Below are 72,089 nucleotides of genomic sequence, written 5' to 3'. Positions count from 1 at the left end.
AAACAAAAATAAACATATAGCTACATGAAGACTTTTATTCCAACGTTCATTGCACCTTCAGTTTTGTAATAGCTGATGAGATATTGGGAAAATATCCATCAATCTATGAATGATAAATCAACAAAGGTATTCTTATACAAGGGAATACTCATCAGCTATAAAAAGAAACAAGCTCTACATGTTTGCAAAAATACAAAAACATTTCAAAAATAAATCAGCCTCACTCCCCCCAAAAATATATACTAAGTGATCTCACACTGAAAAATACATCCTGTAATAATCCCATTCTAGAAGAGTGAGTTAATCTGTATAGTGGAAGAAACGAAATTGATGGTTGCTTAGAAACAAGTAAAGGGAGTAATACATTGAAAAGGGGAATGAGAAAAAATTTGGAAGGGATGGAAGTGTTCATTATTTTGATAATGGGGAGAGTTTTATGCAAATATACATGTATCAAAAGTGATCAAATTGTACTGTTTCAATAAGTGGAGTTTATTTGCCTTCAATTATATTTCAATGAAGATATGCAAAAAAGATAGCATGTATGTCCTGAACTTATTTTTTTTAAGAAATATAATTCTCTTTAAACATCTGAGAAAATGCTCACCTAAAGTTAATAACGGATAACTTTGGAGAGTGAAACTTTTTGTTATATTTTCCTGTTATAATGCTTTGTTTTATTTTCATAATGGTGTGTTTCATTTGTATTCCTGAAGCATTAAAACTCAATTAACATATTAATAAGGTCTCTATAATCAGAGATAAGAGAGATGGTGGAAATTATTCCCTGAACAAATCAAGGACATCACATAATACAAAAACAGAGGTATCCCTGATTCACTTAGAAGGTCTTCGCTTTGTGTTTACTGCACCAAGCATAGTGCACATGTATTATAGGCATTCACATATGCAACATATATAATCTATTTTAGAGTATATTAATGCTATTTACTCAAACCATTAAAATATAAGATAAAATAATTAACATTGTCTATTTTATGTACTTGATATTGCACTTGGGGCTGTTTGATTTAATCCCCAGAACAAACATTTGTTTGTACTTTTGGAACAATTCCTGCACAGCCAATGAAGAATAAAATGCTGCAAATTCCAATGCTCATAGCACTTACTTTTTATAGAAAAACTGGTAAGATATTGCTCATGACACCCATTTTACCCATCAGGAAACTGTATTCCACAACTGGTTTGGGCACTTCAGTAACCCACATATCAGCAGAAGCATATTTCCTTTTGAGCCTCAAATAAAATTTCCTGTAATCTTATGCCATGTTCAATAAATAGGAGGCAGGTATAGGGTTTGCAAATTTAAATCTGGCTATGAGCTGCTGTTTCTAATGCATTAGTTAGTGAACTGCTCATACTACCATCTTTTCTCTACTTATTCCAGATAATGAGCTCAAATAATATAGATGTGGTTGTCGGCTCTTTTAATTTCCATAAAAGAACAAATATAAAAATGGTTACAACCAAAACCACGAAATGGCCAAATAAAAATTAATGTTAAGTAAAATTCAGTTATTTCTCACAGTGTGAGCTCTCTTCTCTACTTTTATTCTTCTTCTGTTTCAGACTTCATGCTCATGGACATGTCCGATGCATGGTGGTTAACTACGTATTTGTTGTATACAGTTAAGCTCTTCTTCTAAGGCCTTAACTTGCATCTAGGGTAGTCATGTTCACAAACAGCTTTTTATACAAATCATAAGTTGACAAGCAAACATATGCTCGCATAAAATCAATATCAGGTCAGTGATGAATGAAGCCAGTATTCACATATCTCCAAAGAGCATAGACTTTTCACTCTACCTGCTGCTTCATATCTGTTAATAATAGCAAAACATCATAGAGTAGAACATATAAAGATTACCTTTTTAGAGCCTACCACGTGGCAGGAGCAATGTAGCATATAAGCATCCTACTTGTGAAAATAGCTAAATGTATTTATTGATCACTATGGACCAAGAAATATGATCAGAATGCATTTCCATTTCCTGATCCCTTTAAAATAGCCTTAAGAGGATATACATATTCTTATCATTAGGTACCATTTGTGTAGGATAAATTCACAGTGACAGCTCGTAAGTTGTGGTGGCATTATCTCAAGCAAGTCTGTCTTATTCTAGAGCTTATTGCGTTAACTACTTTTCTACACTATAGGCATATTATGCAAAAATTATATGAGCATTGCAGATTCTGTAGAGGCACATAACGGGGTGCTTAGAAATCAAGTAACTTTTGCGGACTGGCAAAAGTGGTAATGATGGAATATCTAAACCTGACCTTTTTCTGTGGCTCCAAACCCTTGCTCATTTCACATCACCATGCTACTGCTCTAATCAATGCCATTTCTGCTTTAGAAGCCAAGATTCATCACATCTACAAGTTCTAATTAAATCGAGTCAGCCTATTTTTTCTGGATGGGGCCATTGTAGTGTGAAGCCAAAAATTTCAGTGATCTGTAAATGACATTAACTGGGGCTCACATTAGTCCAAGTGTGATATGTTAAAATTTGTCATCTTCATACATGTGGCCTTTCAACAAGATTATTTTTTGAAGACAATATATGTAATGTTTCAGAGTTTAATACCATTAGTAATAGGTTTCTGTTTTCAAGTTGATTCTTAGATTTTATTATTATACGATAAAATACAGTTAGTTGTCTTAAATGTTACGCTATTTATTATTTAACTATCATTGCATTGATTTAATATAGATGCCAGACAGAATTGTCTAAGTATGAATTGGCTTACTAAAAAAATTTTATATTACTATATACACACACATTACTATGTAGACCTCACAATTTATTTTTCATTGTCAAACATTAATTTGTTGAATAATTTATCTTCTGAAGTAGATTTTTATTAAAATAATCTGTTATAAATCTTTATAAAAATAACCTTATAAAGCTTCAAAATCCCTCACTTTACAAAGAATTTTTTTTCTATTAAAGCATAATTGACAAAATATCATCTAAATTGAAAACTATATTGAAGAACACAAGCCATTTTCATAATTTTATATTATTTTGACCTAAACAATGGTTTACAGTACTTATTACCTATCAGTATTTGTTAATCTATCCTCAAATATATAATCAGATTAGTGTAATTTTTGTGAAAGCCATATATTTAAAAACATACATAATTCAATATGAGAGCTCTTATCCCAAGAGAAGAATAAGTATTTCAGTTCTCTCCTAAAGACAGTATTATTTTTAAAGTTGTAAAAACTAAATATGTTCTTCTGTTATTTAATTGAATAATGAAAACACTTTAAAATGGATGATGTAACCATTCATAAGCCTTAAATCTATAACATTACTTTTTCCCCCAATTTTACCTTTTATAATTATTTTATTTGACAAATAATCATTGTACATATTTATAGGGTATATTGTGATGTTTCAGTGCATGTGTACATTGCATATTGATCAAATTATGGTAATTAGTTTGTTTGCGATCTCAAACATTTATAACGTCTTTATAGCTGGAATGAAATATGTCTTAAAATTGTTGTCTACAATTAATATGACATCTTTTTATTTATAAAAGCCATTATTGAAGTATTTTCCCCAAAATTAATAAGTAATAATATAAAGAGAGAATATAATCTACTTGTTTCATTAATTTGAGAATCAAATATGAAAGAGAAAAAATTTGGGAAGTTACATATGAAATCATTATTGTGTATTTTTTTAAAAATAATAAAACAAACTAAAAACAAGGATCGTCTCCAGTTACTTATTATGGTGGTCTTATAAAAAGATGATACATTTATTTTCCTGAAATATATTTTCTTCATATTAAAAATAGGAGACTGTTACTAGTCCATTTCCAACAAAAATACAGGATACTTTAAGATAATCTACTCTTTTTAAGAGAGTGAACATAAACATAACATGAAACAAAAAATGACTGAAAAGGTATTTTTTCTAATTTTGACAAACTTAAAATATATGTGTATAAAAAGACAGGAAGGTTTGACATATGCTAATTTATATGGTTAGAGGCTGGCAGGACTGGAATAATGGCAAAGTCCATATTCAAACTCAACATCTCCCTGAAGATGGCAATTACCAGGAGGTCCCTGTAAAATACAAATGCGCTTCTGATGAACTGGTCTCTGGAAGGGGTTTGGCTGGAAGGTGGCATGAGAAAACTCTTCAAGGTGAAGAAAATACAGTCAATCCTCACTTAACCTTGTCAATAGGTCCTTGAAAACCACTACTTTACTTGAAATTTTGCATAACAAATTGTAGATAGGCTAATTAATATAAACAAGAGTTAAACAAGAGTTAAGTTCCTGTGCATATTTCTGGACAGAAAGACATCACAACACTTCTAAATAAAAACTCAAAACACTTTTAACATTAAATACTGAAATAAATGTGAACTCTACATATATTTATGAAATATTAATAAATCAAGTAAGATGATTATTCACCCAGTTATTCCAGTTCCAGGCCAAGCCTACCCCAGCATCTCAGAGCACAGGTGAGGAAGCAACCCTAGACAAAACACTGTTACATGGCAAGGCACGCCCACTCACATCCCCACACTCACTCAGACTGGGACAACGTAGAGACATTAGAGAACTCAGTGTGCACAGCTTTGGGATGTTGTAGCAAATCGAAGTACCCTGAGAAAACCCATGCAGACATGAGGAAAACACGCAAACTCCACACAGAGAGTGGTGCTGCTGGGAATCAGTTTTATTACACTGAAATGAAGTTGAATAAAACAATGAATACCAGAACCTGCCGTAGAAGGAATCCCTTTTGACTGGTGATGCCATATATGAATAGAATCATTAAAACTCAATGAAAACCAATAATTTATGATACATTAAAAATAACTAAAAGAATATAATTGTAATGTTCACAACACAAAGAAATAACTGTGTGCGGTAATGGATATCCCATTTACCCTGAGGTGATTATTACATATTGCATGCCTGTATCAAAATATCTTGTGTACCCCATAAATATATACAGACTATGTACCGATAAAATTTAAAATTAAAAAACAATGAACTGAACATTTTTAAAAGACAAAAGTAGTCATTTTAAATAAGATACATTGCAGGAAGCATAATATCAAATTTTGTTATTGCAAGCAAGAAAAACTGACCCTAGCATACTTGAAAGACTTAAAAAAAAATGTATTAGAATAAAATTTGAGGAAGTTCTAGCCAGAGCAATCAGGCAAGAGAAAGAAATAAAAGGCATCCATGTTGGATAAGAGGAAGTCAAACTATCTCTCTTTGCTGATGGTATGATTATATACCTACAAAACCTAAAATATTCCTCCCAAAACTCCAAGACCTGATAAATGAATTCAGTAAAGTCTCAAGTTATAAAATCCATGTACACAAATTAGTAGCACTGCTTTATACCATTTCTTTTTTAAACTTACTAAAATTAATATGTCAAATATTTATTTTTTAATTCCATTGAGTAGAATTGACAACTTTCATAAATTATGCTCCAATTCAGTATTTTGCATAGTAATGGTCTGAAAAACAAATACATTTAGTAAATATGATGAAGAATTTGCTAATTTTAAAATATGAAAATGTGAAAACTTTGAAAATCTCAACTATGATATGTAGGCCAGTTTTCATAGATTTAGGTTTCACCATTTTGTTAAATATATAAATCATCAAAATAATACAATTGAAAAATTAATCTGGTTCTACATCTTAGCTCATACTATGTTGAAAGTATTACATTAAATTTTTTATATAAAACACTCTGCTTATCATTTTTATAGTGACTTTAATTCTTATTCTATGATTTATCTTATTTTAGATTAATATAATGATTATTGATTTTATAAATTGTTCCTGATGGTGAAAATAATCATGTGACTTTCAGAATGAGGTCAACTTGTCTCAGTAACATTGCAATATATCACAATGATTCAAGTATCTCTATTATAGGCAAATGTAAAGGACAAGACGACTTTGTAACCCTGATTGTCTGGGAACACTGCCAAAAAATGGATTTTGTGCTACACTAATGCAATGGAGAGAGATTCACTCTTGAATTGCATTACCTTCTATTGGATTTTTTTTTTTTTTAAAGTCACAAAACATTTACCAGAATGTTGACTCGTCATTAAGTAGAAAATCCTGATTATAATGTAACAGCAAAATTAAAAAGGCATATATATCACATATTGTAACAGAGTTATTAAAATGAACAGATATATTAGGGATAATTCAAATTATAATGAATGCATTATTAATAATTTACACTATACCATAGTTATATTAAGATTTTATTGTACACTATGTGCTATTCTGGGCACTAGAAGTAGAAAATCAACAAAACCAACAACAGCAGATGTCACTTGCTCAGGGAGTTTATTACTTGTTTGGGGGAAGTCATACAACAAACCCTTAATCAAAGTTAACAGATAATAATCGGTGCTACGATGAAAACTATATACTGCATTATGAGAGTGAGTGGGATGTCTTACTTAAAGCACACCCAGAGAAGGTGATATTACAGATTGAATTGGTATATGGAAGTACCAAACCTTGTACTTGTGAATGTAACCTTATTTCAAAAGAGGGTTCTTGAAGGTGTAAGCCAATTAAGAGGAGGTCACTAGAGTGGGCCCTAATCTAATGTGATTGTTCTTCCTAAAAAAAGAGAAAAATGTAGACACAGAGACAGAAGGGAGAGCACTATGTGACTAGAGAGGCAGAGATTAGAATGATGCATCTACAAGCCAAAGCATGCCAAAGCTTACTGAATCCAAGGCTAGGAACACGGCATGGGATAGATTGTTTTTCATAGCCCTCAACAGGAACAAACACTGCCAATACCTTGATTTTGAACTTCTAGTCTCCAGAACTGTGAGACATAAATTGTTATTTTAATCCACCCAGTTTGTGGCACTTTGTTAGGAAACTGATATGGATGATATTTAATTTCAGAACTGATTGATAACAGGAGACAACTCTACAAAGAACTGGGGAAGATCATTCTGAGTAGAAGAGTGAGAAACTGCAAAGACATAAGGAAGAGACAATATATTTTAGGCACAAGAAATAGGAAGGAAGTGTCTGTGTGTGTAGTGTGAAGATAATGTGATAGGGAGATAGTTGCAGCAAGTGTGAAAGGAAAATAAATCTCGGGACCCCCAAATCACTGAGCCAAGGGAAAAGTCAAGCTGGGAAAAACTTCAGGAAAATGTGCCTCCCATTTTATTCATAAACAAGATGGCTACAAAGATAAAAAAGCTATAAACCTCCCTCACAATTTGCCCATAAGAAAATTCCTTGTGGGCCTCAAGATCTTTGCCCTGAAACAGTTCAGTTAAATTTCACTGGCAATGTTAACTGATGACTTATCTTCACAGGTACTGCATAGAAAGTCATCTCTCTGCTCACCTGAGACAAATGCTTATGTGATTACTTCTGCTGTCCTACTGTTTATGTGAAAATGCAGTTTTACTGAACCAGATTAAATTGTGTTTTCAATGAAAGGCTGATCAAAGACTGAAAACAATGCAACCTTTTATAGCTTGTCTACCTATGATCTGGAAGCCCTTGCTTTGAGTAGTGCCATCTTTCTGGACCAAACCAATGAACATCTTACAATGCATTGATTGATGTCTCGTGTCTCCCTAAAATGTATACGAGTAAGCTGTACCCTGACCACCGTGGGCCCATGTTGTCAGGACCTCCTGCAGCTGCATCACCAGTACGCCCTTCAACTTGGCAAAATAAACTTTCAACATCGATCGAGACCTGTCTCAGATATTTTGAGTTCACAAAAGTGACACTGAATAGGCAAGGGAGATAATAAACCCCATTGTTCAATTAAGGAGTTCAGCTATTATTATAAGTAAATTAGAAAACTTATTTGAAGACTAATGATAATAGAATGTTGTCAAAAAAAAGGACTCTATTTCAAAAAGAACATCCCAGAGAATGAATAGTAAAAAGAGGGAGGTGGATAAGGGTGGAGCCTGCAGATCAGTTCAGCATGTATGGTAGTGACTGGTGTCCTGAACCTCAAATGCCTGAGATTTGTATGCAGTTGATCAGTGCTGGAGATGGTGAAGAGTAAAAGATTTGTGAAGAATCTGAAATAATAGATTTGAGATTGACCAAAATTGCTGGCAAAAGTATACATGTAGTAAAAATGCTTAGAAATCAAAAACAACTTCTGTGTTTTGGGCTTGAGATGCTGGGTAGTTGTTGATATCATTTTCTGACATCAGAAACATTCTGAAACTGTCAGGGGCCACAGGTTCACTTTTGACATTCCAGGAAAGAAAAGTCCATTAGGTATTAAATTAAAATGTTAAATTTACAGGTTTGAAATATTACAAATTTGGAATTCGGGGTGACCTTGTGTATGAAGGAATGTGTTTTGGAGTAATCAACATAGAGTTAGTATTTAAAGCTGCAGACCTAGATGTATAAGGTGACCATCATTAGAGGAGTAGGTGTTCTTATGAATTACTCTGTAAGGTCTATAGTATTCAAAGCTGGTTCGGATGTGAAGCACACAAAGTAAGTATATTGATCAAGAATGACCTTGAAGTAGATGAAAATTCTAGATTTGGTTCAGAAATCAAAAGCAGAAAACCAAATCAGCACTCAGGAAGCGATTCTGCAGACATAGAGGTCTAGCATAAAAAGAATGGGTTGTATTGCCATTCTTTGAGAAAGCAATGAGTTACCTACTGAAATGAATCAAAGGCGATCCCAAGCAGAGGAAGCTACATGTCCAAATTTCTGAGGGCAAAGGAGCACAAGACACATTAAAATAAATGGAAAAGAAAGCCTTTCAGTATGATTCAAGGTAAGTCATAAAAAATGAGACCAGGGATGTAATCAAACAGCAGGTCAATTGTTCTTAATAAAACCCACATTAAGCATGTTGAACTTTACCCTTATGGGATGCCTTTGAATAATTTAGACCAGGACAAAGCCTGTACTACATTAAAGTATCATTCCACCTGTGGTGTAAGGAATAGATTTGAGAGCAGTATTAGTAAGCCCTTCCTATGCAGTATTCATGTTTTCTTAATAACATTATGTCACTGCAACATGAAACTTCATGAATATTTCAAGAAACTTCAAGAATAAACGTTTCGTGACTATTCCTAAATAAGACCTACAATGAAGATCATAACAGTGCTCAGCTACCTGGAGCAGTCTTGGTTTACTCCCATGTTTCAGCATGATTAAGAGTATCCTGTGATCCCTAAAATGTTCCAGGTCAGTGGTGTTCTAGTGAATACTCAACAACTGCTCGGGAGTGGCAGGTCCTAATTTGTAGCATTAGCTGATTTCCGTGGTGAAAAAATTACCACTGTGGTGTCCAATTTCAAGTGAATCATTTTTAAAAATCTGGCTTACAAAACTTTATTTTCTTTAACAATCAGCGTATCCCAGCTAGGAAAATTCAGTTTCAGTCCAGAACTGGTTCGATTTTCTTTAACAAATTACCTATTATTAGTACTCTTCTACACTCAAATGGAACTCAGTTTTGATTAAAAATTAAATGGTCACCTTACCTAAAATTGAAAGGTGTTACTGAGGATAAATCACATAAATATACTAAGTAAATGTTAGCTTATACCATGCTGTGTATATGGAATCAATCCATATTTCCCAAGGACATGAAATGTAGGGTAAAAATATCAATGCAAATACTTTGCCTAGAATAAAAATAATAATTTATTAGATCAATAATTTTATAGCACATATATTATACTTTATTAAATACTGGCCTATATAGAGTCCATAATTACAAATGTTATTTTTGAAGAAATTTTCTTTTTATATAAAAATATTTATGCACAATATTACATGTATCTTCTATAGCTTACTTTGGAGTGTTTTAAAACAAATCTTTAACTTTTGATTGTAGATTTTTCCTCACAAATTGAACAGCTTATATTATTCATTTGAAAATCATTGTTAACAAATTGCTTAATAAGTCTTCAGTAGTTGAAATTCCTATTATTTTAATATATTAAATTTAATTAAAGCTAATTAAGGGCCAGCAATTCTTTTAATTAGTAAATAAAAAATGAAAAAGAAAAGTGAAATATCTTCACATTAGAATTAGTAATGTCAGATAAATCAATGTGTTTGAAATAGGCTGCAACAACATTACAAGTAACATCAAATAATAGAAATGAATAAGCTCGTTTTGCATAATATAATTTCTCATGTAAAAAGTACCCATTTGGTTTAAGACATTTTGAAAAGCTATTAGTATAAATCATCAATGTTAAAAAATGTGAAATGCCAGTAGTATCAGCTAACCAGGTGTGATTCATAAAATCTGCTTTAATCAAGATATTTGTCAAATTAAAATGTAAATTAGGACTAATTTACAAAAACATGATAATGGTTTTCAAAATCATAAAGGAATTCATATAGAGATGTAATAGCAAATTCTGTTAAGAATGTTTGAGAATCTTTTCTGCCAAATTCGAAAAAAAAGCCTAAGACTTCTGTTGTGCATGTAGCACCCATCTTTTTCTGCAATTCATCCAGGATCTGAGTTATAAATGGTTCTTGCAAATGTCAGCCAGAATTCTCCATATTAAAGAGAATGTTCAAGGGTATCCTGTGGGGAAAGGCGAATTTAGTTTTAATGAGTCAATCTTTCTTTCTGTTTGGTGTGCTTTAGCTTTTCTGTTCTGAGTCTTAATGGTTATTGCTGGAATGGTCTCACTTGGCACATTGCACTGAGATGGATTGCTATTTGCTCACAGGAAAAGTTTTGTAACTGACTAATTATGTAACTCATTGCAATATTTTCCTCATCTCAACAAGTACAATCTGGATACAGATTGTGTGTGTATGTATCTATGTGTGTGTCTGGTTTTTCCTATATACTTTTATCATTCTTAAGTAAATATAAGATGCAACAAAATTGCCACTCAGGAAAAAAAAAACTGTCATTTACACATCTAAAGAAAATATCCATATACCATCAAAAAGTATCTTAGAAGATATCTTAAAAGAAGGTATCTTAAAAGAAGTGCATTATTTTATTAATATTACTTCAATAATTGACACATTTTACTTGACGGTTAAAAACATATTTACTATAAAAATATGAATTGGATATTTTTAATGTATCTTGATTTGTTTTTTAAAAAGAAAGCAATGAGGCACAATCATTATAATGAAGGAACTTATTTTATTGGGGATGAAAGTTTGAAAAAATATTAAAAGGCAGTTTAGAAATAATGTCTTCAATATACAGTTCAGAAGAATTGTCACAAAAAAAAAAAAAAAAAGAAAAGAAAAGTAGTTTATGAGCCTATAAAATAGCCCAGGTTACATCTTGTTAACTATAGTAAAACATATAGTTTGGTTAAGAGAATTGTGTACATTCTTTCAATCCCATTCCCTTCCCACTGAGAAAACAGAGGTACACTGGCAATGTTACATTGGGAAATATTAGGAAGAATAAGAAAAAGACGTTTGTCACCCCAGGACCTGCAGCTTGCTACCTAACCATGCTTTCACCAATTTCCTGTTTTTACTGAAACAAATTTGCAGCAACTCTAGATATAGTTACCTGTTTTTTAAATACTTCATCTTTTTGATTTCTGAAAGTATTTTCCCTCAGATGCCAGTTAAATTGAGCCATTGGTATCACTAAAAATCCTAACTTCGTAACATGTGTTAACCCTCCTAGATATCCAACTGCTGTGATAACTCTAGTTGTATGCATTTTAAGAGTCAGGTTCACCACTATTTACCTTACCATCTTTTATCTGGAGAATTCTGAAATCCATAGGCATGAGCTTGCTTATTAACTGAAGCAGAAAAAAACTATCATGCTAAATGCTCTTTCTGTTGACAGAGACAAATGGACCACTGGAATATTAGCATATTCAGTTTGATAATTATATTCAAAAAGGGATGTTTTAATATTTAACATAATTTTATCATTTAGAATATGTGATATAGAAATATTAAAATACTACCATGCATAATTTTATGGAAAAGAGGTACAAATATTGATATAATAAATTGAGGTTATAACCTCAATATATTTCTCCTTAATATTATGTATAAGCTTACTATGGTAAATATTTGACCCAGGTAAATTTGTGTCTAGTTAGACGTTTTTTGAACCAATCATATTGGTATTATGTTTTAAATCATGTTTAACTGTTGAAGCTCTACAAATAACACTATTGACTTTATTCAGTTGGCCAAAATGTAATACTTGATCATAACCTAATATGAAAGGAAAAATCTTTCTAGTCAAAAACAAAGACATAGAAGATGGCAATAAGAAATATAAGAAGCTTTGATATCATTGAACAAGTTTTAGCTCGTCAGTTATTCAAGTAAGTTACTACGTTTATGTTTGTGTAATGAATAAAACCCACTAGATTGCCTGGTCTTTCTTGTTCAGCCTGAGGAAATCTTTTGTCAGTAAGGTACATGAATTTTAGTACATGGATTCTTGACATCTATTACATGTATATGATAAGATATTTTGCAATTTTTATTATTTCCCAATTATTAGCTGTGTTCCAGCTGTGTTTCGAGTTGCCAAGTAAATGAGCTGCAGACTACTGAAATATTATTCATTGCATCTATCCACACAAGATAGAAGCCATAGTTGTTTTGTTTTCTCTTGCTACCAGAGGAATATTTTTAAACGTGTGCTTTTTGCTTCAAAGTTTTGCATATTCTCGAAGGAAAATAACCCTTGAAATCTATTAATCAGTAATTTGATGAATTCAGTGTTTAGTAAAGGTTATGTATGAGAAACAAAGAAAAACAAAGTGACTAAGAGGAATATAGAAAGGGGGAGTGAGAAGAGGGCAGCCAAGAAAAAAGGAAGGGAGGTAGAGGTGAAGAGGTGAAAGGAGAGAAATATAGAGATATTGAATTATAGTGGTTAAGAAACAGGTCTTCAGAATCAGAAAGAATTTTTACCATGAAAATTTTTAGTTTTTGACATTAGTCAAATTACATAATCCTTTGTAACTCTGATTTTAAAAATTGATGTGATACATTTTCTTACTTTGCAGATTCATTTAATGGTAGTCAACTTGGTTAATCATGTGAAGCACTAACCAAGTGCCTGTCATGGAGCATGCAGCTGATAAATGTTAGCTTTTATTATTATCACATATGATTGTGGAATACAAAATGGATGCAGTGATGATGTTTTTCTAATATATAAGATTGTTGTTACTCTTTAAATAAAAAGAAATAAGAGTAAAGCATTTGTAGATAGAGTGTAATCTATAATTTCCAGTTTTATGCAATATATCCTTATGGAGTATCTAACGTATTCTAGGCAATTGGTAGGTAGGTAGACACTGAATTACCAAGAAGGATTACATTTAATTTGAAAAAGAGAAAATTACAATTAAAAATTGTAAAATACTATGATCAAGGTATGAAAAAAACTACAGAAGCACATGGGAAGAAAATGCTAAACATTAACTTTAGGTATTCATTTCTCCAAGATGATTCCTGAAGACTGCAAGAGTTGTTTGTACCTATTTTTGTAGATTACAGCAGAGAGAAGCTAAGGGATTCTAAATTATGTGATAACATTCACTAAGACCTAGATGTGAATAAGAACATAGCATCATGTTCAGCAGCAGATTCAGGGTAAAGTAAAAATGGTAATAAATAGATAAATTATTTTACTTCCAATAAAATGTTTCTGGTGAATTATCTGCATATTTCAGTGTAAGGCATTTTTCATAGCATAAAATATCTAGATACTCCCCATAATTTTCCATGGTGCATTATTTTAGGACACTCTATTATACCAGAGATCTAGATTTTTTGATGAATCTAATGCAGTGCATTATTCAATCAACAGCTTATTACTGCTCAAATGTCTTGCCTATGGGCATTTATTATGTAATTGAAATTATATTTTGGAAATCTCAACATAGCAATCTTTAAACAGGATGAGGCTTATTAAAGTATAGCACAAATAATAAGCTTATTGCTACCATACATATTATTTGCAAGGTTTTGATTTAAATCATATCATAAAAACATATTTTTTCTTGGATAACTTATTTTATTCAGAGTTCAAATAGGGCTTATTTATCTAAGTATAATTAATTGAACGCTAAATCGTAGATAGAGTCTGATGAAAAAGCTGCCCTATTTCCTAGTTTCTACATCATATTCAGCTGCCTCTGTAACAGTGATTGTGTTGTTGTCTCCCATTTTTATTTAAATGCACAAATTATTGGGGGGGGGGAAAGCATGACTTGAATGTTTTATGGCATCATACCATACAGAACTTACTCTAATGTGTAAGAGTACCCTTCTAAATCGTAGTAAGCACACATTGATCAGTATCTTTTAAAACTGAATATTTACTGCATGACAAAGTCCATACTGCTTTTGTTACCAGTGGAGGGTCTCGACTACAAGTCATCCAGGTTCTTGGTATACTGAACAACGAATTAAACAAAAAGCATGAAGAAAGGAACAAAAGAATGAAGCAAGAAAAGGATAGACATATTGAAATGAAAGTACACTCCACAAAGTGGTAACAGGCTTGAGCAGGGCGCTCAAGAGCGCTGGTTACAGAATTTTCTGGAGTTTAACAGAGCTTTCCTATTGGTTACTTGGTTACACACTATGTAAATGAAGGAGTGGCCCACAAACCAGACTGACTGGTCACAGGAGGTGACCAATCAGAGGCTGAAGTGGTCACAAAGTTACACACATAAACCTGGCCCTAGAAAATCTGATTGGTTGCAGGAGGGGATCAGTCAGAGGCTGAAGTGAAGTTACAAAGTTACACCCTATGCACATGAAGACTGGTTGCAGGAGGGGACCAATCAGAGGTACCTTCCATTTTTCCTCTGCCACAGCAGTGGAAAGCAGGGTGTTGCCTCAAATCCTTTTGTTACTTGGGCATGGAGAGGTAGAGTTTTCCGTTTGATTCAGGTCTAGAAAGTCAGCGGGAATTGACCTTAGGTTCCATGCCTCCAGATCCTATTTTCCTGCTTTGCTCTCACAAAGAAAAATAAGGCACCTTTTTAAAAAGAATCATTTGATTAGTGTATAATAAAGTGTTATTTTCATTTTTTTTTCCAATTAGATTTCTGCAACAAAATTTCTTCAGGAGCCACAAATTCTTCTCTGGTTTATGAATGTTTCTCAGTCTGTGAGCAAAAATATTCTGAGACAATGACTAACGTTATTTTAAAAAAAATACTTCATTTGCATCATTGAAAGGAAGAACTACTAAGCAACTTAAGTCATCTTGATCTGAAAAAACTTTAATAGAATGAAACCCAATAATTCATCTGATTCAAAGCAAAGATTGTGTTTTGTGCTACAAATTAGGGGAAATTTTCATATTAAAGTTATTGTAAACCAGAATATAAATTTCCAAGTACTTTTGGTTATATGGAAAATAAACAACTATGCAATATCTTTTCTAAGTAAAATTTGAATTTTTTTTCACAATGGAGCTGCAAATGAACAGAAAGATTACATCCCTTTAAGCACAGCTTTAAAATATAAATAGAACCAGAAATAAAGCGATGGTACCTGTTTGAGCATTTTTTAATTCCAATTTTTTGAACTTCTGATTTCCTCATTTATCTTTATCTTGTTGTAATGTGCTTGTTTTACTGTACCTTTCAAGATACTTGCAATATTTTTTCTACTTGGTGAAATTAAAATACTAAAATACAGTATTCTGTATATTTGACACTTTCTTAAATGTATCAATTCAATGAATATTTATTTAGAATTTAAAATAACTTCCTTTTGCAAAGATCTAGGCATACTAGCGAAACATTTAAATTTATCATTTTACTTATCTTAATTTTAAAATAGAATGCAACCTTAATGTACATGATTTATATAAAATAACATATATGTATGTTATTTTATATAAATATATATAGCGAGGAACACTGCCCTAATATTATATATTAAAATATCTATAGTTTGTGTGCACAAAATTCCATCATCTCACCCCGTCTCACCCACCAGGCCCAGGAACAGCCTTAAAAGAAAGATGGTGGTTTTCCTTTTCGAGATGCGAGGAAACATCTGCTCAGTCTTTATGGACCTCAAGAAATGGTGAGCCTTCCCCTCTGCCTCCCATCTCTGCCTCCCGGCTGGGCATGCAAATAACAAGGGCAGGGTGGGCGCTGTCACTCGTGCCTGCGTTTGGAGGGCGGCACCAGGTGCGGGGGCAGGTCAGTACCTCTGCCAGTGACTGGCAGGGCCGAGCCAGCCTTCCACCCCACCTTTTTCCTTCTCCCCAGTTACTTCCCTGAATCGACATACAAATCAGCACCCACATCCCCTTTCTTGACAAATGATTTTTCTAGAGAACTATGTTCTTTCCTTACCTTAGGGAAGATGAATGTGTTCCTGTCCTCTCCCAATCAGAAAGCAGACTCTGCCTCCCTCCTCCTCACTGAGTGCCTCATCCTACCTGGTGTCCCTTTGCCACCCAGCCTGGGACATCACTAGAACCTACACCAAGCCAGGATCATGGGACCAGGTGAAAGGGCACCTTCCCTTCCACCCCCATGTGATAACTGGGTTCAGGGCTGATCAAAGAACTCTGACTGCAGCAGCTGCAGCTCACAGTGGACAGGGCATCCATTATCCTGAGAGCTGTGGCTGACGTATCTTGTTTTCATTTGATTTTTGTTGTTTAAAGAGTGCAGTATTTTTGCAGAGTCTAGAGGAATTTTTGTTTCCTAGATTAACATGATTTTCCTGGTTGTTGCATCCAGGGCATGGCCATGGCCTCAGCCTTAAACTGTTATTCCTACTCCCACCCTCAGAGAACTGGGCGGCAGGGGGGAGGGTTTGGCTACCCCTGCCCATCCCTGAACCAGGTACCACCATTGTAAGGAAACACTTTCAGTAATTCAGCTGGTTCCTCCAAACCCTCCAGCCTCCGTGTCTTCCTTGGGAGTTTTGTCCTCTGGCCTTGGACCCCTTATAGGTAGAAAGTGAGAAATGGCAAGCCAGGATGTTCCTAGGGGGGTCTTTGGCTTGGAGGGTGGGGTACACACAATAAAAGAAAAAAAAATCTGTGTTAAAATTACTTCTTGGTCCATATTAGATTCCATAGTGTCTGATTGGTTTCTGTTGAGTTTTCTTTTTCCTATTTCTATTTCTGTTGAGTTTTCTTTATTATTTATTTTAACAAAATGAAGTATATGCAGGAAGTAAAGTTAAAATGTGAGTTTAAGGATGTAAAATTTAAATTCGAAAGAAGAAAGGAAAAAAATAAGGAAATGAAGTTTAGAAAACACAGTTTACAAATACATTACATCATGATCACGAAAGATACATTTTTAACTGAAAAGTTGCTGCTAATGATACAGGAGGGGGCAGCGAAGTGCTAGGTAGAGAAAGGCAGGGTCCCTGGCAAGGGCTTCACACTTGGGCCTGTGCCCAAGGACCTAAGTAAGGACAGACACTCCTGTTTTCATGCCCAAATGTTGCATTTTCCAAGAACACTCTGGCCTACCACGTGCCCCGCCCCCCCCATCCTGTGCCCATAAAACCCCAAGACTCTAGCAGGGACACACACAAGTGGCTGGACGTCAGGAGGAGCACACCAGCAGAAGAACACACAAGCTGATGCTAGCAGGCCATTGATGGCAGAACCACGTGAATGCTGAGGGGGATTCGGTCAGAGAAGAATCTACTTGCTGGGCAGCCCAAGTCCAGGGAAGGCCACCTTCCCACTCCATCCCCATTCTGACCTCCCCATCCAACTTGCTGAGAGCTACCTCCACTAAATAAAACCTTGCACTCATCCTCCAAGCCCCATGTGTGGTATGATTTTTCTGGTACACTAAGGCAAGGACCCTGGGATACAGAAAGCCCTCTGTCCTTGTGATAAGTTAGAAGGTCTAATTGAGCTTATTAACACAGCTGCCTGCAGACAGCAAAACTGAATGAGCATACTGTAACACATGCCCACTAGGACTTCAGGAGCTATAAATGCTCAGCTGTAGATGCTGCTGTGGGGTTGGAGCCCCACGACTTGCCAGTCTGTATGCCACCCCTAGGGGTTTGAGCAGCCGGCACAGAAGAAGTGAGCCACACCACCATTGCACGCCTTAAGAGGGAGATAAGGCAACTTTTCCCATTTCAATAATATTAATTATAGTGACAATATAATTGCCTAAATCAAATAGAGAATAATTATAGCTTGAGAAAAGAGAAAATCAGTGTGATACAGTTTTACTTAAGTGAAAAGATACGCTTAGAAACTTTGTTTCTGAGCTTGAAATCTTATCTTTATTTTGAGAGGCTATTTAGACATATCTTAGAGGAAAATGATATTCTGGAAGTGTAAAAATAAATAAATAAAAAGGTAGAAGAAAAGCATATAAGGTAGGGCCCACACTTATCCTATCTCTCCACCTAGAAAGAGTTTCTCAAATTTGACTCAAGTAGATGGAACCCAAGGACAGCACGGTAGTCCAGCTAAGTAGAGAAGACAAAGGTCAGAATTCAGAGGTACTGCTAGAGTTGGAACTTTCAGGACAGTGCACCAAAAGGAGGAAACTGTGTGGCACTGGGGTTCACCAAAATTCCTTCCAAAAGCTGCTCTCATTGTGCTCATGACAGAATTTTAAAGGCCAAACACAAAGCCGCTGCTACAGACTGAAGAATTTTCATGGGGCTGGGAGATATTGGCATTCTGACCCATCTGGGTGGAAAGACTTCAATAATCTGAGACATCTGCTGAGCCAAGAGAAAGAGCATATTTTCAGAACAAGGACCACATCATGTTGTAAGAACTTCTCTAAACCCTTGAAGACAAAGCCAAAGTGAAGCCTCAGAATGTTCAAGCCAAACTACCACAATTAACCATTTGTTAGAACAAAACTAAACACTCTGTAAAGGAAGACAACATACCTCAAACCTGGATATTGGAAATAGCAGATAAAGAGTTTAAAGGAACTGTTATAATATAGTTGGAGATGGCCAGGGGCGGTGGTTCATGCCTGTAATCCCAGTACTTTGGGAGGCCAAGGTGGGTGGATCACAAGGTCAGAGTTCAAGACCAGCCTGGCCAATATAGTGAAACCCCATCTCTACTAAAAATACAAAAATTAGCTGGGCATGGTGGTGTGTGCCTGTTGTCCCCGCTGCTCTAGAGGCGGAGGCAGGAGAGCTGCTTGAACCTGGGAGGCAGAGGTTGCAGTGAGCTGAAATCGCACCACTGACTCCAGCTTGTACAACAGAGTAAAACTTAGTCTCAAATAAATAAGTATAATTGGAGACTTACTAGAACAGATGATCTTAAGAAGATAAGAAATCATAAGAGAAACGTTTAAGTGATAAAAAGAATCAATTGCACAAATCTGCAAGTGAAGAATACAATATTTGAAAAACATTTAATGGATGTGTTTATTAGGATATTGGACACCGCAGAAGAGATTAGTGAATATTAAGAATTTACTAGTAGAAACCATTCAAACTGAAACTCAGAGAAAAACATTAAAAATAAAAATGGTAGAGTTTCAGAGAGTTATGGCAAAGTATCAGTTACTATGAGGAAATTTCTAGTAATGTAGTAAGTATGTATTTGGAATCCCAAAAGGAAGAAAAAGAAAGGGCTTAAAAAATCAAAATAGTGATTGAAAATTCCCCAAATTTGTTGAGAAACATTGACTTCAAGACCCATGCAGCTCAGTAAATGAGAACCAAGATGAATACAAAAAAAAAAAAAAAAACCCACACATTGCACATTATAGTCAAACTACTGAAAATCAAAGGAAGAAATCTTTAGATCAAGAGAAGAAAAATGATAGAATACTCACAGAAAATATTAATACAAACAACAGGTAAATTATCATCAGAAAATAAAGGTATAAAAAGAATTATATATTTAATATGCTAAGAAAGGAAATTATCAACCAATAATTTTATATCACTTAAAAATATTCTTAAACAGATGTGTGTGAAATACATGTTCAGAAGAATAAAAATTGAGCAAATGGTTCACCATATATATGTAGTACAAGAAATACTAATGAAAAATCTTCAGGCTGAAGATAAGTTATACTATATAAAAACTCAGATTTGTAGTTGGGAATAATTAGCATGGTAAATGACAAATTATAAACATGTTAGTAAATAGGTAAATGAATTTTTTTTCCAACAAGAAACTGTTTAAAGAAAATAAATTTTATTATTAGGTAGGACTTGTACTCTGAGTGGGAGTAAAATATATATCAAAACAACACAAAGGATTATTGGGTTAATGAAAAAAATGTTATAATGTTGAGAGTTTCTTATATTTCTGCAATGGAAATTGTGAAAAGTAAAATAATATCCAAGTAAATTACAAAAATATAAGGAGGCCTCTTTCAATCTTAGCTACAAACACTAAAAATTATGTAGAGAATATAGCAAAACACAGAGGAAACAGATTGAATATTAACATATATTGATGAACTCCAGAAAAGACCAAGAAGGGAAAACTGTTTTTCAAAGCACATAAAACAAGTTGAAAGCAAATAGAAAAATGGTGTATGTCAATACAAACATACCAGCAATTACATTAAATAAAAACAGACTACATTTTCCAATAAAATAAATCAATTATTATATTGGCTAAAAATAAGAATGACAACATACTGTCTACAAGAAACCCCAGGTAAAATAGATGGAAAGTCACAGATAGGTTGAAAGTAAAAGGGCAGAAAAATAAAGAGTGAAATATCTTAATTTTTTTTTAAAAAAGCTTATATGGATCATTTTAATTAATTTTAATTTTTTATTTTTTGAGACGGAGTCTAATTCTGTTGCCCAGGTTAGAGTGCAGTAGTGCAATCTCAGCTCACTGTAACCTCTGCCTCCTAGGAGGTTCAAGCGATTCTCCTGCCTCAGCCTCTTGAATAGCTGTGATTAAAATCACATGCCACCATGCCTGGCTAATTTTGTATTTTTAGTAGAGATGGGTTTTCAATATGTTAGCCAGGATCATCTCCATCTCCTGACCTCGTGATCCTGGCCTCCAAAGAGAGTAACACTTTATAATAATGAATGAATCAGTTGAAGAAGAAGATATAACAATGATAAATGGATATATATCTATTAAAACAAACTTCAATATACATAAAGCAAAATCAGAAAGAACTCAAGAGGGAGATAAATCCACAATCATTGTTAAGGATTTTACTGTTCAGCTCTGGGAAATTAAAATAAAACAAGTAGACAAAACATAGGAAGAATATTGATTGTCTGACTAAGACTATCCATCGTTTTGACCTAATTTGCATCTCAAGATGCATAGAATACTACTCTCAAAACTACTGTCTATACAGCTTTTTCAAAACATTAAACATGGAATATTTATCAAGATAATTCATGACTTGTCTATAAAATAAATCCCAATGCTAATAAAACAAAACCCAAATGAAAACAAAATACAGTATATCAAAATAGTCATGCTGATAAAACAGTGCTTACAGAAAAAAATAAACAAACAAATGTAATCCCAGCTTCTCAGGGGGCTTAGACAGGGGATCACCTGTGTCCAAGTTCTTGAGGCTGTAGTGGGCTATGATTGAGCCACTGCACTCTAGTTTTGGCAACAGAATGAAATACTGTCCTTTCTCCCTTCCCGAAAAAAAAAAAAAAAATTAATTCAGGGTTTGGGACATAGCAAATTGTGCTTTATCAAGCTCTCTAGATGAATGTGATATACACTGAACTTTGACAAACATTGGTGTTAAACCATTTCAGTTACTTCCTATCAGAGAGATACATGCTCAATGCTGTCACGGACAGTGAAAGCGATATTGCTGCACCACCATTTCCTGAACCATACTTTTAAAGGTGGAGAAATTAAAATGCAGATATCAATCCAATCAACCATCAATTAGAATAGTTGCTGTTGAAGCAACTATTTATCACATTTCAAACCTTTATCAGGAGCTTGGTAAAGTTTTCAGTAACTGAATTGCAATAGACATTAGCTTTTTTAAGGAAATCCTCTAATTAAAATAGTTATGACATTAAAAATGCACCCTGAAAAGTACTTCAAGTCTGTGTCTTCATGGAGATGTTTTAATATATATTTTTCATTTAAAACACAAATCAACTTGGCTAGGATCCAAACTGTTTTGAACATTTGACTCAACTGACTGGTTAATTCATTTTGTATTTTGAAAACAGTAGTATAGAAATATTTTGGGAAGATGTAGAAATTATAATATGAAGATGTCAACATTTCCTAACGCTCTCATTAAAATTCTAAGCTCATTGAATTATTGTTTTTACTTTTGGTCTCATGGACTTATGAAGTTTAATTCAAGCTTTGGATTTCTAAAGTACAAATATCCATACTAATTAAAATTCAGTCACAGCAGACAAGCTTAATTGGGACAAAACAAACTCCTGAGAAAATTACAGTAGATTATTCAAGGCTAAGTATTTCAAGGACTTCTTTGTTATGCCAACATCCAGTTGTTAAGATTTCTCTTGTCCTTTCATGATTTCGTCACAATAAATTCTACTTTCTAGGCAGTTTCATAAATGAGTACCTGGCATACCACTTCCAGTTTTCAGTACTTTGTAATAATGGGCAAAACTGCTGTGATTTACATTCTGTTCTGTAGATAATAAAACAGAAATTAAAAAAAAAATGTCATGGAATTATAAACACAGTGGCAGAATCATCTTTTTATAGAAAGAGGCAAAAGATCTTGGATAGTTTTACTCTGCCAGCACAGATGCTTATTTAAATATTTTCATAAAATTCAATATTAAATAAATTGACAGTAATATCTTTATTTCAAATGTAAATTAGCAATCAGGAAATAGTGAAGTCAAAATTATAGATTTTAAATTGTGTTTGCAAATTTCTAATCTTATTTTATATTAAGTCTGAAAATCTAAACCCTATAAAATAATGTTGCATATTTAAATGGCTGTGTCTTAGTTGTCTAGGCTATAATAATAAATATACCAAACTCTCAAGTGGCTCGAACACAATAAAAGATTATTTCTCAGTCACGTAATAGTCCAATGTAGTTTCATGATCAATAGGCACTTCTTCGTATAGTGTGTGAGAAATCCAAGCCATTTAAGTCATTTGGCTCTTTCATCCCCTAGGCCTAGGACCTTGCTATTATAGGACTCCAGCTAGAATAGAGAGAGAGGCAGTTTGAGTAGAAAAACATATGCCAAGCTTAGTCTCAAAATAGCAGCCATCACTGCTTTCATGTACCACTCTTTAGAAAACAGTCATATGGTTATGTCTAAAGCAAGGGAGGTTACGAAGTATAAAATAATTGTGTGCTGAAGAAAAGAAAATGCATTTTTGATTAACTGATATCAGTCTCTGTGGCAGTCAGTTTAACTTAGTTTAGTAGTAATTCAATATTTTCAAAAAGCTCACTTTATAGACAAGCTGAAATAGAACTGTCATGTTTAAATTTTATTCACAGCATAAGTATTGAGACATCCCAATAAAGAGATAAGACACAAAGAGAAATTTCACAAAAGCACACCCAAATCATAAACTTACGACATAGGGTTGTGTGTCTGTGTTTGTGTGTACTCTTATGTGATGTCTATGGAAGTTAGCTATGGCAGAATAAAGAAAAATGTTCGTTTTGTATATGCATTTGAACATAATTCTCATTAAGATGTGGCTATATCTGCTCCCACTGCTTCAATTGTCACTCTTGAACAGGTATGAAACTTGGGGTATTCGAAATAATGTAAGTCACAGATTCAAACATTCTAAGTATGCAATAGTGGTAAAGCTGCTTACTAATTTTGAGCTCACTAATAATGTGACTTTGGGGAAGTTTTTAAATCTCTTTTAGATCTAGCTTCTGATTTTTATAAAGACAATTTTTCTACTTTGAACATTTTGAGGATCATGTGAGATAATACATAACACTCTGACCCACAACAAACAAACTAGTAAAGCATCTATTTTTATGACTCCCATATCTCCATTTCTGATCGTCTCCTGAACTCGTGGCCCATTTTTCCAACTTCTTATTTTTCTATTTTATTTTGCAATAAGTTTAAAGCACTACTTCCTACTTTTACCAAGATTAAGTAGATTCCACGACTTAAAAAATATCTGTAGAATTACCTTCATCTCCATCATAAAGCCACTGCCAGAGCCTCATTATATCTCATGCATAATGAGGTAATCGCATAATAGACAGTGTCTATGTCCTCATTATGCTGTTTCCACATGTTTTTCTAAAAAGATTACTTTGAGTCTTCAAACACATCTTGCTGCTTAAGGAATTCTCAAACCTTGACTGTGATTTTCAAGACTCTTCACAATTCACCTTACCAAAACTTTTTCAACATCTCTTTCTGTCATTCTCTTTCCCTGATCCATACATATTATCTTAAAGGCTAACTACAGGTTTGCACAAAAAAAAGCTATTGTCATCATTAGTTTACACATTTGTTCATCCTGAAATATGTGCTCAGAATGCATTTTCTTACTTTCTTATTGTTCAGGTAATTTTTCTACTCCAAAGTTCCTTTAAGACTCAGTTGTAATCTTAATTCAACAACTAAAATTTCCAGGACATGTCATGCTGTGTAATAGTTGCCAGAAAAAGCAAAAAAGTTTACATCAAATGAAGGATAACTTACTGTACAAGTAAGGGACTTAGTATCTGGGCCTCTCACTTCCAACTATTGCTTTTAATTGCTCTAGAAAAGAAGTCACCTTGTTGGAAATAATGCTTTGGAGGTAGGATGTGGGCACATCTCTGAAGCCTGTTGCTAAATAAGGAAACCACTAGACTGGAGTCTGTATTTAGGATTGTAAGTCAACCAGATGTACGGCTTTGGTTATTATACTATGAAACTTGTCAGGATTAAGTAGACCAAAATTAACAGCTTTTGAATGGTGTGTATTCACAATGTGGATAAATAAAACATTTGTTAAAATTATTGCAAAAAAAAAAAAAAAAAAAAGAGAATATCCTCTTGCTCTTCTCCTTTTTCCTCTCCCTCTTCCTTCTTTCCCTCCTTGCCTCCTTTCTTTTCCTCCTCATCTTCCTTTTCTTCTCTTCCTTTTTTTTTTTTTTTTCTTTAAGACGGACTCTGGCTCTGTTGCCCAGGCTAGAGTGCAGTGGTTCGATCTTGGCTCACTGCAGCCTCCACCTCCAGGTTTAAGGGATTCTCCTGCCTCAGCCTCCCAAGTAGCTGGGATTACAGGTGACTGCCACAAATGCCCAGCTAATTTTTGTATTTTTAGCTTAGATGGGGTTTCACTGTGTTGGCCAGGCTGGTCTTGAACTCCTGACCTCGTGATCCGCCCACCTCAGCCTCCCAAGGTGCTGGGATTACAAGGCTGAGTCACCATTCCTGGCCCCTCTCTTTCTTTCTCTCTCTTGTTCTGTGTCTCTTCTGGAGTTGCCGAAGGGATTAATTAAACCCTGGATTTTCAGGCAGCTGCCTTGACACTCTAAGAAGAAAGCCTACCTGTGAATGAAGCCAGCCTAAAGAAAGAGCAGAGGAACCTGTCCTGATGACAATGTTGAGCCTCTTGTGCCACCTGTTCCTAAAGCTGATTCCTAGGCAAACCAATAGTTATCTGAGACAATAAATTTTTTAAGTTTGAGTTGTGTTGTTGTACCTTGTACTTTAAGAAATCTTACTAAAATTATATTAATCCTATTTAATCCTCATTACAAATCTGTAAGTTAAGTAGACTAATTTTACATGGGAAGAAGTTGAGATGCTATTCCTCAAGGTAATTCATATAGCAGAGAGTAAAGGGTAAAACACGGATCTGAAACCAAATATGTCTGATTCTAGTAGCTGCTTTGTTTACAGCTCATCAGTCTCTATTCTCTCATTAAGCAACTGCTACCAAGTTATTTATCTGTCAAGTATCCATAAAAGATAATATATTGTGTTTGTTTTCAAGAAATAAAGGAAGGAAGGAAGGAAGAAGGAGGGAAGGAAGGAAAGAATACATGTCTAGATATATATATATATAGATACCTTCATATGTATATATATACTGCCAACTTTTAAGATTATACTCTGGAATTTGAAAATATTGGTGATAAAATAATAATATTACACCTTAACTCTGTAAATAAAGCTAGTGCTAGTTTATGGTAATTTTAAAGGACTCTCTGTCATCCAACCACTGAATACTAGGATTTGGCATGTGATATCAAAAGTATGTGATACTGGAGAAATTACAGCTCTTACACCCAGTTAGGTTATTTTTCTTTTCTCTTTTCACTAGAAACAGATGGAGATTTTAGCCAATTAATGACTTCTTCTCTAATACCTTTCTCTATCCTTACTGAAATATTTAGCCCTCTATTTTCAATGACATTTAATAAAAATTTATTTAGATCATCTCTAACAACTCAAAGTCCATAAGTTAAAACCAAAAAATTGATTTCTTCTCATGAGTTCTGGTATAAGCTATCATATTTTTCCCCAGTAATTGGTATTCAATATTTCACATTAAAATTTAAGTGCTCAGATCACATTGTTTTGCACATTCAATCAGTGTTCAACACCTGAAAATTCATTTACCTACATTCAAACATGTCTGTATATTTCTCCACTCTGATTTGCATGTCAGTCACCAAACTACTAAGGACACAAAAACATTTAGCAGCTTTTTACAGATACTGTATAGAAAAATTTAATATTACTGCCTTACAAATATTTATAATAGATTCTTAAACATACATAAATGATAAAAAGAAAACTAAAAATGACTCTTCAAACTTAACATAGATGATGCTATTCTTGTATACACTGCTGACACTCCAAACATACATTTTTAACCATTCTTTTCCAATGATTGTCCCGGCCCAGGTATCAAATATTCTCCAAATAACTACACGGACATTTTATAAGCACCTCAAACAAAGCATATTCATAACTAAACTCATTATCTTTACTCACCTTTGTATTTTCCTCACTATCCTAATCTGAGTTAATGACATTGCCATTTATCACCTCTTCATTCCTAAGACATATAAGGTTTACACATTGTAAATTTTCATGACATGTACTACATAAACATGGAAGTATAATATTAATCTACATAGCTAGAGCTTTCTCCATTGATATCAAAAGTGAAGTAAAAATAAATGCTATTGGAAAGAAAAAATATTCATGATTGGAAACAGGAATTTATCCATGCAACAAGGCATAAAACCTGTGGAAGCACAATTGTTATAAATGCGTAATAGCTTAATTGAATAATCTACTTATTTAGATCTTGATATTCTTATGTAATTGAATAGACGTGTGTGTGTGTGTGTGTTACAAATTTTACCAAACCGTTTTGAAATTTCTAAAATGGAGATTTCAACCAGTATTATACTGTCTTCACAAAGGCATAAAGAAAACATGCCCTCAGAAGCTCTCAACTTATATACTACATTGACCATCATATAAATGACTATCTTTCATACCCTCTCATGTAATTTCAACATTTACTAGTGAATAATTAATATTTACTTATACCACGTTATAAGAAAAACAACTTTATAACTAGAAAGTATTGGAGAAAACTCAGGAGATACAGAAAATTCCAGTTTAATTAAGACAAAAATGCAATGACAAGATGTAGCAAATTCTTATAATTTTATGATGCCTCAATATTCATTTTGTATACAAGTTAACTTTCTCATACCAGAAGCAGGGCTTTGTAACCCTTGACAGTTTTCTGTTCTACCTCATACTCAAATAGCTCAAGCCAAGCCTAGAGGAGATATTTAGAGGTCTCTCTTTTGCCCTAATTTCCCACCAATTCCTTTAAAGAGGCTATTCAGGCATTTTCCCACCAAACTAAAGTGACCCATTCTCTATTCCCTTATATACTATGTTAGTTAACACACACACACACACACTGTCGCTCTCTCTCTCTGATTCTGATTCTTCATTCCTGCCTCATGTGGCCAGGGGACAGAGGACTGCCCTCCAGACTCAATAGGCGCTCTTTGCTCTGAACTGTAGGTAAAAACCTTTGAATTTGTTTCCCATTGTAGTAGTGTGTTGAATTTGTACTTTCTACCTGAAGAACCAAGGGCTATCTCAGGGCAGGTTTTCCCTGCCATGCCAAGGAGAACACAGGTTCGGGTTTCCAGTGGCACAGCAATGTTCAGGCAGGCCTAAACTGGACATGGGTCAGACAAGAGCCACAGGGGAGTCTGCCAGCATAAACGAGTTTCCCATGTGACAGACCCCCTCACGTGGGGTTAGACAACTAGACATGAAGCCATCCAGCAGGTAAAAGAAGCATCCATTAAGGGTACACTGTTAAACACCCATGCCCAACTCTTCTTTATTTCCTGTTAGGGCAAAATTGCTAGCTATTCTGATACTAGAACCCCAATTTAGGAGGAACTCCCAAAACACAGAAATAAAATGCCTGTTTCATTCTCTAGCATCAATTAATATCATTTAATATCATCTTTTATAAAATATAGCAATGATTGGTAATATTTAGATTTTATATAAAACTTTAAAATCTCATGTAAAATCAAGCACCAGTATTCAGAATGGAAAGTGCTGCATAAGTCATTGTAAAAATATGACTAGTATGTAATGGTCATGCTGATATTCTATTTGTCTCTCCAAATCTATTATCACTTTGCCTATAGCACAGAGAAGCTTATATTTATAGATTGATTTAAGGGGTGGCCTTTCCTCCTATTTCCCTGTTAGACTTCACCAATAAAAGGCACCAACAAAAGACGAGACATTGGACTAGAAGAAAGGTTAAAGGATTTATTTCTTTCCCTCCCTTCTTGCCGGTCCCAGAGTGTCAGTGCTTTATTTCATTGTCGATAGCACAGCTGTGGTTAAGTGAACTCAGCTACAGACATGTCTTGCTCTGGGTCCTAGCCACTGCTCTACGACATTGCACTTTTAGGAATGATAAATTTAGAGATGATAAAATGCTTCACCATCTTTTCTTGATTTCCCTTTATTATGCTCATTCATCTTTAAAAAATCTTTCTTAAATTTTATTAAACTCTCCTGAATTACCTCCTCTTGGTAAAGCATCCCTTTCATGACTCGAGTTTATTTATTCAGAATTAGTCCTAGGAGTGATCCCAGAAAATGATCCTTTAAAATAAGATTATGTGAATAGCTTGAAGATGGGCTTGATGAGGGAAACTGACTATAATCATACAGCTGATGATGAAAATCCCTGGATTCCCTGTATTAAAAACATACTTTTAAAAATGTTTACAAACAACAAAAGAGCATGTAGAAGGAGAAAAAGATAGACTATGCTGGGTATTATTCATTTGATCCTCCAAAATACCCGGCAACTTTATGTCAGTTATCTATTGTTACATAACCAATCACCCCAAAATTCAGAGGCTTAAGGCAATTTACGTTTATTCTTTTTTACAATACTATGGCTCAGCAACAGCTTTATTTACCTGCGTTAGGCAAGGCTGTTCTTTCCTTGATTTCTTTATGTAATTAGGGTCAAGTGGCAGATTACTGTGTTGACTGGTCTAGGATATCCTTAGCTGAGATTACTCATCTCTTAACTATGTGGGCTCATTCTCCAGCATGAAGTTAGACTGGGCTTGTAACGATGCCATTGACAAGATTCTAAGAAGAGAAAGCAGAAGATCCAAGGTCTTCTGACACTTGAGTTTTAAAGTGGCACAACATCATTTTCACCATATTGTATTAGTCAACAGAAAGTATACACCAGTGCAGGTTCAAAAATTGGACTAATAGATACCACTTCTTGAAGGAAAAAGCTGCAAAGTTACGTTGTGATGATAAGGGACACAGGGATTGGTGAGGATCTGAGAATGTTTTTGACACTCAATCTACTTCAAAACTTCACCAGTCTGGTCTGAGAAGCTCATTTGTATACATTACATCAAAGAATTCTCATGTTTTATCTTCTTATTGGGATTGACAATTGAGGGATACAAGTAGCACATTAGAGACTGTTAAAGGATGTCAGACCACAAGTTATTCATGGCTGAATTTCTCTCTCTAAGGCAAAAGTTCTTGCCTGTTGAACTTTAAGATACATTTCTATTCATAATTCCGTATTACTCTTGATTAATTAAAATAGAACATTTTTAAAGCTAATGCATAGTAATTAAATTTTCAGGTATTTAAATTTATAATTCAGTGACAAAAAATCTATAACTTTGGAATAACATTCAGAATTGCTCTCTGTGACACATTATCATTAAAATTGGACATTAAAATATCTTCAAAATATTTTAATTGAAAGTGTGTCCTTATGAGGGTATTTTTAATTGAAAAATTACCCTTGTGGTTTCAAAATGCGTCTATATCTCCATATTGTAAGAAAATTATCTTGAAATTAAACCATTTTTTAAAATAGCATAGTTTGCGTACTGATCTTATGTTATTATAATTTGTGAATAAATTTTTTGACATTATTATATTTAAATTTTTATATTTCCCTGGGGTAAGACCGATATCAAAATTATTAATGCTTGAATTTTCATTTTACAAACTATGCTTAAATGAATATTTTATATTGTGGATATTATAGAATATATTTATTTCAACTATATTTTTATAGTTGAAATAACAACAATATAGTTGATTGCCAAATGAGAAAAGGGTTACATTTATTTCAATGTTTATCTAAAAAAAATTATAGTACATACATTTCACAAAGTTTATATCAACAATTATCTAGAACAAATTATAAAAACTGAATTCATGAATATTTCTCAAATTTGCTTTATCCATCTCCAACTCTGTATCTATATCTATATATTTACATAATCTCATCATACTCATTATAGGCACATGTGTATCTGTGTGTCTTCACTAAGCCAGTGACAAGCTACTGTCACTTAACTGTACTATTAAATATTTCCACATACATCTTCTAAGAGTCAAAGCTATTCTTTTAAGTTCACTAGTGTAATCACAATTAAGCAGAATAAGGACTGCACCTTTATGCCATCTAATAGTCAACCAATATGTAAATTTTTCATAGTCCACAACATCTTTTTTTGTTGCTTTTTTCAAACTATATTCAATCAAGTCTCAGATAGCACCTGTATTTGTTATATTTTTCAGTTTCTATCTAGAAAAATCCACCTATTGGATTTTTTCAGTGTTTTCTTGTGGCGTATAACTTGTTCCACTATCCTATGTGTTTTGTCTGGGTTTATGTCTAAAAGCTCGATTTGTTCAAGTGAAACAGGATAGGTAAGAATAATTCATAGACCGTACTACGTTCATTATGTTACATCACATCAGCTGCACATAATGTCAAGTTGTCCCAATGTTAATTTCCCTAAGTTTGATCATTTGGTTAAAGTAGTACCTACCAGGAGTATCCACGTTAAAGACACATTTTTTGTTTCCTGATTAGTAGTCTGTTTGCTGATACTTTGACAACATAAAACTATTATGTTTTTTAGAGTATTTTGAATAAATCATTATTTTTCCATTAAATTACACTTGTGGTTGAAAAATGCTTTTTAAAAATTTTAAGATGGCATCTCATATATTAGCCTATAGTCTTCTGAAAAGAAAATGTTTTCTTACCACTGTTTTTATTTACTCAGTTCATTAAGTGAGAGTAAATATGGAAACAAGACTCATTAAGTAAAATCAATTATTTTGGTGTTCAAATAATCAGGTTTGATTAAAAGATTAGTCAATAATTAAATATAATAAATGATTCTCATCAATTCTTTTCTGAAGTTTTTCTATTGTCTTTCATTGGATGAAGCTCAACATCTGATATTGGGAAAAGCAGGAGAAATGACTTACAGAGTGCCTACATAAATTGGTTACAAGTGACACATAAAGAACAACAAACTATAGAAGGCCACAGGAGGGCTCTGAGGAGGAAGGCCTCTCCATGCCTCATGTTCTGGTGCAGGGTGACCTAGGTTTTGTTACCATAAACATTGTGCTCAAGAATGTAAAACCCCTTCATAGCACTATGACATAGCCAGACTTGTCGGCTCCTTGTAAGGCCTGTGTTCCATCAGCTGCACATGTATAATAGGTTAAAGATAGCTACATGTTCTTGTTTTGTGAAATTCTCAGATCGCCACTGTTATTACTCCTTAGGATGACACACCAGTTCCAGCTCACTGATTCACTCCACCATCACTCCACCCCTACCCTATGGATCAAAGTGATTGTAATCAATAAATAGTGTGGATGATCAGAGCTTGGGGCCTTCACTATCTCCAGTAATAAGTGATGGCCCCCTGATCCCACTCTTTGAGCTCTTAATCTTTTTCTCATTCCTTTGTTGCCACTGAACACCGTTTACCCTCGGGTAATGTAGGGCTGCCTCCCTATATTCTGGTGCCCAATGTGTGGGGCTCATGAATCCCTACATTCTGGCACCAACATGTGGGGCTCATGGATTCCCTAACAATCTGATACATTTCAAAGGGAGGGATCATAAGTAAGTTTTTTGTATGTTCTTGAATGTCTATTGCTATTTTAAGTGTTCAGTTTAATTTTTCAAGTTTCTTCAAAATAATGCTCCACTATTGACTTTCTTTGTATATTTCTGCTACTGTTTGGGGAAAACTTTATTTCATTTCATTTTATTGTTATTTTACTTCACCCCAAAAAAAAAAAAAGGATTATTTTGGAAATAAATAGGATAATTTCCCATTAATTTGGGGCTGCTGTTAAAGGCGTGGCTATAAACTTTTTAATATTATATTTTGTAACTCTCTTTTCTTATTGGCTAGACAGAGTAAAAGGGTTTTCTCTGTTCATAATTAAAACATAATAGCTTTAAGATTTTTGTTGTTTTAGATTTACCTTAAAAATTATTTTATTACTGACACAAGATCAACTTTTCAACATCTAAATTCTGATATCTTTATTAAATCAGAACATTTATTATTTTGATTTTGAACATTTATTCTTTAAATTTTTTGCTCTTCAGTCTATAATTCATGTGTATATAAATATATATGTCCATATATACATCTATATCTACTTGTATATTGATGACTATGTTTTCAAACATGGACAAAGAGATATATACATACACATATAGATAAATACATATTGATCTATCTTATCTATGCTTATTTCTCTTGGCTCTTCTTAAAAATTTATTTCCTTAGCCGGGCACCATGGATCACACCTGTAATCCCAGCACTTTGGGAGGCTGAGGTGGGTGGATTACCTGAAGTCAGGAGTTCAAGAACAGCCTGGCCAACATGATGAAACCCTGTCTCTACTAAAAATACAAAATTAGCCAGGCGTCGTGGCCAGTGTCCGTAATCCCAGCTACTCAGGAGGCTGAGGCAGGGGAATTGCCTGAACTGGAAAGGCAGAGGTTGCAGTGCGCCGAGATCGTGCCACTGCACTCTAGCCTGGACAACAAGAGTAAAACTCCATCTCAAAAAAAATATATATATGTATTTTTTTTTCCTTTATGCTTACTCCTTCATTTGCAGTTTGCATCTGTCTTTCCATTGGTGTCTGTAATAATTATGAAATGATGTTGTCTTGTACTTCAGTAGTTTGTCAATTTCTTCTTATTGCCAAGTCTTTTTTTTTCCTCATATGAGTTTAGTTTGTATCTTATTTGCTGTATTTCTTTTGTATCTCTAATGTATTTTAAAATTTTAATTAGCGTGAAAAATTATTGTACATTTAAACTTCTTTGTCATTTTTTTCCATAGCAGAGGCTATTTATATTTTCAAACATAACATTTTTGATTGGGAGTTTTTAGTCTTATGGTAGATTGTTATGGCTATGTCATTTTCTTGTTAATAATAAACTTTCTGGAAATGTTATATATCAACAGTAAACAAATTGGGATGGAATGAAAAATGGGCTTAGATGACATTCATTTTATTTGTTTATTGTTGCATATTCTGATGGTACAGTGAAGTTCACATCTTTAATAAATGATATCTTCATGGTGGGGAGAGGTTAGCGTGCTTTCTGCTTCTGACTCTGATGCTTTGTTTCCATGGCTTTATGAACTGCAACGGCATGTTTATTTCTCTCTGTTCATACCACCAAACCTCCTTCCTGTTATGTACTTCCCATGCCACCCTGTTAAATTTTGTTTTTAATCCACCAGATCTGACCCATCATCAGCATGCCCTACCTAGAACAGGAAACTCTCTCTGGTGGCAGTTTATTTAGGTTTCACAATTGTTAGGGTCGCTCTACATACTTTTCTTATTTAAAAATATGTATTTTTTTCTTTTTATTTAGAGATGCGGTCTCACTCTGTCACCCAGGTTATCTCAACTAAAGCTCAATGGAGCCTCAAACTCCTGCCCTCAGGGGATACTCCAACCTCAGCCTCCAAGTAGCTGAGATTACAGGCACACACCACCACACCTGGAAAACTCGAGTCTTCCCTTTTTGCAATCTTCTTGTGATCTATTACTTGTCAAAATGGGCTCCACATCTGTCTGCTATTTTCAAATGTTGGTTTCCCAAGATAAAAGTAAATTCAGTTTTAAAGTATTCTCTGTTTCCTGTTCATGCTGTAGGACAGGTGAAGCAGTTCAGATATAAGGTTGTCACTATTAGGTATACTAAGAAATCTCAAGCCAATTATTCTTAAATATTTGAAAGTCAATGGAATTAAAATATATAACCATGACCAAATATTTTTAATCTATTGATCCATGCAAAGAAGAACATCATAATTAAGACAAGGGAGTTATAAAAACACAAATACTTGTCCTGAGAATAAAGGTAAGAACTTAAATTTTAAAAAATAAAGTCATAATAGCCATTCAGGCCAGCAAAGATATCAAGTGAGGTTAATTAGCAGATTACAGTAAATCTGACACCAAATGAGAAAAAAGCAATGGTTCATTTTTATGACTTATTTATTTATTCAGTACCACAAAGAAATTACTATTTTGCCCTTCAAAGATATACTTTTAAAGGTCAGATAAAATATAGCACAGGTTGTCATTTATTGATTTTCAATTATGGCAAGCCATAAATTTTGTTACTGGGAAGTTTGCAGTTTTATTACAAATTATACATTTGCCTTCTGAATTTTCTGCTGTATATATGAGGTGCTGTAATGTTTACCCTTCTTTCTTTTTTCTCCGTCCACCCTTCCCCATTTCTCCTTCAAATTCTTTTTTTCTTATCAAATATGTATTTCTTCAGTTGAAAACAAAAATAAATGAATTATTTTAGAAATAGGAAACATAATTTGGCATCATGATGAAGCTACTGTTAAAGGAATGCTTATAACTTTTACACACTCATTCTGTTTTTAAGAAAAAAAGATTCTGTGAATATAAAGAAAATTAGAAAATATAAGTTATTGAACACTGCAGTTGTCTAGACACACTGGTTTTGTGCTTATCCACACTTTAGGGTCTTATGAAAAAACATGATTTCAGAAATTTTGCCCTTTAGGGATTTTACACCAAAAGAGTCAATGAAATTGGTAATACTATAGCACCTCTCTTTCCATGTTTGACTAAAAATACAAAAACTAAGGCAACCTATGGAAGTTCTTTTCTTATATTTCAGACAACAGTCTGAAATTCATTTTACCAATTTACAGACATGCTTATAATATAGGAGCTAAAAAGAAATTATTTAGGCAGATAATGAGGGTATAGGAGTCCTCCTTAGGGCCTTTTCTTCTAAGAAAAAGCAGTTCCCAAACCATTTTCTTTTCTAACAAAAAGCAGCCTGAAAAGTCAAGCTGCAAGCATAGATAAGCAAGCTAGAAGCTTGCATAGATAAAAGCTGGCAGCTGTTCTAAGAGTAAGGCCCACCCAGTATGGCAATTCCCCCTCCCTTTTCTTTGTTACCAAGTGTGCAGGTGTCAGGTAGAGGTCATATATGCAGAATAAAAGATTAAGGTGGGAGGGCCAGTTTCTTCACAGGCTATGGAATAGAACATTTGGTCAAACCAATCCCCTGGGCCCTATGTAAATCAGACACCGCCTCCTCAAGCCTCCTTATGTAATCTACTGCTTTCCACCACAAGAGGGTTTTTGTTTTTTTTCCCCCCATTCCCAGCCCTCCTCTCTCTGTACGGAAAAGCTGTTCTCTTCTTTCCTGCCTACTAAACTTTCTGCTCCTTAACCTGCCCTGTGTGTGTGTTCTTGTGGTTAAACTTCTCTATGTAGGACGACGAACCTCGAGTATTTCCCCAGACAACAAAGATGCTTTACTTACAGTTCATAACAAAGAACTTTGAAAAATCTTCATAGGGGAGATGTATTTGTTTATATCATCATTTTACAGATTGTATTTAACAAACATTGATCAAGAGAAAATTACTGGGCCAGGGAACAAGAGTGTGAGGATGTGCAGGCAAGAGTGATGATAGGAATATGACTAGGTTACAAAAAGAAATGTGTTTTCCACTTACCAGAGAAAATAAAAGACAATAAAACATAACGCAGGCTAACTAGGGTTGGCAGTTTGCCAATGTTTGGCCAGATTGAATGATTTCTACGTTAAGATTCCATTAGTTTTATGGAAAATTATTATTTTAAAAATGCTGTTCTAAGTGGTGAGCATGATTAGACAATTAATTATAGCAGCATTAAAACTTCAATTATGCTAAAAATATATTAATGAAAACCCTAATCCTGTGAAATTTTCTTTTGACTGAATAGGAAAAAAAAAAATTAAAAAGAAAAAAAAAAAAACATTCAAAGGGGAATGACTTAAAAACAAGGCAGGATAGGAGTTTCCAGCACTCACTCCCATGGAGAACCATTAATTTAAACAACTATTCATGCATGAAAATATCATCATAAGAGCTAAAGCCAGGTGAGAAATTAGAGTGCCTAAATATAGCACAGAAATTAGAAGATGTCTTTGAAGAAGGTAAGAAGGACAGCTTCGTGTTACCTGTGTTATACTTCCCGCAAGATTATTCAGTGAAGCACAAAGAAAAATGCTCTCCGTGTGAAACAAAAGTAAAGTGAGTATCAACCTTTGACACAGACCACAGCACCAGGCCAGTCCCAATAGTGCCAGGCACTAGGTCCATCCCCTCATACTTAATCATCAGGCCCTTTAGAAAACAAGGCTGGCACTTATGTACTCAAGGTCAATGTCTGCTCCAGCACAAGGTTGCTCTCCACAGACTTGATACCAACCACTGTGATCTCAAGCTACAGGACCACCACCCTGGAACTAGTCACCAGGCCCAACCCAGTGGACCCCAGAAACAGGGCAGCATAACTGGGCCCAGGACCCAGATCTGTTCATACCATCCAAAGCAGTGTACAGATTTAGCACAATCCTTATCAAAATTCCAATGGCATTTTTCAGAGAAATAGAAATAAACAATTCTAAAATTTATATGAAACAACAAAAGACACAAAATAACAAAAACACCTTGAGCAGGAAGAACAAGCTGGAAGCTTCACACTATTGGATTAGAAAATATACTCCAAAGATGTAGAAATCAAGAGTACAGTACAAGCATAAAAGTAGACCTATAGACCAATGGAATAAAATAGCCCAGAAGTAAATCTTTGTATTTACAGCAAATTGATCTTCAACAAAGGTAGCAAGAATAGGCGTGAAGAAAGGACAGTCTCTTCAATAAATGGTTTTGAAAACTGGATATCCACTTACAGAAAAAGGGATTCAGAACCTTTTATCACACCATATACAGATATCAGCTCAAAATTGATTGAAGCCTTAAACTGGAAACTGTAAAATAACTGGAAGAAAACATAGGAGAAAATTTCTTGTCATTGGTCTAGGCAATGATATTTTGGATACAACTCCAAAAAATACACACTTGAACCTGGGAAGCAGAGGTTGCAGTGAGCCGAAATTGTCCCACTGCATTCCAGCATGGCAACAGAGCAAGACTCTGGCTTAAAAAAAAAAAAAAAAAGACATGTTTCCAATTGTGTATCTTGAACAGCTTTAATGTCTGGCTTTCTGATTCCTAACTGGTTTTTCATATACAGTGCTATATGTTCTTGACATAGCCTAGGGTTCAACACTAGCTTATTACTGTGGAATCATGCTACCTCCTCCTCTTTGAGCCATGAGATTTACTTTATATTTAATTCTCAAGTTGATTATTCTTAGACTTATTATAATTCCTATTTATTATATTTCCTATTAGTTTAGTTTGTTGAATTTTTTTTAGATTTTTAAAATCTCTCATTCTATAGAAAGGGAAATATAAAAGTTATTTATTTACAACTTCCATATTGCTTGACATTCTAGAAAAATATGCACAATTTTTTATTATGAAAAAGTAACAGTTTCTAAGTACTAAAGTATAGAATAAAATTCAAATTTTCTAATGCATCTGTAAGACTTTTCAAAATATGTTCCCTGAATAATCATCCAATCTTATTTCCCGCACTTCAAACTGTCTTCATTTTCATTTCATCCTAAATGTTACCAATATTGAACTATAATTTAAAAAAAACATGCTGTGGTCAAAGTGCTGCCACATTGCAGCTTAAATATAACTCCGTTATATCTCTTATGAACTGTTGCACACACATAGCATAATCTCAGTTCTCTGGGGATATTTTTGTTTTGCATGTATTCAATTGTTTTTGATTGAACACAAAAACTTATTATGCACTTACCTAATTATTAAAATAGTCTTTCTATACATAAGTGTATGTATATACAACTCTAGATATCTTTATATGTTTGTCTGTTTAATAAGATAGATTATAAAATGATATCAAATACCAAACAAAAAGATTCAGGATAAATCATTTGAACAGTAACAAAAGATAATTGTTAGGGAAATCAAGTTTTACATTTAACTTGGAGATTTACTGAAGTCATGCGTAAGGGAGACTATGACAAATGGCAAAATACTTGCTGTCTTCTCATTGTTCATTCTGTAAGACTTTTCATGAGAAAAACAGGGCTAACACCAAATCCTTAACAGAATATGTCACATGAATCCTTTTTGTGGGGTCATTTGGCATCTGATGATAAATAACACTTTCAGCAATGAAGTTGAAGTTATTTTCTCTAAATGCATAGTGGTGCTTAAAAAACAAACTTCCTCTATTAAGCCATGATAGACTTGAATTGGTTTTGTAAACAAGTTTTAAACTTTCTCTATTAAAAGTCTAAGTCCTTTATAACAAAACCTAAAATGCAAAAAAAAAAAAAAAAAAAAAAAAAAAAAAAAAAAAAAACTTCAATCCTATAACAATGAATTTTTAGCCTTTTGTTTGACTACCAAACATAATTTTGAAAATGGAGCTTTTGGCAGGAGCTTGAAAGCTCATGCCTCTAGCAAATGAGACCTCCATGGTTTCTAATCCAAACTTGAAGATAAAAAATGTTTCCTTCTATTTTTTTTTGAATTAAATAGATAATATTTCACTCACTTCAGATAGCCAACCATATGATAAAATTTGATAACAGAGGTTACTTAAAGTGGGGCCAAATGTCATTACATCAAGTGGTTTTAAATTTGTACAAATGCCTAAAATACATAATATATCCTCAGATTCTGTATCATAAGTCATGGAAAATATTTTAAATAGAAAAGAATATGCTATCAGTTAATAATTTCAATTGATTTCTTAGTCATGCAAGAATATTATTTTGGCTCTTGATGTATATGTGTGTGTGTGTATGTGAATAACTTCTTTGTTTTAAAAAAGAATATAAAAATATTGAATGAATTAGACTTCCCCAATGAGTTTTTTTTATTAATATCTCTGCAACTTTTTTCTTCATCCATCACATGTACCTCATAAGTTTATACACCGATTAGGTACCCATAATTAAAAATTAAAACAGTTATTTATAACTTTAACACCCTGAAAAATAGATTCAGATATTTAATTGCTAAGAGAAGCTCTGTCTAGGAAGTGATTTTGTTACCCTTATATTAACTCATTTTGCCTAAAGTAACAAAGCATTTGTGAACTCTCTTAAGTGTATGCACAGTGTGAGAATCAAATTTTTCCCTGGAGGATTTCATGTATTCTATTATTCTCATAGTATTGTCTTTTCTTATGTGTTGGTGATATGGTTTGGCTGTGTCCCCACCCAAATTTCATCTTGAATTATAACCCCCATAATTCCCACATATTTTGTGAGGGACCTGGCAGAAGATAATTGAATCATGGAGGTGGTTTCCTCTGTACTCTTCTCCTGGAAGTGAATAAGTCTCATGATACCTGATGGTTTTATAAGGGGAAACCCCTTTCAATTGGCTTTCATTCTCTTTTTATCTGCCGCCATGTAAGATGTGCTTCCACCATGATTGTGAGGCCTCCTCTGCCACATGGAACTGTGAGTCCATTAAACGTCTTTTTCTTTATAAATTACCCAGTCTTGGGCTTGTCTTTATCAGCAGCTTGATAACAGACTAATACAATTGGTTTTGTTGCTCTTGTTGAGTTTCTTTTGTAACTTTTGTTGACTGGTCATTCTTTTATGCCAACTTCAGATTGAAGGAATTCTTACTTCCAACTTGATCAAATGTCAAAATCCCAAGGAAACTACAAGTTATTCTTACTTTTAATTACAGAAGACCTCAAGTCAATTTTAGCAGAACCAAAAATAAATAAATAAAACACTTTTTACTTAGTCACTTCATTTAAACTAATATATGCTAAAACATCCATGTCTAACTAGCCTTGTTTTTTTCTTATTGTAGTAATTTCAAAACCTACAGCGCATTCTTTCTCATCCTAACCAAAATTTTGCTAGTCATGACTGTAAAATGATGATAGAGATGCAAATGAACAATAAATAAGTAACAAATATGTAATTCTTATAGTGAAACATGAAAGCTTTGAATACACAGAGTCTCCCTGGTGCTGATACTAGGGAATAACAGATGTATTGAGAGCATACAGCCTTGTGGCGTGTAGGAATAGTCAACGAGGAGCAACTGAATAAGGATAAAAACAAACTTTCCTCAGTGAAATTTTGTAAGTGAAGTATCCTTTGTTTTCCTTTTTCTTTCAATCATTTACAGCATAAATATATTTTCATATGTAAACAGAATTTATAATCATTTGATATGCCCCCATTAGAATAAAGATGGGCAACTTAGTGTTTTCATAAACCTGTCAATATCTTTATTTTGGAGAACTGTGTCATTAAAACCATCTCTAGTACATTGGTACATACTTTATTATCTATTGGCTTTTCTTTTTTACTAAAAATACGTTGAACAATTCAACATATATTAAATAAAAAATAATTTGCTTCATGATTTGAGAGAACCATCATTGAGCCTTTGTAAGTCAGAAAGACACTTAACATAGTTCATCTCCTTGCAATAATATAGGGTCAGTAATGATTATCAGCAGGAGCAACAACAACAAAAATAAATTCCTAATAGTGGTATTATTTTGAAATAAAAAGAGACAACAAAAACTATTTTTTGAAATCAGTTTGAAAGAGGGAAATAACTTTTGCTCAGGTCTAGTATTCAAAGTTATAGATATGGAATTTCTCACTGAATTTTAAAAATGTATGACTCACACCTAAATACTATGTATAATTATTATACTCAACATTCATTTGTGGTATTTGGAAAAATAAATAATATTTTTGCAAAAGCCTTTGTGATACCAACTATATACATATCTCCAAATATGTCAACTCAGATATTTTGGGCTTCATCCAAGAATTCATGAACATTTCATAAACTACTTCAAGAATTCTGTGGTCAAAATCAAAGTGTTTGATAAAGCTTATAAATTGATACATGCACTTCAATGTATGAGTTAATTCATTTGTAATTTTGTAAAATAGTAGTTTAGTAAGTGAATTTAAAACTGTCAATTGTTAAGTGATTGCTGGATGGCAACTATAAGAAGGTAAATAATTTTCCTTGGTTAGATAGCTGCAAGGCATTTGAAATGAAGAGCTAGGCTATTGTCTTCCTGTTTTACAAAGTTGTTACATGCAAATTAGACTAATATTAATTATATTTTACTCCTATATCATTTTAGAATAAATATCTTGGCTGGGCACAGTGGCTCACACCTGTGATCCCAGCACTTCGGGAGGCCAAGTGAAAGGATCACCTGAGATCCGGAGTTTGAGACAGGTCTGACCAACATGGAAAAACCCCATCTCTACCAAAAATACAAAATTAGGTGGGTATAGTGGCACATGCCTGTAATCCCACCTACTCGGGAGGCTGAAGCAGGAGAATAGTTTGTACCCAGGAGGTGGAAGTTGTGGTGAGCCGAGATCACACCATGGCACTCCAGCTTGGGCAACAAGAGTGAAACTCCATCTCAAAAAAAAAAAAAAAAAAAAAAAGTGGATAAATAAATATCTTAAGGTATCTTTTAATTCCTTTGACTTTATAAAAATTCTAATTGTTTGCTCATAAATGCTTGCTATATTTCTAATTTATATCTCATATTGAAATAAAAAAACCTTTTTTTCTGCCCAATAATATTGAGGTTTATATGAGGCATATTGGGTTTCTCATATTTCCAAATATGTTAGGCTTTAATTTAACATTTAATTCAGATGTTTTAAACGATCATTTGTATTCCTAAGTTGTAGGCCAATGCAGGTTTTCAATTTTATTTATCTATTGTGAACATGCTTTGGTAATTAATATAATTATGAGTATCTTACAAAATATTTTATTTAAAAGGCATGGCAAACCTCATGCCAATTAAACCTCTTCAAACAGAATCATTCTGAGGTTATTCAATATTTCAGGTAACTCAAAGGTAATAGCTTAATGTACCTTATTATCATCTTCAAAGGCTTAAAACCAATATAGCTTTAAAATATGTATTCTACTATGAGCAACAAAGCATCTAATTTTCCTTATAATTACATTTCTTAATGGATTGTAGTAGTGAAATACATGGCTCAACAGCTGGCTTCACCAGGGTACTCCAAAGAACTTTAAAAATCTGGGCATTTATATCAATTATTTATGAATTGCTGACTATTCTTTGGTTAACATTCCATTAATTGAATCTATGTTTTAAAGCAGTTTTAGAGCTTAGTGATACTACATTGTATGTCTCATTGATCTCCCTCATAAATATTAAAGCAAATGAACTCTTTCCAATTTGTTAACATAAATAATTTATCTCTAGAGTCTGGAAACTTACTGGAAACTTCTTGCATTTTAAGTAAGGCATTTCTACACTTAAATACTCAGAGAAATGATAGATGGACCATGTATAGATTTTAAGTGTTATATCAATAAATATCCTACCATTAATGAACTTAATAACTTTGATAATTCAAAGAACAATGTGTTTTTATTCATCTATTTCTACTTTTATTAATAGAGGAAACAATTAAAATTTTATTTTTTATTATAATAGAATACAATATACTATTTCAAGGAACAGAAAACTAAAACTAAATCAAAACAAAAGAATGTATCGTTATCTAAAATTAAAATTTAGTTGGATATCCTGTATTTTTATTTACTAGGTCTGGCAATCTAATATGTATAAATATATTAGAAATTTAAAAGTGAAATAAAAAGCGAAATTCTGGATGCGGAAATGTTATTGAAGCCTTTTAGAAAAAAAAATTTGGGATGGACTTTTTATTTTTAACATATAAATGTTGTTAATTAGTAGATTAATATTTCAAGTATGCCTCTGTGTATGTAATACCAGGATTACATACCAAACTCTTGTTTCAGTATAGGGTAGGAATTAAGTCAATATGTTTTAAAAGATATGAAATAACTATTGAAATAATATACTTTAAATAGTACATAACAATTTACTAAAATTTATTTTATAATGTGAACCATTTCCTTGCCAAAAATGCAAGAAAGGTATAATGTTAAGACATATTCAAATAAGCTATGATTAAGTGTCTAGAATAGACTAGGCTCTGAAGTATAAAGATACATATAAGACATTGTCTCATTTGGCAGTTGGCTATTAAACAAGTGCATGCAATTAGTTTCTATAGGTGTTATACGATAATTCCCTATCAGAATTATAGTTTATTGTTATTTAATTTTGAAGAATTTAAATCACAGTACACTTGAAATTCATTCTTGCTAAAAATAAGGAGAAAAGTAGCACTTTAACTTGTTAAAGGAATTAAGCAATTGACATAAGAATGTAGATTTCAGCAAAGCTAGATTAGAAAAGATAATGAGAAAAATATTTCTATCCTTCATTGGAAAACAGTAGAGAAGGGTCTGGTAGTGTGCATGAGGTGCCACGAGTCTTCTGAAATGTTTCCTAAATAATAAGACTTGAAAGTCCAAATTACTCTTTAATCAGTGGACTGCAGAACGGAAGTTATCCTGGATGACCAGGTACATTATTGATTCACAATATTATTTTGCAAAGAATTTTTTTTTTCTTAGTAGTAGGTCTCAACAGTTGGCTTAAAGTATTCAAGTAAACTGTGATTTAAATAGATGTTTTTCAGGCTTTGCTATTCCGTTTATGGAACATAGGCATAGTAGATTTAGCATAATTAAGATTCCCAGGATTTTCAAAATAGTAAAGGAACACTGACTTGAAATTAAAGATATCAACTGAATTAGCTCCCAATGAGAGCTGTCCACTGAAGCTTTGAAGCCAGGCATTGACCGCATCTATTTAGCTATGAAAGTTCTAGATGGCATCTACTTCCATAAAAGGCTGTTTTGTCTACACTAAAAATCTGTTGTTAAATGTAGCCACCTTCATCAATTATCTCGGGTAGATCTTCTGGATAACTTGCTATGGCACCCATATCAGCACTTGCTGCCTCAAGTTTTATGTTATGGAGATGGCTTATTTTCTAATACCTCCCAACCCACCCTCTTCTATTTTCAAACTTTTTTTCCTGTGGCTTTCTTACCTCTCTCAGCCTTCATAGAACTGAATGAAGAGAGACAGGCCTTTGCTCTAGATTAAGCTTTGGCTTAAGGCAATGTTGGGGCTGACTTGATCTTCTACCCAGACTGCTCAAATTTTCTCCATACTAGCAATAGGGCTGTTTTTGCATTCTTTTCATTCATGTGTTCACTGGAGCAGAACTCTTAATTTCCTTTAAGAACTTATCTTTTACATTAACAACTTGGCTGTTTGGCACATGAGACCTAGCTTTCATCCTAAACTTTCCTTACTGAGCTTAATTATTTCTAGCTTTTGGTTTTAAGCAAAGGATGTGTGATACTTTGTTTCACTTGAACACTTTAAGGCCATTGTAGGGTTATCAATTAACAGAATTTTAGTATTGTGTATCTCAAAGAATAGGGAAGCCTGAGGAGAAGGAGAGAGAAGCAGGAACCAATGATCACTAGAGAAGTCAGTATATACAAATCATTAAGTGATTTGTATATCCATTAAGTTTGCCGTCATATATAAGCACAGTTTGTGGTGCTCCAAAACAATGACAATAGTTCATCAAAGATCACTAACTACATGTTAGTGTAATTACTAACTACATGACAGACGTAATGATAATAATGAAGTTTGACACATTGCAAGAATTACCAAAATGTGACACAAAGACATGAACTGAGAACACGCAATTGGAAAAATGGCACTGACAGAGTTGTTCAACACAGGGTTGTTATGAATCTTCAGTTTCAGTGTCTGTGAAGTACAATAAATTGAAGCACAGTGAACTGGGATCTGCCTCTAATTGGTGTTCTATGTTATGAAGAATGTTCTCTTTTCTGTTTTGTTTAACTGAACTCAACAGAGGCAGACATCATCAAAGCTATGATTTTATACAACGGGTGGCTGAATCTTATATGCTGTAGTTTCATGTGAAATCAGACATTTTATTTAAGTGGCCTAATTATAGCTTTAGTAATGACATGTCTTCATCTTCTATACCAAGATATCCACCTATGTGATTTCTTAAATAGGAAGTTCTCTACGACTGGAGAAAAACTGAAGTTAATAATTGTGTTAGAAAAATTGAAAGATGTTGATTAAACATATTTCTTTTAGATGAGAAATGCAGTAGAACTTCAAATGGATATATGCAAGTTGCTTAACTGAATCAGGGTAATATCTTTATTTTTAGCAAGTACAACCACTTTTCATTAGAGGGTGCACAGATTTGTATAATCTCCACAAAGCCATTCATGTTAATAGGGCAAGGTTTGCTCAAAAAATTAGGGAAATGTTACTACCAAAACAATGCAAGGTGTAACTCTCTTTTGAGAGTTAAATTTTTCATACAAATTTTCACTGTTTAAAATTGTTTTTGTTTGTTTCATGTGATTATGTCCTGTTTGTCTTTGTTATTATTGTTCTGTTTTGTTTTCAGAAGATTTGAATGTTACCTAGTCCAAAACCAGGCCTAATCCAAAACTCAGGGAAAATACCTACAATTCAAGCATATACATTAGGGACTACGGCTTCAAATTAAGATTTCTCTGAAGTCAAATCTAATTATATAGTAAGTAAATTGCTGTTTGTTGCCTAATTGTCCTATGGTGACTGATTTTTAGATACATGATATCTTAACTCTAGGAAGATGATCCAAAAACTGCTGTCTTTTCTGTAGCATAACTTTATTTATTCCAGCAGTGAAAATATTCACTCTCTGGAGCGATATATTAAATCAGAAACACACCATAATTGTCAGACATGAGGCACCATCGATGGACCACATAATATATACAATAATTTCAGAAAGAAAGAATGGAATCTTCATGCTGAAATTAGAAAATTTTCTCCAAAAACCTTTTTCCTTGTGCTTGCTTTACAAATCATCGTACAAAGATTCTTCTCAATGTTAATTTTAGCTGCTCTGTATTTCTTCACATTTCTTACTTTTCATGCATAGATTTATACAGATAGCTATATAAACTCATCTATACGTAACTAAGCCTAAGATAGGAAGAGGTTAAGACCTAGGGCTTTTAAAAGTTGAGTAACTCAATTTTGATTCAGAAAGCAACAAAGACTTAAAACATTTTGCTTTTGAAGAAAGACATCTTCAATCAACATTCAATTGTAAGGAGCAACTTTTCTAATTTGCTAGGCCTGAAAACCATTACATCTTCCCCTTAAAAACTATTCTCTTTCTTTTTCATATTTATCTAATTAGCATTTACAAAGCACATAACATTTCTTACAGGGCTGATTCACATTGGGAAGAGATGAAGTGGTTATAACTTCACAATAAAAATCAGTCCTGATAATTACAGTATTCAGCCTGGATACATGAGTATTCATGCATAGCTTGTGAATAATTGGAAACAATTCAAGGAGTTTGTAGAATTTACAAAGACTTACAAGTGAAAAAAAAGTTCAGGGAATAGGAAGAGCCCAAGTTATTTGAATGATGCTGTCTGCATGATTTTTCAAATTCATATCATTTCTGCACAACATCACAGCTTTGAGGTTGTATACATGCTTTGGTTTATCCTCTTTGAGGCGCAGACTGTATATCAAAGCAAGAAAGAATTGATAATCATTTACATTCTCTTTAGTAAAGAGCTTTACCAAATGATATGTAGAAAAAAAAGATTGAATTTTTATATCGAATGAGTACTGCAATTATTAACAACAATATTAAACTCATGAATATGTATGACTCTTCTCCATGTATTTTGATTAGTTGTCTTTATTATTTAAATGATTTGTAGAGGGTAAGGTTATTTTAAAGTCAACAATTTGTTCTCATATGTATATAGACGCTGAGGCTAGAAGTTATATAGTTTGTCACAAATATAAAAACATGGCTGCCAATGTTTAATTCAATGAAATGTTTATTAAGTTTCTGGTATATTCTGATCACTGCTTTAAGTCAGGGTGAAAATGGGAAAAACTAAGGAGAATATGGGATCCAAAAGATGAGTCAACATGTTCCTTACAAAAGAAAAATACAAATATGTTGAAAAAAAGAAGATATCATAACTAGAAAATTTTTTTTTAAATCTCTAAAGAAGGAAAGTACATAAAATTTGTGACGTTCAGATTGTGAAGGGTTAAAAGCATTCATCCTTCCTGAATACTATTATTCTGAGAAGCCTGCAAACTTTCATTACAGATAGGCATATTATTTCCTGGAACAGGTAAATATATTTGTCACAGCCTTTCTGTCTAATAATTTAGGAGTTCCTTGTAGAAATCTGACTTTAAAAAGCAAAGCAGGGGAGCTGATTTTCTGAGAATTTTGCTTGTGTTGTTTCTTTTGTTGTTTTATCAGCGTAAATACCTGCTTAAATTGTCTGGCTAATCTCACTTTTACTTTTTTAGCCCAGTCACATTAGATTTGCTTTCCACATTTAACCCTACCTATTATTCTCAATAGAGGTACAGGAAGATCTCCCTCCAAAAACCATAATTGTTGATATACAGGGGAGGGAATGTGTTCTCTTTCCAAGTCCACAAGGGAGAGTAGTGTTAAGGGCAAGAACTTCCCAGCAACATGCCCCCTCCCATGCCTCTCCATCTGGGAGATCTAATGGTTTCTGTTTTAATTTTTGTGCACAGGAAGAACGAAAGTTCAGTTACTCCAGCAGAAGTTTAAAGGAATTATTTTCATTGGCCAGGGGGCTTGGAGAAGGTGGGAATTCCTCCCAGGTTAAAAGTCCTCTTCTTCCACACCTCTTTGGATACCATACGTGGGCCCCCTTCCACACTCCCTTCGGGGAAGCTGTCTTTCCTCTCCAGGATTTCCCCTCTGGAGTCCCCTTTCCACTCTCTCGTGGAAGCTTGTCTTCCCATCCTAACTCCATCTCCCTCTCTCTCAATTCCCATCCACTCAGTGTGGAAGCTGCTTTCCTCTCCTGGATTCCATCTTTCTGGTGTCTCTCACTCAGTGTGAGAGGAGCTTTCCTTCTCTGGTTTTTCCCTTCTGGGAACCCTTCTCGATCAGTGTGAGAGTGACTTTTCTTTCTCTCACTCTGTGAGAGCTAGCTGCATCTTTCTCTCTCCGTCTCTTTTTCTCTCTGCCTAGATAAATCACTTTCTGCAAAAACCTTTTGGGGTCCGGTATTTACTTTAGGAGGGTAACTTTTTTCTCTCGGCCTAAATAAATCACTTTCTGCAAAAATCTTTTTGGGCCCAGTATTTACTTTATGAGCATATTTACGGTATGGTCCCCTCTCCCATTCTTGGGTGAGTGAGAGACCAAGAGCCTGGGAAAACATCCTCTCAGGGGAGCTAAGTGCTCCCTTGCACCTCAAAACCTGGCAACACAAGTATTTTATTCATTTTCACAATTTTTGCCACCTAGTTTATTCATAACATTTACAGAAATTGTTCAAGTTTTCACCAAGACTCCATTTAAATATTAAAATTCCTTTTAAATATGAAAGCACACTCACACTAACAGATGAATTCTGTTGTACATACATATTAATTAACCAAAGCATCAAGTACTGGCATAGCATACCTGGACTTTGAGTTTTTATAATCAAGGTATTAATTGCCTCTAGCATGACTTTCTGTAACTTCTTATATGCCATGGATTTCGTTATATGAAAACAAATATATATACACACACACATATATGTATATATGGAAATATACCTATATACTCACACAAAAATTATAAGACATTGCATTATGAAAATTGGCTCTATATTAGTAAAATGACCTGCAAAACTGTGTTTTTTAAATCAATAAACAGTCTTTCTTCCTTGAAAAGATAACTAATGAAGACTCAAAATGCCTATGATTTACATTTCTGATCTTATGAAAATATTTTGGAATACAATATCTGGAAATATTTTTCTGTCTAATGGAATTTGATATTTTAAGAAAGATCAGCAACAAAATTTTATATGAATCTTTTGAAATTACAATATTGTGCTTTCTCAGTGTTAAAATTGACTAGGATTAAATTAATAATTACCTATTGAGATCATGGATGCATCTTGTGTTATGGTGTCCCTCAGATTTAACAAAATAGCTGACATATAAAATATACCATGTAATAAAAATGGTTGTCAAACTGAATTTATTAAAACTAATAATATACTAATACATTGGCATAAAATAACTTGAGGAGCTAGTTTCGAGTTTTCTTCAGATAAACTTGGATATAGTGAGATACCACTTTGTTGCTACAACAAGTAATAAACTTGATTCTTAGAGTTGGAAAACATCTAAAAATTCATGAGTGTACTGTACTCTCTAAAGTCACAATGTTGGTTTTAAAAAAATCTATCATTTTCCTGTATAGGCTACATTGAATTTTGTAAATAATAGGAAATATGTTGCTTTGTTGAGAGGTCATAAATTATTAGACATCTAGTGTTATAGAGGAAATCATTCACACCTTGGCACTAAAAACCCCTACTGAGGGACAGTTAACTTTTCTTCCCAGGTCCACAAGGGGCGTGGTTTCAAAGGCAGGAAAGGCAGGAACTTTCCAGTGCCATGCCTCCATCCACCTCCCCATCTGGGCGCCTAGAGCTCTCTGTCTAACTTTCCACGCGAGAAAGGTAGACAGCTCAGGTGAGCTTCCTTTGTTTAGAAAGCCTGCCACAAGCTCTGAGGGAGGAGGCTTTGATTACGGGCCAGGCATATAGATCTGACTTTGATCTATATCAGAGTCAAAGATCAATGAATCCAGAGGAAGTTTGGAAAAGCTCCTCTCACTGGATGAGAACTTAAATGGGGTGGGAATAACTCTGGGGTTAAAATCCCCCTACTCTTTTACCTATAGGGATTTCCCTCTCTGGGATCCCCTCCACAGCAGGGTGGGAGTCTTCTCATTCTCTCTCTCTCTCTCTAACTGTGCAGACTCCATCTCTGGATCCCCTCCCATGACAGTGTGGGAGGCACGTGCTTGCGCTCTCTCTTTCTCTCTCTCTGCCTAATAAATCACTTTTCTGCAAAGCTCTTTGGGTCCGATATTTCCAATATTTACTTGAACGAGCTCACCCGGTCACCAGGCCCCCTCTCCATTCTTGGGTGAATGAGGCCCGAGGACCTGGAAAAACACATCTCATTGGGGAGCAGTGAGCATCTTTGGGACACTCCTACAGCCCTGCACCTGTCATCTGGTTACACTACCTGAATAGGCTCCCTTTATTTATCTTCCTGCCTTGTTAATTGTAGTGGTTAATTACTATGTCAATTTAGCTAAGCTTCATCTACAATTTTCTATAGCCCCTGGTTAATGTTGGCCAGCAGACATTTTTTTTTTTTTCCTGAGAATTTGAAGTAGAAATAAAGGCAGCCTTTTTTTTGTTTTGTTTTTTTGTGTGTTTTTTTTTTTTTTTTTTTTAGACGGAGTTTTGCTCTTGTTACCCAGGCTGGAGTGCAATGGCGCAACCTTGGCTCACCACAACATCCGCCTCCTGGGTTCAGGCAATTTTCCTGCCTCAGCGTCCTGAGTAGCTGGGATTACAGGCACGCGCCACCATGCCCAGCTAATTTTTTGTATTTTTAGTAGAGACGGGGTTTAACCATGTTGACCAGGATGGTCTCGATCTCTTGACCTCGTGATCCACCCGCCTTGGCCTCCCAAAGTGCTGGGATTACAGGCGTGAGCCACTGCGCCCAGCCGGCAGTCTTATTTTTATGCTGTGAAGATTGAAGGAGGGTGTTATCCACTATGGCAGCTTGCACATGTTGTCACTAATGTGTCTGGTCACCATGTTGATGTGGGGCATTAGCTGAACCTGCAGCAACTCCACTCCCACCTTACTTATTCCTTCATCTTCTCTGATGCTGGACCAGGTATATGTAGAGCTACATGGCAAGGGATATTGACCTCTTTCTCCTGCAGAGCCTCTTTAGCCATAGTTACAGACAGTGAGACAGAGGGCACAGATTTTATTTTGTCCCCTAAGTTGTTTGTATTTTCGAGTATTCGTTTGTCCTTGTTCTCAACCACATCTATCTGGTTGTTTTCTAAATTCACTGGGTGTCATAAACAAAATTCTAAGAATCCTTCAAATTCCTGCCCCTGGTGTTCAAAACTTGTATAGCCCCCTCTCCCTATAGGTATGAAGAAGTTGTGACTGTAATGAGATACAATCCCCATGATTCTTTTACTAATAGACCTCTAGGTAATCAAAAGTAGATTCTACTAGTAGGTTTGACCCAATTTGATGATTCTCTAAAAGAAGGTGAAACAGACAATTTGCCTGCTGACCTTGAACAAGCAAACTGCAATCTTGTAGAGTCACAGAGCAGGAAATTGCACACAGTCTCTAGTAGCTGGAAACAACTCCTGGTTGACAGTCAGCAGGAAATTAGGAAGCTCAGGTCTACAACCACAGGGAAGTCAATACTGACAACAATCTAAATATGCTTAGAAGACGACTCCAGTCCTCAGACAAGAATGCATGCCCAACTGAGACCTTGATTTCAGCCTGAAGAGACCCTGAGCAAAGGACCTAGCTAATCTGTGCTCAGGGTCTTGGACCCACAGAAACTTTAAGATAATAAATTGTTATCCATTAAGCCACTAAAGTTGTGGTAATTTGTTAGGAAACAATAGAAAATTAATAGAGATTGTGTTACCTGGAAGTGAGGGTGCTGCTATAATAAATACCTGTAAATGTAGGAAAGTCTTTGGAATTAGTCTGCAAGGAAAGGCTAAAATAATTTTCAAGAGTCTAAGTGAGAAATGCTAAATGTCCTTGAATACACTGTTAGTAGAAACCTGGACTTGCAAGATGCTGCTCCTGAGGGCTTTGGAGGGAAGTAAGGACGTAAAGAACATGTAACATTGTAAACTGGAGAAAGGATGATCCTTGTTATGTAAGGATAAAAAGCCAATGTTTAAGAAGGAATAGGACAGTGAAAATTTTAAGAGTCATATATTTTCAGATCTGGAATCCCTAAAATCCTGTTGAATCTCCTTTACCAGCAGGAGAACTTTTTCTTCTAGAGCTGTCTGAAGACCTCATCTACTCTACCTGAAGAAACTTCAGGGTGCTCCCCCATGGTCCTGCTATTCCAAGGGACTGCTGATACTTCCAAGATATACCCTGCTACCCTTTATTACTCCTCAATATATATCTAGGCTAAAGTCTCAAGAAACCCGGAAAATAAGGTCCATGACCCATGGAAAGGTGTGATACACGCAAAAAAAGAGTGTGATTTTAAAGAATGATATAGAAACCTGGGGATTATATATTGGAATTAAAACTAAGGTTTTTAGAGCAGAGTTAATAAATATTTCATTTGATCAGGCTGAATGGAGACTCCATAAATATTTCACATTCAATATTCATATCAATATTCAATAGATATCAGCACTCAATGTCTTAATTCAATTAAATGATTTTCTGTATGGATTGATTTGGGCCTGAATGTGCGTTACACTAAATGAAGGGGAAATATCAGAACTTCTTTATTATGCAGAAGGCATAATGAATGCCTGTAGATGAAGGCATCCAAATGTTGACGGAGACTGGAATGCTTAAGTAGATTTACCATATAAAACGAACTGCATCTTATGGAAGTTATAAAGAACAGTCCTTCATAAGTTTAGAGAAATACATTTATGAGTGGTATCTCTCCATGCTTTAAAAACTTCTGTGATAACTATTCTTTGCAAGCCAGAAATGATAGTCAGAGCTACTTCTATTACATTGAGCTCTCCAAATCCCCAAGTGAGTAAAGGGATCTGGTATAAATTGTGACTCTTAATTGCCAAAGAGAAAGGGTGCATGTTTGCCATAATCAGAGACAGAGCCAACATAGTAATCAGAATAGTCTGACCTGCAGAGAGTTTTGGCATTGGCCAGTTGATTACTGCATCTCTTAAATGAAATATATTGATAGCCTACTAAACTTGTACAAGTAATACAACTCCAGATTTGTTGAATGAAATTGCTTAAATCACTGTAATACAAAATCACAACCCCTATACCAATTCGCAGACTTCAGTGAGTTCAGCCCATAGTCTTTTGTTTGAATAAGAGGCCAGGTTCACTCAAGAAACAGTCCCTCCATACATCCTAAAATGACTAGTCAAAATTTCTACCTTTCCCCAAATTACCTGTGGCCATTTACCAGGGTGATTTTGCATTGGAAAAGAGGAAATTATTAGTTACTTAGAAGGTTACTGAACTCTGTCTCTGAAATGACCTTAATGCTAGAGACCTGAAATGTCATTTTGCTGTTCACCATCAAGATTAGGGGCTTATGGAGGTCAAATAAGCAATGAAGTTTTGGCTTGTGTCCAACTCACCAAGGGCCTAGTGAGATAAACATCCCCTGTGGTTATTTCTTATAATTGGAATAGTCATACTTAGCCACTGGCAGAGTTCCCATATTCATTACATAGGCTCTTACAATAAGAAAGGTCAAGTGAAAGCCACTAGAACTGGCTCTATCTACCAAGAGAGTAATTCAAAATAAATCATGAGAGAATTGTAGAGATTTGTGCCACTCTGGAAGACTTGAAAAATGCAAGGATATTGATTCATGCTACATTGTCATTCAATTTGCCTATTCAGGTCATACACAATCCAGATAGGTTTGGAGAATAAGGATGGTTATCATCATCTCAATTACATGTCCACTCCCAATTGCAGCTGCTTTTATAGATGAAGTTTCATAGCTGGAATAAATTAACATATCCCTCAGCCAGCACCTGGTATGTGTCTATTGATCTTGAAAATATTTTTTCTTCCCTATATTTATAGTAAATGCCATAAAAAGCACTTTACTTTCAGCTGAACTTGCTAGTAGCATGTCTTCTCTACCCTAACTATGAAACTGTCTAATCCTACATCATTTGGAGCAAACATAATCATCTCTCTATTCCCCCAGATGGTATATTACATTGATTTATTTTATAATAATAAACATGCTGATTAGACTTGATTATTCAGATGTAGCCAGTATTGTAGACATCTCATTAAAATATATACATGCCAAAAGAAGGCAAACAAATCCCTCAAAAATTATAGGTATGAAAAATGTTTTGAGATGATTTTCAAATTGAATGACAAGATACTTCAGGCATCTCCGACCACTAAGAAATATGGAACTTGAAGGCAATATGTACCTCCATCTGTGCATGCTAGCCTGACTAGTTTGCTGAATAATTTTAAAAAAGCTAACATTTTTGAGTGGGTCACAAAAGAAGCCAATGTTTTGCAATATGTCCACATTATTATACTTGTGTCATATAACTTAGCAGATTACATGGTGTTTATAGTATCTATGGCAGATTGGTATTACATTGCCTCCTCTCTCTCAACCCATATGAATGGTCTTTTAGGGTAATTCCCTATATATAACAGCTAATGAAAAGCAATGGGGGCTGTTTACAGATAGATGTTTTTGTACAGTACACTGGCACTATACACAGGTGCAGCATTACAATGGAGGTACTATGGGATCACCTCCAGGAAGGAGACACTAAAAGGTTATTATGTTAATTAAGGAAAATCCATACCTTCCAACAGTATACCTAGTTGTTAATGTTGTGCAGTAGGAGAGAGAGCCAGAAGCATGGATCTTTATTTATTCATGGACAGTGGTTGCCGATTTGGCCGAATGTCATGGGTTTGAAAAGAAGGAAAGGGAAAAACTGTGACAAAGAAGTGTGGTACATGGGAAAACCTTTCTCAGTGGCCTTGAGTATGAAGATACTCATGTCCCCCGTAAAACCTCATCAAAATGCAACTCAGAAAGGGAAAATTGTAATAATTAGATGGTAAAGTTGACCCGTTCTAAGGATATCAGGAAATATTTCCCCTTAGCTATATCTATGCTTTCCTGTTAGGCTCATACACCAAATGCTCATAGCAGCAGTGATGAGAATGCCTGGGGTCAGCAACCTCGACTTTGACTCACCAAAGCTGATTTGATTCCAGCTACAGATAATGTCTACCTGCCTAAAGCAGAGACCAACATTAAGCTCTCCAAATAATATCAGATCTTGGGTGAACCAGTCAGTTACATGGCGGTGGGTAAATTGAATGAGATGTTCCGTCACAGAATGGGCAGTACTTTAGTCTCACTGAAATAAACCCTCATACTCCATATAGGTTTATCTTTCTTGTTCACAATGTTTATGCTACAGTCACCATCCATACAGTTATCAAATGCCATATTTACCATCACAGTGTTACCTACAGTATTGCTTCTTACCAACAAACTCATTTCAGAAATAAACTGCAGCAAAGTGCTCATGCAGATGCAATTTACAAGTCTTTCTTTGTGCTCCATGACCTAAAACAGCTGGCTTAAATAATGGTATGACTTTTAGAAGATTTATAGATGCAATGAACCAGGAAATAACAACTCTGTAAAAAAGCAGGATAATATTGTTTATTTTAAAATGTCGGAAACCAAAAATTAAAAATTAAGAATCTTCCAAAGGACACAGTTATTAATTATTGAGGTGGGTATTAGAACTAAATAATATCAGTAACCCAAGCATGTTCTCTTTCCCATGTACTATATCCCTTCTCTTATTACCAGAATTAAAATTACATTATTTTATGCACCTATATGATACATCTAGAAGAGAACTAACATATATCCTTGTTAGTTACTACATCTTTCCAAGTCGAGTTACATTTGCTTCTATTATTTGTATTTTCCTCTACTGGAAAAAAATTAAACTACTTATAAGAACATCTGCTTTAAACAAGTCAGTATATTTTAGCATTTCCTCTTTCTCCTCTTGGATATCATACAAAAGCAAAAAAAAAATTTTTTAAATAATTCAGAAATTACATTTTTAGAGAATCTTGAAGATAAATATAATCCAAAACCTCAAAAATACATTTTTAGCTCCCAACAGCACTGATGCTAAACAGAAGTCATCTGAAAAGGAGTGAAGCCAAGAAGCATAGCGAATGATAAGAGAACTATCCTTGTCAGAGCTTAAAAAAAAAAAAAAAAAGCTGCAGACAAAAAATATCCTGAAGTGCTCATTCTGAAGCTTAAAGCAATATTGAATAAAGTAACTGGTTTGACTCAAAGAAGCAAAGGGCATGCCATGACACAAAGAATTACAGAGATGGACCATATTTTCAGGAAATTGTCTCTGTCCAGCAAATAGTCTCCTAAATTATTATCTCTGCACACTACTACCTAGAATAAAGACTAGTTTTCTTTGAGTCATATTGCGTGGCCAAATGAAGAAATGTTGAATGAGAAAATGTAAGCTGAATTTCCTGGAAACTTCAAAACATGACTCAGGGGTCCATTTATGTATTTCCTTACACATTCCTCCTGCTTAAGGTTCAGACGTAATGCCCAATGTTAAGACAACAAGATAAGATCTTCCGAAGAGATAAATAAGCTTGTCTCTTGTTTAAGTCAATTTTATTTTGCATTTTCTTTTGAACAGCAGCTAAGCTTATCAGAATATATTTTTCTAAATATACATGGGTTTTAATTTTATTTGATGTCTTTATTTCCAGAGGAAAAAGTAACAATTCTGACAACTTAATACTTAAACAAGAAAAGCTTTATGTAAAAGGATAACTAAAAATATGTATGTAGCCAAGGATATCATAGGCAGTATCTAAGATAGGTCCCAAACTGTGTTGGCTTTGAAATCCTCTCATTGTCTGGCAAAGTATACCCCCTTCTTGAAAATCTACCACAACATCTAGATTTTAGAAAGGACAGAGAGAGAAAGAAAAAAAAATGTGATATCCTTTTGAAGAAGTGGTATGCAGACATTCAATGACATCAAGAATTTCTTTGAGTCAGTGTTGGTTTCTGCAGAATTAGAATGCTGTCTCTGAAAATGACTACTGACACCTCTCTACTCATAAGTTCAATAAGGCGATCTTATTGCTCTCCAAATAACAAGCAAGGGAGAAATGGACAAGGAAATTCAGTATTCACTTGTGTTTCTGTAGTATTTGAAGGCTGTTGGCAGCCAAGAATAAACACAGTAAACAAAATGGAGATTTCTGTAACAGAATGCCATGCATATATGCATTGCTCTTAATACACACTACTGAGCAAGAAAAATTAAAATTCAATGAGGTTTATAGAAAATTATAACTTGTGTAATAAAAACAGATACATTCATGAAACTACATCATATAATTTCAGAGAAGCATACATATACACATATAAACATTAAAATGAATGTCTCTGTTGTATGGTGTGTTTGAAGAGGACTGTGGTGGAGACAGGACTAAAGAAGTGGGCCAGAAAGGGAGAGCTCTGTACCTTGTTTAGTTTGTTAGTTCTTAGGAGGTATGGGCCAAATAATATAATTAGTTTGTCTTTGAATCACAGAATTTGAAATACACATATTTAAAAGGTTCTGTTTGTTTTGTGGAGACATCTGTCCAATATCACTTAGGACTGAAAAACAAACATGTCCCTGGGTTACAATGTCAGGCTTACTTAGGTATACATTTTAAATGGCAGATACCAATCATTTATGTGTGGGAAGGGGTGTGTATGAATACTTTGCATGAAAGTGGGCACATCTAAGGCTAAGCACCCAAGCCTTAGTTTCTGAGGGCTGACATGTAGTCTGAACTCTTTACATCTCTGGAATTTCTGTTTCCCGTGATCCTAAATCATTCTTAAAGTCTAGGTTTTGTCGCAGATTATTCCACGTCATTCCCTGATCCTAAATTATAGATACATGCACCTGTACTGTGTATTGTCTTGCTGCCTCTCTCACTACTATTATAATTATTCTAATCAGAGCTTTTGTTATTGTGTTTCAGGAAACTAAAACTGAAGATGCAAATGAGTTATTATATATCTATTCAATTTAATAAAATTGTACTATGTATCTATTCTTGCAGTGTTTCTATCATACCAGGATAATTATTCCTTCTTTGTTTAAATAAAGATTTTTTATCTAGAATGGTGGGTATTTTGTAAAGCTTAATATAACTGGTTTCAGGATAAACATAAACAATAAGAGAAACATGTATGTTAATTAAAGTATATTGAAAACCATATAACAAATATGAGAAAATATTAATTTATGTTGTAATTTTAACAAAAGAAAAGCTTCCCTACCCATTCTCCTTTGATATAAAGCAAAAAAAATAAAGCTTGGGAGGTAGTGATTAATCAGAAATAGGTAAGTTCTCAATTGGAAGAAATATCTACGTCTATTTCCTTAACCCTCCTATTCAATGCAAGGATTCCCTTTCTAAAGTTTGTTGTCCCAACAAGATTAAATTTAGACAAAGTCTCATATAAAACCCTAAATCAGCTGAAGAAGAATTATGCTTAACTTTTATAAGAACATTTCCTGGAAATCTACAGTGAAGACAAATAACAAAAGCATTGAGAATGCAGTGAAGTTTGCTGTACATCAAAGATGGTGTCAGCAACTAGTGCTACAGAACTGAGACATTGGAGCAGAATGCACAATGAAGTCTGAGGTGTCAGTCAGCAGAAATAGGTACAAGTTAAGCTGAGATGACCTCAGTGCATCTAGGGACTACTTCAGTGACAGTTTTAGCAGCAGTTGATTTAGAAAATGCATAGCAGTTATGCGGTAAATTTTAGAATAAGTGTGATGTGGTGCTGAGAAGAATGTATACTCTGCTGATTTGGGGTAGAGAATTCTGTAGATGTCTATTAGGTATGCATAATCCAGAGCTGAGTTCAAGTCAACACCAGGACCAGACGGATTCACCACCAACTTCTACCAGAGGTACAAAGAGGAGCTGGAACCACTCCTGAAATTTCAAACCATAGAAAAAGAGAGACTCCTTCCTAACTAATGAAGCCAGCACCATCCTAATACTAAAACCTAGCAGAGATGCAATAAAAAAAATGAAATTTCAGGCTAATATCCCTGATGAACATTGATGTGAAAATCCTCAAAAAAAAAATACTGGCAAACCAAATCCACAGCACATCACAAAGCTTATTCACAACAATCAAGTTGGTTTCATCCCCAGGATGTAAGGCTGGTTCAACATATGTAAACCAATAAACGTAATCCATCACATAAGCAGAACCAATGACAAAAACTACACGATTATCTCAATAGATGCAGAGAAGCCCTTCTATAAAATTAAACACTCTTCATGCTAAAAACTCTCAATAAACTAGGTATTGATGGAACGTATCTCAAAATAGTAAGCGCTATTCATGAAAAACCCACAGCCAATATCATACTGAATGGGCAAAAGCTGAAAGCATTCCCTTTGAAAACTGGCACAAGACAAGGATGCCCTCTCTCACCACTCCTATTCAACACAGTATTTTAAGTTCTGGCCAGGGCAGTAAGTCAATAGAAGGAAATAAAGGATATTCAATTAGGAAGAGAGGAAGTCAGATTGCCTGTTTGCAGATGACATGATTGCATATTTAGAAAACCCTATTGTCTCAGTCCAAAATCTCTTTAAGCTGATAAGCAGCTGCAGCAAAGTCTCAGGATAAAAAAATCAGTGTAAAAAAATTACAAGTATTCCTATACACCAATAATAGACAAACAAAGAGCCAAATCATGAGAGATCTCTCATTCTCAATTGCTATGAAGAGAAGAAAATACCTAGAAATACAAGTAACAAGGGATGCAAAGGACCTCTTCAAGGAGAAGTGCAAACCACTGCTCAAGGAAATAAAAGAACAAAAACAAATGAAGAAACATTCCATGCTCATGGTTAGGAAGAATCAATATTGTGAAAATGGTCATACTGCCCAAAGTAATTTATAAATTCAATGCTATCCCCATCAAGCTACCTTTGACTTTCTTCACAGAATTAGAAACACTACATTACATTTCACACGGAACCAAAAAAGAGCCTGTATAGCAAAGACAATACAAAGCAAAAAGAACAAAGCTGGAGGCATCACGCTATCTGGTTTCATATTATACTACAAGGCTACAGTAACCAGAACCATGTGGTAGTGGTATCAAAACAGATATATAGACCCATGGAATGGAACAAAGTCCTCAGGAATAACATCACTAATCTACACCCATCTGATTTTTGACAAACCTGACAAAAACAAGCAATGGGGAAAGGATTCCTTATTTAATAAATGATGCTAGGAAAATTGGCTAGCCATATATGGAAAATTCAAACTGGACCCTTTCCTTACACCTTATGCAAAAATTAACTCAAGATAAAGACTTTAACATAAGACCTAAAACTATATAAACTCTAGAAGAAAACCTAGGTAATACCATTCAGGACATAGGGATAGGAAAATACTTCATGACTAAAACACCAAAAGCAATGGTAACAAAAGCCAAAATTGACAAAATTGACAAATGGGATGTAATTAAACTAAAGAGTTTCTGCACAGCATAGGAAACTATCATCAGAGTATACAGGCAACCTACAGAATGGGAGAAAAATTTTGCAATCCATCCGACAAAGGGCTAATATCCAGAATCTACAAAGAACTTAAACAAATTTACAAGAAAAAGCTAACAACCCTATCAATAAGTGAGTGAAAGATATGAACAGACACTTGTCAAAAGAAGTCATTTATGTGGCCAACAAACATATGAAAAAAGCTCATCATCACTGGTCACTAGAGAAATAAAAATCAAAACCACAATGAGATATCATCTCACTCCAGTTAGAATGGTGATCATTAAAAAGTCAGGAAACCACAGATGCTGGAGAGGATGTGGAGAAATAGGAATGTTTTACACTATTGGTGGGAGTGTAAATTAGTTCAACCATTGTGGAAGACAGTATGGCAATTCCCCAAGGATCTAGAACCAGAAATACCATTTGACCCAGCAATCCCATTACTGGGTATATACACAAAGGATTATAAATCATTCTACTATAAAGGCATATGCACACATATGTTTATTGCAGCGCTTTTCACAATAGCAAAGACTTGGAACCAACCCAAATACTCATCAAATGACAGACTGGATAAAGAAAATGTGGCACATATACACCATGGAATACTATGGAGCTGTAAAAAAGGATGAGTTCATGTCCTTTGCAGGGACATGGATGAAGCTGGAAACCATCATTCTCAGCAAAGTAACACAGGAACAAAAAACCAAACACTGCATGTTCTCACTCATAAGTGGGAGTTGAACAACGAGAACACATGGACACAGGGTGAGGAACACCACACACTGGGGCCTGTTGGGGGATGGGAGGGCTAGGGAAAGGATAGCATTAGGAGAAATACATAATGTAGATGATGGGTTCATGGGTGCAGTAAATCACCATGGCATGTGTATACCTATGTAACAAACCTGCATGTTCTGCACATGTATCCCAGAACTTAAAGTAGAATAAAAAAAAAATACAAAAAGTAAAATGCATAGCAAGTGCATGAAGCAAAGAACAGTAAAGAAAAAAAAAATTGGCAATGATAATTGATCAGCAAATTTTCATTCTCGCTAAGCATGCTGTAAGACTGTATAGCAAACTTATTGATGGTCTTTCCACTGTGCCAAATTTAAAATCACAAGTAAAGTTGAAATGAGTGATTTATTGGTTTCAGGTTAAAAATGTATTGCAATCTGAGAAACACAAATATATTCTTCCAACAGTCCTAATAAAGAGGTGCGAAGAATATGAAAAAGAGTTCACCCTCTGTTTTACATGGTTGTAACTGTGGAGGAAGCAAGCCACAAGCTTGTTGTAAAATGCATGTGTGATTAGGTCTTTTGTAATACTCTCAAATGTCATTTTTCCTAAGCCATTTCCTTTTTTGGCTTTTGACAAGGAAAGTACATATAACATTTCAGGAAAAATAGCTAACAGATATGCATCAGCAACAATTAATTACTGAGAGATTATAAATATGCTTTAACTATTTTATGGGTGTAATTGTGTAGAATAGGTAACAAGCTAATACAATCTTTTACCCACCCATTTCTTTATCCCTAAAGCATTGACAATTATTTTACAGTACAGAGACAAGGACAAAGCATCGATCATATGATAGGAAAATAATTAGTATGTATAACTTGTTACAAATGCATTATTCAGAATTTTATTAAATTCTGAAGAAAATAACAACACAATTTAATACTTATTTGCTTTCCATAATTAATAAGTACTTTCCTGTTATCTTCTATGTCAAAGGAAGCATCAGGCTTTTCGTATGTCCTTATCCCTAAGATACTTTAGTAAAACAGGAAGAGGAAACTGTTGAAAATAAACCTTATTTTCATATCAGTAGGAAAGCTTGAGCTTATTTATGAGCCTTTGCTTGGTGTCCCATTATCAAAGTGCCTTACACTTTGGAAATCATTTGACTGTGAATTAATTCACCTAAAACAACCCATTATGCTTGCCAAGTTCCATGTTATCAAAACATGTTCTTGTTAAATATTTACAAAGTTTTAAGCAAATTGTACAGCACGGACTGGTTTCAACCACCTTTGAATATTTCTGAAGTTTTAATTCAACTCAGTTTTAATTTTAATGTGATTCTTCAAAAATCCCAGGCCTTTGATTTAGCTAATTAGCTGTGGTTTCAAGGGATAGCTAAATTGTATGCCAGTGTATATATATTCACATTTCAGACACTGAACATCTCATTTTTTCCTAAAATATACCAAATGAACATCTGATCAAGTTTGTTATATTTCTGGACTGGGATTGAAAATGTGTTGAAATTAAGAGCATTTCATGATATATAAAAGCATTGACATACAGTCTTTGGAAACACTTGAAAATCAAAACATACAAGAAATGCATGCCCAAATATCATCAGCCCAAAGTCTAGAAAAACTCCAAAGTGTACTATACTTTGTCCACAGTGGAACTGGTATCATAAAACTGAGACAGGCATATATATTTTTTAAATTTCAATTAAAATTAAACTACACTGAAACTCTAAATTGACCAACTATAGTTCAGGAGGAAGACTCAGAAGCTACTAAAATTATCCCACTTTATATAATTGCGAACTGTATAAATACTTAAAATATGTGTTTTGTAAATATATAAACCTTTAAATTTAACAATCATGCAACTTAGCAAATTATCTTTTAGCCAGTTACATTTTATTACAAATTTTCACAAGATTCTTGGCCACACATCATATTGGCAATTGCACCTAGCAGGTGGTATATCCTAGAAAGAAATATACCCAGTTGTTGCCTAGGGAGGCTGGACATTGGGCAGTTTTCCGTTCTCCCAAGAAGATCACAGAAACCAAAACTTCAGCATTGGCTTTCCAAAAAGAAATCAGTATCCCATGCATCGACATAAATACAGGACATTCTCTGAAGCTTTGACAGATTATAAACACTCCAGGATCTCTGCAGGAATCTGAAAACGTGGTATGACTTTTTAAAAGCTGAAGTTATTTACTGAAATGAAATTTCCCTGTATAGCAGGTAAATTTCTCTATGAAACCAACTTAATATGGATCTGGAATTTGTTTTATATTTTTTCAAACACTTAGACCAAAGTGGCATTTCTTCCACATCTAGTTCTATGATGGTAACTTATATTTTGCAAATGATTTTTGCAGATGAGAGGAACCTCACATGACAGGAATTCTAAGTGATATTTCATTAATGCTTGGCTAATTTGTCTTATATAAAAAGAGACACTTGATAAAAGGCAATGTTGCATCTGATTACTTACAACCATAGTTTTAATTTTATAGGCATATTTCTAAGTATTTTGTTCATTATTTTACTGTGCATTATGAACAGAAGAAAAAATTATGATAGTTATATGCAAAAATTACTTTAGTACAAAAATGATGATCTATTACAGGTTATAAAAGCTTTATTTGTTTTACTATTTTAATTTCTGGATTTAATAAACTTTCACTATGGAAGCACTGTAAGGCATTTTAGTGAAAACTAATTAATAGCTTTGTGACTACAACAACCTATAAGGGCAAATAACTAGGAGTAGATAGACTAGAAACAACTCATATGATGGGAGAGAGAGACGAACTATAAAGGCACCAAATCCTGCCTATAAGGTGCAATTGGTGCACTTGTTGTTTACAACTTCCTTCAAATTTCAATGATGCCTTGAGCCTCGTATAAATGTTTTAACTTGAACCAAGGTGTAGGTATTGTCAGAATTTCTGCACAATCTTCTGTTCAAAAAGACTTACTAGCATTATATACAGTTTGAAGTACATCTATCCTAAGGGAAACTGTACAGGCTTTTGGGGTCAGAGTGAAAGAACGGAGAAACAGGAAATTATTTCTATTTATTTTTTTGTCCATAGTACTAAATGATTACCTGTAATAGACTGTGTGATGCTGTTGGGCCATAATCATGATGAACCATTTTTCAATGACCATAAGATTTTTCATTTACTCAGTCTTTCTCAAGAAAATATACACATACTACACAGAGGTTAGGTACAACCTCTGTGCCCAACCTCTCTAACTTTTCTAAGATTGAATTTCATAGAAGCAGGATCCAAATTTATTTTTTCTTTTGAGACAGGTTCTGTGCTCTGTGCCCCAGGCTGGAGTGCTGTGGCACAAACATGGCTTACTGCAGCTTCTAACTTCCAGGCTGAAGTGATGTTTTTGCCTGAACCTCACACACCATCACGCCTGGCTAATTTTTTGCATTTTTGCAAACTCCTGTCCTCAAGTGGAGGCCAGGAGCTCGAGATGAGCATGGGCAATGTATTAGACCACTGGTGGCCTTCCAAACAGCTGAGGTTGCAGGGTGAGCCACTGCGCCTGGCCCAAATCTATTTTGCTGGATCTCATATCATATGACTTCATATTCTTCTTATGCAGATCAGGGAGTACTTAATGCATATCTAAGATTCATTGAACCAAACACATGTATACTTAGCGTCTACTATGGGTGAGGAATCCTTACAGACTCACCGACTGTTTTGAGGTATACTTTTTCCTACCTGATAGATAAGAAACTGAATTTCAAAGTTCTAGGCCTCTCATCACAAGCATTTGTCCTAGAGTTTGTTTGTTTGTTATTGTTTTAACCTGTTAAGTTCCTGTGTTTTAGATTGCAATGTCCTTAGTTGATGGTATTTTTGTTTATGTTGGGGATGGGATGTTGTTTCTTCTACCTCAATGACAGTTATTTCTCTATGACTCTTGAATTCTAAAATCTGTTTGTTTCCTTCTTTTCAACATTAAGATTCTCAGGGATGACTCATTTGTTCCAACACATTTGCCTATCCTTTGAAAGGAAGACTTTCCAAGACTCACCTGTTTTGACACATTTTAGCTATTTTCCTACAAAAGTCTGGTCACCTATAATTTAAAAAAAAGTTTCAATACTGTTTCAGTAGTCTATTCAGAGTGGGATATTGAAATGATTAGAAAAATAGTGTAAGCTATGGGAGAATGACATGGCAATAATGCACAGGGAAAAAAAGCAGTATTAGCAAAATATTACTAAAATATGTTGCTAAGTGTCTTAAAAGATAAAGCTAAAAAGCATTTTCAAATGTGTTGACCTCCCTGGTTTTGCTACCCTTGTTAAACACATATAAACAAGGTATTACTAAAGTATTTCTAGCCTAGATTTAGAAAATCCTCAGAAAAATATAAATATTCTATAAGTTTCATGTTAGTCTGAGAAAGTATCTACCACTGGTAAGCTGGTGGACTATACAGGATGCTGCTAAAATGTGTATTGAGTGTTACAAGTTAAGAGAAGAAGCTAAACCATAGTAAAATGTTACAAGGGCTAGCTACAAGAATAGTCATATATGGTTTCTAACAAGAAATAAATGCATACATTCCAAAAGATGAGTAAGGCTGCGCATGGCATGTTGTGTTTAGTTTGAAACCTTTATGTGTTAAGTATAAAGAAATCAGAGACAGTTTAGAAGAGACTGCCAATAATGCAAAAAACAAAAAAAATTGAAGAGCTTCTTGACAGAAGATAAATACCTTATAAAAATTGATTAGCTGCTATTTAAAGTCATAACTGAAAATCATATCTTGGTTTCAAAATAAATTAACATTAAAATCCGAATGATTTAAAGATAATATTTGTGGCATAAGAGATAATTTTTTGGGCTGAAAGATAATGAAGTAACTGAAATGGAAATAACAACATATTAAGGAATACATGGCAAGGAGGTTATATATATCATAAAACAGTCTAACTTTACTTTTGTTTTAAAAATGCATTTGTAAGAGTACATTCATAATTTTTGCACTGAAAACTATTGTTTTACTAGTACTTTCTCAGATATGGCCTAAATAGTCAATTGTTAGATACAGTATGATCAGCAACTACAATTAATTGCAAAAGGCAACTGGTTATTTTTCTCAACTTAGTTTCAATAATATCAACATTTTTCTATGTGATATTTACAAAGCATCATAAACATAAGAGAGCATGGAAACACACATACATGCAAACAAAACATTTAATGTACTTCCTGGAGCCATACACAAGTCTATAATAATAAGTTTTATTAACATAAAAATGACTGAGTGAGACAATGCTCAAGTTGCAGGCACAAACAAACGTATTTCATGTAAGTTTTGATACCTGCAAAATACTGTTAGTTTTTTAAAAACAATATTAGCTATATAATTCATTTTCATGAAATTCTATTTATAGTAGCTTTATCAAATGCACTATCCTCATGTGGCAGATGAGACAATTGAAACAGATAGAGACAAATATTTTTTCTATTCAATTTCTATCTTTTTCTCCTTACTTTTATATAATTGAAATTGAACCAGGAATGTCCCAAAGCAAGTTATATCTGTTTTCATGTTGACGACAGAATAAATATTTGTAAAAGCATTTTTATAAGTTCTTGCACTTACAAGAGAGAGCTAAGGACATAGTAATGATTGTTTATAGATGTAAAATATATATCATCACTATAACATTTTATGCAAATGCATCAGAAATAAGTTTGCAGAGCAAGAACAATAATTAGCATGACTCTCAGAAAGCTATACTCTGGTTTTGATGAGATTCTGTATACATTTTATTAACTTTTTGTGTTGATATTTTTAAAAATTACATTCTGTCTCAAGCATTTTTATGAGCTTTCCTTTATTTTTCCAGGCTTATTTGTAGAAGGAAAACACCATTACCATATTTATAGAAAAATCATAACTTCCCACTTTAAGTCTACTTCTCGACATCTTGAATTTTACCCTATTTTAAAATTTGCCTTTGAACTTGGCTTCTTCAAATTTGTCTATACTTAAGACATATTGCTTCATGTAAGGTTTCTCAATGTTACCTTTTCAGCAAAGCTAAAGTGTAGAATTTTTTATGTCATATTTAATATTAAAAGTGCCTTATAAAAATATAGTAATCTACTTTGCAACCAATAAGTGAGTTCAATGCACATAATACTTAAATTTTTAAAAGGTTATTTCAAATTTTATTTGGATTGTAAAAACAAAAGATAAAATAGGACAAAATAACTTTTATCGAAACCATGTTTTGCTGACAGTTTTTTAAATTATTATCAACTAGGGCTAATTTTGCATGCCCTACAGAGTTCATTTGGCAAGGCCTGCAGTGCAAGAGGGGAGCTGAAGTTATGAAGTTATTTGAATGTAGCGAGTGGCGGCCAGAAATGTTACTAACAATACATATGAGAGACTCCCACCCCAAAAAAGAATCATCCAGTACAAAATGTTAATAGTACTGAATTTCCCTGCTTCGAAGTAGTCTTGAGATTAGTCAGTATTTAGAAAATGTAAATTAGGAGGTTTGCTGCACCTATTTATTCTCCTTATTCAGCTCCTGCTTATAAGTGAGAATATGCAGTATTTGGTTTTGTGTTCCTGTGTTACTTTGCTGAGGATAATGGCTTCCAGTTCCATTCATGTTTCTGCAAAGGACAGGATCTCATTTCTTTTTATGGCTGCATATAGTATTCTATGGTGTATATGTACCACACTTTCTTTACTTAGTCTATCATTAATGGGCATTTGAGCTGACTATATATCTTTGCTATTGTGAACAGTGCTGCAATGAACATATGCATGCCATGTATCTTCATAATAGAATGATTTATATTATTTTTGGGTATATACTCAGTAATATATTACTGAGTATATACCCAAAAATAATTTATATTATTGCTAGGTCAAATGGTATTTCTGGTTCTAGCTCTTTGAGGAATTGCCACACTATCTTTCACAATGGTTGATCTAATTTACATTCCCACCAACAGTGTAAATGTTTCCTATTTCTCCACAGCTTTGCTAGCATCTGTTGTTTCTTGACTTTTTAATAATCGCCACTCTGACTGGCATGAGATGGTATCTCACTGTGGTTTTGGTTTGCATTTCTTAATGACCAGTGATCATGAGCTTTTTTTGTTTATGTTTGTTGGCACAGGTTTACCTATGTAAGAAACCTGCACATCCTGCACCTGTATCTTGGAACTTAAAATTAAATTTAATTCTCTTTTTAAAAAAGAGAATTTATATGAGGAAATAAACCGATTTATTTCCTTTACAAGCTGAGAAGATTTCAGGTGTGATAACTGAATAATCAACACTTTTCTGAATAGCCTTTGTCTATTTTATTATCTAATAAATCAATCATATTTTAATGCATTTGTTGAAGACATAGAACTTACATAAATAAATTTTAAAAGCTCTTACTAATCTAACATAATATTAACTGAATTTACTTTTTACAATTTGCCAGGTTCTCATATGCAAAATTACACACACGCACACACAGATTGAGAAAAAATGCTACATAATATTGGTATAACCTCTGAAAAATTACTGAATTATTTCCGTGGCCTCGTTATGCCTATGAATTCAGTTACCTCAATATACTGATTATTTTCCAAATTGTCTCTAATGATAATCTTTCTTCTTCAGCTTCAGAAGCACTCAAGGACTATTGGTACTTTCTCATAGACACTCTTAGTACACTGTTCAGTGTAAAGTAAATACACAGTAAACGCTATTGACAAGACCATAAATAGAATCAGATTGTGAATAAGCCTGCCTAGTTCACCAATGTATCCAAATACCTTGCATAATACCATATATAGCTTAGTCTCACTCAATATTTATTAAATGAATGAATAAATGAAGTGGAAAGTTCATCGATTCATTTTTAATTCCATACAATATCTCTTCTTTGAGATTAATGAAGCTAGAGAAGCCAAAAGTTACAAAGTCCTTAATATTTTGTATACTTTGGAATGCAGAATATATTTAAGGTGGAAAATAGTTGAATTAGTTGGCCATATGTGTTGATGTGACTTTAATTGTTGGTTCACACAATGTAAAAGCAGAATAGCAAAGTTAATAAACTAGCAGGTGGATTATAGCACAACAGTCTGTGATGAATAGCGAGAGGTTGAAGGAAACCTATTGACTTCTCCAGTTGTAAACTGCTGAGATAGCATTCTTTGTTAGAACATTTCTTTCACATTAGGAAAAAAAAAAATTTCAATCTCTTAAAGTCCATGTGTGCTTTGTTGGGGGAAAAAACAGATTATTTTACATCTGTTTACTTTGTAAATGAAAACAGGTTCAAATCAGACTTATAGATGTACCAAAACTTAGAGGCCTCCAAGGTCTCTTCACAAAGGTAAGAACAAATATAAAAAGAACTTCTGTTTTCATTTACGTCTTGCAATATTAACCATACTATGATACTAAGTAATATTGATTATACTTAGAACTGAAATAATGGACTATAAGAATTCCACATTCAGGTAAAAGTATTAATTAAATCAATAAAAACAAAATCAAAATTCAATAATTTTGTATTGGAAATCATATTTTCATGTTCTTTCACATTTAGAGGTTACAATGAGGATGTGTTGAAGATGGCTGGACTTATGACTTCATATTTAGGTAGGAATTAGGTGAGTGTCATTTGAAAGCTACAGAGATATATATAAAATGTGCAGTATATATTTTACTGTTCTTTTTTTTTTTTTTTTTTGAGACAGTCTCACTCCATCACCAGGTGCCAGTTCACTGTTCTTTTTAAGAATACATACTTTTTTCAGATACTCAGAGAAACGTGTAGATTTTTTTCTAAAATTTTCTTTAAAACATATAGTTCAATATTATCACATTTCCTCTCTAACAGTGGTAAATTAGAACAGAAGAACTCTGCTATCTGCAACATTTACTTTATAATGTAGATTTTTAACTGCTTCTCATTGCACAATATTTCAGATTATATTGTACAATGTAATTTAAAAATTATTCTTATTTTCATTAAATATTTTAGTGTAATTTCTTTGTGCCTTGTATATGTAAAGGGATAAAATTTATCAGGTTGTGTCTTTTGGAAATAATTTGTCTTTGTTTAGGAGAATAATTTTACACACCACTTGCAAGTACTGAGTACATGCTTTAGAAAGAAATACCCTGAAGAGAAGTAAATATCACTGGTTAAGAAGAATAAAACCCCAGAAATGTAAGAATAGTAGATTTCTGACAATTAAGACAGGAATAGACAATTAGGTGGAACTTGCATTAGGGATTTGCTACAATAAATAGTTTTCATAATTACATGTAATACAGTTTGAACTGTGAGTGTTCCCAACATCCTATTGACATCCAACACACAAGAAGATGCAGTATTTCCAAGCAACCAGAAAAGCAAAATGTCCCTGCCCACAATTATAAATCATGTCACCTATTAAAATACCCATTTGACAAATGTGATGAAATATTCACATGCATCAAGTTGCTTAGATTCATCAAGCAGCATATTTAAAAAGATAATATATACACAGCCTGTTCTTTTTAGGTTCAAATGAATTCCTAGTAAACAAGTTTACTAGAATTTGTCTTACTATTTTCTTATTTTTATTTTCATTTTATGTTTTAGAGACTCTGCCTCATTCTATCACCTAGGGTGGAGTTTTGCCACAATGAAAGAAGGGCTAGCAGAGGCTTCAGGTGGGAGTAACGGAATGTAATTTGGTGACATGGACTTATGCTTACCAGGTCATGCAGCACAAACTGTAAGTCTTTACTTTTTAATTTTTGTGGTGTATATATTTATAAGGTACATGAAATATCTTGATACAGGCATGCAATATGTTATGACACATCGTGAAAAAATGGGGCTATTGATCTTTTCAAGCATTTATCCTTCGTGTTACAAACTATCCAATTATGCTCTTTTAGTTATATCAGAATGTACAATTAAATTTTTTTTACCATAGTCACCCAGTTGTGCTATCAAATACTGGATAATATTCATTTTTTTCTATGTGTTTTTCCCCGCCATTAACTATCCCTACCTCTCTCCCATTTCTGTACTATTCTTCTCAGCCTCTGGTAAATATCCCTCTACTCTCTATCTCTATTTTAAAGGTTAAATTTATCTTCAGACATTAAGAATACCACTGTAATGTAAGAGCAATG

The sequence above is a fragment of the Sapajus apella genome, unplaced genomic scaffold (assembly GCF_009761245.1).
Source record: "Sapajus apella isolate SASKATOON/1434 unplaced genomic scaffold, GSC_monkey_1.0 scaffold9, whole genome shotgun sequence".
NCBI classification, from domain to species: Eukaryota; Metazoa; Chordata; class Mammalia; order Primates; family Cebidae; genus Sapajus; species Sapajus apella.
The sequence above is the reverse complement of the archived record's forward strand: the minus strand, read 5'-3'. Positions refer to the sequence as shown.